The following is a 60,640-nucleotide window of genomic DNA, read 5'->3' on the forward strand; positions in this document are numbered from 1 at the left end:
ACAAGTGTACACTTTTCTTTAGTTAATTGAATAAGTAAGTTTGTACAATGAAAAAGGTCCGATATCCACGGAATGAACAATTCAATTCAAGAACTAAAATAAATTAATGAATTTAGGCGAAGTTTCCTCAAGCTCGTCCGAACAAGTGCTTATTTGGCGTGACTTTTGCCGGTGGGTGAGGCATCACTCCCACATCAAGCTGGGCAGTGTTGGCACTAGATATGGGACTAACATTCACTACTTACCTGTATTTTTTTATGGAACAAAATAAAGCCAAACCATGTCGAAAAGTGTTGCGTATTGTTCTTAGACAGTGTTACAGACTGGCATCGTACCCCCCCCCCCTCCCAATGATTAAGATGAAGTTCCCTTCAGTAATCCTTTAAGGTTGCATCTCTCATAAATCTCCAACTCCCGTAAGTTGATCAATCATTTCATGCGGCTAATCTGCTTGTTTGGATTGTTTTTCCAAAAGTTTCCGGCCTTGGCGAGAGTTATTGGGAAATTAAACTAAAGGACCGCAATCGGTTTGCAACATAAACTTTTTATAAATCTTCGTTGTAATAAAAAATTGACTTGGAATTTCTTTGAGATGGTGTTGATACAGATATGTTATACAGGTCTCTGAGTTTGGTTTAAGATTATAAACTCGCGCTAACCTCTGCAGTAGGGGCTAACTTACACTGTTACCTGCTGTGACGAAGGTCTCAGTCAAACTACTAAAAATAGATATAGATATATAGAAGATTTGATCTTCCCTAGACGTAGTTTTATTACCATCTTGAAATGTCCGAAATGGTTACCGTGGCCCTGGTACACGAAGAACAGAGCAAGGGACTAGTTAATAAAGTTTGACAGTGTTCCGCTCAACGTAAAGCGGGAAAATCATTTGATAATTGTATTAAAAACAAATCTGTAGCTGTTTCCTTGAGACTCCCCGGTGTTGTACTTACAGAGTGAGCAATAGTGCGTTATTAATTCATTGTAATGGTCGCACATGCAACGAATTTCAACCGACACATTTTTTTGTACTTTGACTCAAACGTTGGCATGAGACAAAAAAATCCAATGCACAGCTTCACAATATTTTATAAACATAATTAAAGTTTCAGAAGTTTTTAGTACCGTAAGCATTGTGTGAATAATTGCCGAGAGCCATGAACAGGATTTTTTCTTAAACTAGAGCAGGCGACGATTATACCGAGCCATGATGGTGGGAATGGAGGGGGGGCTTTGGACGATTAATATCACGTCACGGCGATGTGACGTGGCTGAGACGAAATTAAAATCGGACTCGTCGCACTTAAATCCGTTTAGAGCTCTTAATGCTGTATGGGGGCGCGTTTGTTCCGCACCGCTCCGCCGCCCCACAATATCATATTTACCATTTTCATCCGGATCCGACGACGAATTATTTTTCATTTTCCGCCGTGAGGCTGTTACAAACTTCTTACTACTGCGAACTCGATTTATATAAGTTGCTTCGCAAGTTTAAATGAAATTCAGAGCGTTGTCTGTAGTCGGACTAGTCGGTGCGTGTGCTCACGACGAGTGTGCTGCCCGTCATCCAGGGGTTCTGCTGTGATATGACGCAAGCTAGCAGAAGCCATCAGCTATAGCAATTTTTATCATATCTCAATTATATCGGATCTACCGAGTTCAAAAGAGGTTTTAAATGAATTCAATATGATTTAGTTTGGCTGATTAATATTGCTCTTTCTGTGAAGTAATCCTGAGACACGGTAACGTATCGAGTTTAACTATCATTATGTAAGTTTGTAGGAGGCGTGATTCTTTTGAAACTTAAGTAATACGATTATTTTAAACCTGAGATACCTGTATAAGAGATAGTTTATTTGTTTCATTGAAGCTGAGAATCTATTGAACTATGTTTCTGGATCAGCTGATAAATACGTTTAAAATGCTAAACATCATATGAGTCTAATGTCTTTATATAACTATGACTATTCACGATTTTGAAACTTAAAACGAATTAAGCTAAAATCTGTCGCCCTAGAAAGGTTAATATTTAAAGCTGAATGCCAAAGAAATAAGGTAACTCTTTAAAAGTAAAACGTGATATATAGGTATATTGCAAAAACCTATGTAACGCCTGACTATCCGTGCTTGGCAAGTTTTCGTCTCAATTTAATTGCGGTCTTATTTAGGTGGGAATGAGTGTCCATCGCAAGGAATATTCTTGGAAATATTTTATCGAAACGTGTTTAGCCATTTACTAAACTGAAGGGTGGGCGATACGGGGAGCTGTCTATGTGAAATCGACGCCCAGGTCTGAGATGTGTCTGGCGGTGCGCAGCGCACCTAATGCATTGTTGTTTACGATAATGACGATAATTTAGAGACCAGTCGTGATATGCAATTACACGAACAACATGTGATTACTAAGTATTGCTGGCTCGGCGCGGATCCGCCAATTAGTCGCTCATAATGAGCGTGTAATCGATTGCTCGCGCGCCAATGAAACACGGTGCACGCGCTACACTGCGCGCTCGGTTCGGCTTCCACAATGCTAGTCGTTTGAAGCCACAGCAATGGATAGAAACTACGGTGTCGTCTCGTGTACAAGGCGTGTATTATTTACTATTTACTGAGCTGACAAACATGTACAACACTGTAGTCGCTCAGGTTTCATTAATGAACTGTCGAAAGTTCAAGCATTCTTGGTTTGGTCAAACATATACATTGAAGGTACTATAGATAGCGCCAGTTAGAGGTCTGAACTTGCGATATAAATGTGTAAAGTTAGCGGCACTAGGCAGAGCGGCGGCGGCGGCGGTCCGGCGCGCCCGGGTATCGGCCGCGCACAGATTTATGTACGAACTTCCCACACGAGAACACGTGGAGCAACACGCGGCCCGGACCGGATGCTCGTCATATTATTATTTAAAATAGAGCTTATGAACACCGCTCATAAAACAATGTGTAAGCCTTAAGCAAAGCTTTCGGAATGGGCGCGCCAGTAATACGGCTCGTACATCACCTGGTAAGAGATCGTATGTGACCTGCCTCCTCCCCTCTCAGGCTCGCTCACAAAAATCCATTACGTGCTCGTTATATATAGCCGCAGGTGTGCCACACGTCACGCGAGATATCCCGCGGCCATTATCACGAGACCCCCGCCCCCGCCCCAGCCTTCCCCCGCCCCGCGCGAGAGGTCCCTGGTGGCTCCAGCAATGACTTGACTGACGTCATGTCATAATGCACCTGTCAATAAAGTATATACACCGACATATCCACATGGACGATTTGAAATGACAAATGATTTTGTTTTCTACTTTTCTTTATGTCTAGGGTCAAAAGTAAGTAATAGAGAACTCGAACATTATCACATTGAATGATTTGATGATGTTGCATAACATTTAACATTTTGATGTAATACACGTAAAATAAAATCAAAATTCCGCTGTCGTAAGTTGCAATCACAGCCCGGCGGCCCTCATCAATAAGTACAGACCCCCCCCCCCCCGGTGCAGCTACAACCAAATTGTATTGTATTTTTTGTTACAAGACGGTGGCGCCGACCAGCATACTGATCAAATCTGTTTACACTGCCAGCTCACCAGCACCGTGTGACGTAGTCCACAGAGGTTCAAGAGCGACTCGCAGTCAGGTTACAGTCCTACAGATGATACAGCATCGAGAGCATACACATATATTAATACTAGTCGTTGCCGGCTACTTCATCTGCATAGCTGTTATGTAACATAGATTCATGGTAGGAAGTTTTAAACTCAATCTACCTCGCTGCAGCCCAACTAACGTATACAATCATTTTGACGGAGATTGCTATATTTATTGTGATATCTCACAAGGTATTCCCTGAAATTTAATGATATAAGGGGCAACTTTGGTCATCACTAAATAGTCATAGAACAGAATTATTTTACCACAGTGACTCAACCTCAAAAAAATAGAAATTCCCAGCGCACGCACTTGAATGATACTTTGTTCCCATTTTAAGAACATTTCTCACTGTTGTTCTGTTCCTATTGAGGATAGCGTGATGGGATATAGCCTTCCTAAATAACTGGGATTACCAACATTGCAATATTTTTTTCGGACTATTGTAGTCCATGTAGTTGTAACTACTTATTTAAAATAATTTGTTTGTTTCTGTCTTATAATTTGATATTCTGTTAGATTTTTAAGGCTTTATCTACGTTGCTGTGCCCTAACAGGGTCTATAACTGTACTTTAGCTCTAAGCCTAATTTGTAACACCTGTATCACATTATGGTATGCAAATAAATGAACATGATGAAATGAGTCCTTTCAAACAATTATACTCCTCAGCTTCAGGTTTAATTATATTAATACTAGCTGACCCAGCAAACGTTATGCCGAATATTATTTTTTTCTAGTTGTATGTATTTTTAATGCCACATTATAAAAAAAATAAAAACAAAACATTTCGTCCAAAAACTAAAACATTTATTTTAGTGTGAGCAACCCTTATCACTTAGGGGTGTGAAAAATATATGTTGATCTATTCTCACACTTACCCAATATGTATACAAAAAATCATAAAAATCGGTCGAACCGTTTCGGAGGAGTACGGGAACTAACATCGTGACACAGGAATTTTATATATTAGAAGAAGAAGAAGATACCTACATTTGCAGAAACTCTAATCATTTTGAAACTGGACGGTGTCAAACTGTGTGTATTCAGAGTACGATTCGATCTGGTGGGTTTTATAAGAACACTGCTCGTAGGTATTGTGTCCGTGTGACAGCGCCTCGGATAGGTCGTAGGTAACCCCATGCTAAGTGGTTGTCTCGTAGTCGCTCAGTCACGCGCACGTCACGCCGCGCGTCACGCCGCGCTGTGTCGAAGCGACTTAATCGCGATCCTCCACGCTCCGCGTGACACGAGTACTTACATTCATATTATTTATTACTACTCACTGTACTATTATTTAGTCGCTGCTCATAATTGTATGGTTCGCATTATGGCTCTAATAGCCTGACAACCTAATTGTTACATGTAAACTGTGTTTCACACTCTAATTGCTCTCCTTCAAACTGAAATATCCATCGATGTCTTATTGTGATAGACGCCACGCTCTAGCAGTTTTGGCAAGCCACGAATTCTTGTTCTGAGTCTGGGTGTCTTTGCGCATGAGACTTGATTTTTTGTGGAACCCGCGCAACTTGAGGACAAAATTCCTCAGTGCGGGTTTTTTGAGAAACAAAAAAACAATACGAAAACATACCGTGCAGGTTGCATGACTACATTGTTTTCGAATACGTCACATTTAAGATTTTTAAATCATTATTATAATTTACTTATTTTTAGAACTGCTACTGAGAGTCAGAGATTATTGGGTGAACGCCGTGCATGTGGTGTGTAACATTAGTATGACGTCATGAGTGTTAGGGAGCGGCTTAAACCACTGTAAGTGAACCCGGTCAAGCAGGCCGCGTAGTTGCCCTTTTTTCGTCGCACAGTATTGCGGGCCGCCGAAAAAGGCTACGCCGGGCGGATTCAATATAAATGCAAATTAACTAGAAGACAAACAGATTTGAGGAAATATTAATGTACGAGACGTCCTCGGAAACTTTTACCTGAGAGTCACCGTAAGCCCGCGCCCCCTGTCCGCGCCCCCTGTCCGCGCCCAGCGTCTCCGGGCCCCCGCGCCCCCGCGCCTCGCGACCCGGCTAGTCGGCAACCTGTAAGCTTCACTAATGGTTAAGATAAACAGCTTTTACCAAATCTTTGGATATGCGTTCCTGTAGAAAGATTTCCAAACATTTTGCAAACAAGTGAAGCTTACAATCCAGAACACTGTTCTTAGCATGGGATACTGCCTCCAATATTATCTACACTACACTTGTTTTTAGCTCTACCCGCAGGTGTGAAACTTCACTAACCTAACCTAACTTGAAGTAGTTGTATATATTACTAGCTGTGCCCGCGACTCCGTCTGCGTGGAAAATTACATTTTTTTAGCAGAACGATGCCATTATCAACAATTTTTGTATACCTACCATACTTCACACCAGGCTGGCTTGGACTCAATTAAAGTCAATAAAAAGCATGTTCAATAAATTTACAGTGCGACGTAAAATCCACGGGATATATAAATGATGTAACTACTATAAACAATAGAAATAAGATTATTCACGCTTGCGCGCAATCACACGCTATTAGCCATGACACTAATATATAACATGACGATGTTAGCTTTCATATCCGTCGTCCTTATGTAAGGCGACATGTGCACAATGTTGGTGGTACCGGCACCGCGCCGGCACCGCGCCGCCTGCCGCCGCCCGCGCGACGCACTCATACACACTTGTAGATATCGAATACCGCGGAACTTTAAAAATGTCAAATACCTAATACAGTTTTAGTTTGAATTATTTTTACGATCGAGAGAGCGTACCAATTATAATACCTGTCTTCAAATACATCTTATGTCTTTAACATTTATTTAGCAACACGGTTGCTCTCCACTTATCGCGGCTGCACTTGTGTTGCGGGATGGACACCGGACACGCAGAGTTGAAACATCAGTTCAGCGAGCGCGCGCCCTTGGACCGTGCAGCTGACGTCATTGCCGAGCGTAGAGAATGAAGCAAATGTCGAAAAAACTATTTGCGTCCGAGCCTTCCTCATTATAACAAGAAAAAGTCGTCTTTTGTGCCTTTATTTATTTGTTTCTCAACAATAGCGCATTGTGAGGCGGCGGACGCAATCACCCAGCGACGCGCGGCGCAGAGCGGCGACGTGACGCCGGCGTGACGCGGACGTGACGCCGGCTGGTAGGTCCGGGTCCAGGCCGCGGTGCTACAGCTCTAGCGTGAGCCTAGTATACACACGTCATCGTCGCTCTAGATGCGAGGCTGTCATACTACGAGTAGAGCTGGTTTACTATTACAAAACATTGCTTTCAGTTCAGCAATAAATACTTGTAAAGTACTTGTAAATTGTTGTAAATAGGTTCTTGTAAATTGGCATTCAGTTGCAGTAGTGTTAAGTGAGACAGATAATTCTAAAGTAATGTTCATTTCAATCATTTGGACAGAACGGATAGCTGATTGGTTGAGGTCATCTCTCCAATGACCAATTTATACTCGATAAAAGTGCAGTCAAACATAGACGTAATCGAAGAGAGCCGATTTTAAAGCGTCTGGGTCTTGCAGGTGAAGTTTCCGACTCCCAACATTTCCTACAAATGATACCCTTGTAACAAAATTGCAGAAAGAAACATTAAGTATTTCGCTTTAGCAAATCCATAGACATCAAGTAGCACAAAATGAAGTAATTTATTATAAACTAATCATTATGTCCAAATTCGCATTTTATCTTGAACCTAAAATTAAACTCGGGTAGGTATTATTTCAATATCTATTTATTGAAACACGATGATATACAATAAATCATAAAATCCTTAATTTGGCAAGACATTTAAATGTACTCGTTCTTATTTATACATAAATCAAGGTGTAATATTATACTCGGATTAAATAATTTCCGCTTGATTCTATATCCGTATGACATGCGTGGATTCCCGGAAGGTCGGGTGTGAGAGCAGCAGCCGGGACAAGAAGCCCCAGGGCGAGGCGGACGTCGGCGGGTCCGGCTCGAACGAGTGGCTCTGCGCCGGCGGCCGGCTCGGCGCCACCGGCCGGCTCGGCACCGGCTTGGACTTCTTCCACTTGACGGAGTTGCGCACGGTGGACGACAGTATCGGCCGCTCGGTGAACATGGCCGGCCCCTTGAAACTGTGCTGCTCCGGCGGATGCATTTCTTTAGGAGAGATTCGTACCTTTAATTGATTTCCATAATCCATATAATTATCAGGCGGACATTGAGCACAGCCTAACTGATCTGATGGTGGATTTGAAGAGGTTTGCTTCTGCTTTATGGGATTGTTTTGATGGAACTGGGGATGATTAAAATGTTCTTCTTGATCGTTGTGAATAGGAACATGTCTGGCCCATGTATCTTCGTGGGTATGGCGCCCCATTGGCCACGTGTCGCCGTCATCAGCAGAATAATCAGATGGATATTCCGGCTGCCAGGGAATACCGTCATCAGTTTGAGGATAGTTTGGCCACCAGGGTTCAGTGTCCTCTACAGAATGAGCTGATGTGCATTTCTGTCTTGATACAGGATGATCAGTGTGGTCAGGCTCTTGCAGCAATAGTAAAAGTTTAGGAAGCTTAGAACCTGGTATTTTTGAAATTGGTATTAACGGCGACGGTTTATCTTTCCATTCAGACAATAGCGGTGGGTCTTCTTTGTGAGTGGGCGAGGGGTAATTTGGAGGATGCCTTATAGGCAAAGCAGACGTTCGTTCTGGTAATGATGACTCTGGTGATTCATCTTGTTTCCATCTATGTGAAGGTAAATTTTTTGGTCGATGTAGCCCATTATTTGCTGCATCTGGCCACCATCCATCATCTCCTGCGTGTTCATCTAACCAATGCAACGACATTGTGTCATCTTCGTAATCTGACCATGGATAATCATTTTCATAAAAGCGACTTAGTGTATGGGGACGGGAAATCGATAAAGACCTTCTCTTAGGCGCACCTAAGCTAGAACGAAGCTTTAACCAAGGGGACGATGGTCCTTTCATAGGGCGTTTTAGCCAAGATGGCGTTCGATTAGCCAACATTATCGGTGCCTCTGGTAGTGAACCCGATAAGCGCTTTACTAACGATGGGTAATTAGCAGGTTTCATCCAAGCAGAAGGATGAGATTCATTTTCCTTCCACCTGGATGGCAAACTCACAGGCAGCGACGACAGGAATTCGAATTTTGCATTAGACGCACTTTTAGGTACTGACGAAAATCTTGATTCCATTTGAATTGGAGGTAAGGACTCCGCTTGCGGAGAATCAGATATTACTTGAGAGCTTTCAGTAGAAGTCGAAGATCCAGAAGCAGGATCAACCCAAGGTTGCAATGGAGGCAGTGAAGATGACGGCGAAGTTAGTTGAAGCTGTGATTGTGGCGATGACGGTGTCAAACGAGGTGTTAGAGTTTGTGATTCAGATATCTTAATAGATGTTTCAGCGGATTCAAAATCGTAGGGGCAATATAACGTTACATAAACATGGGCCGTTTGTTGAAGACTGCTCTCGCGGATCACTAGCCCCCGCGCCGTGTCCAGGAGGTACACCTGCGGCCCCAGGTCCTCGTCACATGCTGTCACTATCAGCCCCGTTGGATTTGAATCTGGGCATCCCTGTTAAATATATAATTATGTACTTTTATATTTGGCCATCATGTACCACATTGCTTTATATAAACTAGATGTAGTAAACTCACGTCAGGCTCGCTTATCTCGAAGGTTAACACGTCGGGTACGATTTTGCGTGGCTCCCTCGTCACCGCCTTGCCAGTCCTAGGTCCTGTCGATTACAACCATGATATGGTCAGTGTTAATTAAAAGGAATTTTAATCAGGATTGAAATGTAAAATTATCTTTCGAAAAGAAATAATTGTTTCATTGAAATAAGTTTGTAGCTTCGCTGGCTGGGTGAGTTTCGTTACTCACCGATGGTGGCGGTGTTGCAGTATTCTTCCGCGAGCGCGAGCGCCAGCAGCGCGGCGCCCGCCAGCAGGCGCAGCGTGGCGAGTGCTAGCCGCGTCATGCCGAGCCGAGTGCCGCCGCCGCGCCCCACGCGCACTTATTTAGCCGCGCAATTAATTAACGGCGACACGTCACTCCGACATCACACATTAATTCCTGCAATCATGTTAAGAAAATTATTTCGAATCAAACTCATTGATAATTCTCTGTTAACGTTCCGCGGAACTAATTTAGAAACATTGCTTGGAGCAATTAACCACACTCAGCACCGACTGCGCTATCAGAGAACTGGACTCGCGCTCCAGCCACTCACGCGATCTCATCCTAACTCAATGTTTTAGACGAAACTACACGTTCAGTGTTTATAATAATCAAATTATAGGTTTTTATGTTACCTATTCCTAGGGATTGGTTATATTTTCACTGTTCAAAAACAAACACTCCAACTACTTACAACTTAAATATCACAGACATCAGTTGAAGCTGATGATAAAACACGAATACTAACGCCAATCAAAATTTCAAAAGGAAGTACTGGATACAAATGTAAATATTTAATATTACTTGCGATTCCTAATAAAATAGTTTTATGAATTACCTATAACTTACTTTAAAACTTCGCGAATTGACGCCTGTATAAGTATTTTTTTTCTCTAGCCCACTGTGTCCCACTGCTGGCCAAAGGCCTCCCCCAAATCCTTTCACGACTCTCTATTCTGGGCCGCATGGAACCAGCCTGCGCGGTAAGCGTTAAGGTCGTTTCGCCACCGCTTCCTAGGTCGCCCACGACGACGCCGTCCATCCGTCGGCTCCCATAGTGTGGTGACTTTGCCCCAACGATCGCTTTTCATGCGGCTAACAGGACCCGCCCAATCCCATTTTAGCCTGGCAGCCTTTTTGACAACGTCTATAATCCCAGTTTTGGAACGCAGCATGGTGTTCGGAATTCGGTCTTGTAACCTAACACCAAGAATGCTGCGTTCCATAGCTCTTTGGCAAACTCCAAGGCGGAATTTCTGAGAGTCGGTCAGCGACCAGGTCTGAGCACCGTAAGTTAAGATGGGCAGGATACACATGTCAATGAGCTTCCGCTTCAGGGAAATCGGCAGATCACCCTTCATGAGCGTCTTCATAGACCAGTAGCTTTTCCAGGCATTTTCGATCCTTCGAATTTTCGTCAATGAATAAGTATTGTAAAATTGATTTAGTAACTGCAACACATTAACACTTAAACATTTAATAAAAACAACTAGCCATAAGTCTTGCAATACTAATATCATGAAAACATAATTGACCATTCAAAATATGTTTTATTGTCTACGCCTACGGTTTCACTTGTTACAATAAAACATATTTCATTAGCTCTTTTTCATATTATTAGATCTAGTAACACCATAAGTGAATTAAGTCCATGTCGACTGCACCAAAATATTACTTACTTACTCTGTTGGCTCAGCGACCCAAATTGTGTCTCGGCCTCTGATACGAGAGAATGCCACTTTACCCGATCCTTCGCCACTTCTCGCCAGTCATCGGCATGAAGGAAAGTGGTTTCTTAGGTTTACGCGAATGTTAGACATTGAAACGAAACTACTTTTACGGATTTTATCGCGGTTTAATTTTTGATTTTAATTTCCGACGTTTCGACACCTTTGCAGGTATCATGGTCACGGGCAGACAGTCTGCCCGCGATAAAATCCGTAAAAGTAGTTTCATTTGAAAGGCATGAAGCAACCAAACCAAACAAACCAAAATATTAAATGGTCTATATTTAAAATCTTTTGGTATTATCATTATATTATTACTTGCAACCTAATCACTTAAAAAAACATGAATTACTATAGTGTGTCGCGAGGTTGATTTATAACCGCGGAAACACTATGACCGATCGCTGTCTAGGCCAAAGCCCGAACCGCGAACTCAAGAGGCGAACGGGTCTGAGGAACGGCGCGACCACGATTGTGGGCGGCAGAGCGTCGTACAGGGACGAGAACTGAGGCGCCAGCATGAGGGACTCCGGCCGCGACGGCACCTGCAGTCCCAGCGGCCGCACGGGGTGCCCCCGCGGCGGCAGGAACATCCCCGGCTGAAGGCTGGAGCCCCCAGGGGGATGCCCGTGCCACCCGTGTGGAGGCATATACATCCCTGTCTGGGACGAGCCTGGCTGTGGGCCTAATGCGCCCGATGTTGTTCCTCCCGTAGCAGGTGGCTGTGACATTATTCCGGAATTTCTCGGTGGCGTTGGTATTTCAGGGACTGAGTCAACTTCTATAACGTGCTTTTCGTTTTCGAGCGGCAAAATTGGTAATCTTGCTTCATAAGTCAATGCTTTTCCTTTGTCATTTGGATCATATGACGGCGGTCTTATCTTAATTGTGATATCGTAAGACTGCGGATGCATGTCGTTGGACGGTGGCGACTCTTTAGGTACCGGCGGTTCCACTGACTGTACGAGCGAGGTCAGTTGTATGTGCGGGGTGGAGGTCTCGACGGGCGGCACGGTCGCCACGCTCGGTATGGGCGTCACTACTTTTAGCACAAGCTCGTTCGACGTGTACCCATCGGGAGCAACTTCGCCGGAGGCCACTTCACCAGATACAACCTCATTGGAAATGAGTTCATTAGAAAGCACTTCGTAAGAGGAGCGTGCGTCGCCGTACTGCAGGCCGGGCGCGCCCGCGGCGCCGTAGGCCCCGAGCGGGGAGGAGGCGGTGGTGGCGGGCGAGGGCGTGCTGGGCGGCAGCACGCAGTACACGGTCACGTCCACCGTGGCGTAGCTGGACAGCTGGCCGCGCCGGTGCACGCGCGCCGACACCAGGTCCGGCATGCTCACGTCGGGCGGCTCGTCCGCGTCGCACACGCTCGTCTCCACGCCCGTCACGCGCGCGTTCTTGCACTTGGGCGGCATCTAGAGCGCCAATCGAACATGATCAATCATTCAAGTCATAAACAAACAAATCCTGCTATCCTGCCTTATTTCCCCGTTATAGCTAACAAAAGTATGAATAGTTTGAATAAATCTTAAAATAGAAGTCGTATCTGTGTGTATCATTTGTAGATAACTAATGAATGCTATGCGGAAAGCTAACATTGGCTAGACTAGTTATTATGATCTCTTTCAATTCACGGGTTAACTTCATGAGAAGAGACACGGTCGTTTTTAAAGGCGTGCACGGGGACACAGGTCCAACATGCAGAGGCCTTCTTAAGAACTTTAATCTGCGATGTGATGGGGCACCTGCAAAACTATTGCAAGTATGTATGTAAAAATAATTAGAATGTTATAAAATGAGACTTGTTATGTGGACCAGTTCCTTAGATAATTCGGAGAATTATAGCACCTGCCTTTTGACATATTGTAATGCAAAACAAATTATTATGTTTGTTTAGGTATATCTGTCTGTGCCGAACAAAAAGCAACAATCTATACCAATATATAAAGCTGAAGAGTTTGTTTGTTTCTTTGTTTGAACGCGCTAATCTCGATAGAATAGAATATACGAATAGACCATACGAATAGACCATTAATCGAAGAAGGCTTTAGGCTATAAAGCATCACGCTGCGACAAATAGGAGCGAAGGTACAAAGGAAAATGTGAAAAAAAAATGCAGGTATAAATCATAACTTATATCTTCTACCCACGGGGACGAAGTCGCGGGCAACAGCTAGTTACAAATAAAAATCAAATGCAGTTCCTGTTGACAGTAAATTTTGCTTTTATTTCACCATATACACATGTATTAATGGCGTGATGTTTCTATGCATCAGGCTCAGTAATTCAGACACCACGCAGAATTTTTTCTTAAAAAAATCGCTGTAAAGTTGAACTTTAGCGTACATGGCTTGTGCACAGACGGCTTCATCTCAATGGTACCATACGATACATACCAGTCCATTGATATGGGTTTCTAGGTCTATCTATCTTGTCACCGGGTTGTTTTCCACGAACCGTGATTGCTATTAGCTAGATAGTTTGAGTCTTCGCAGATGTTGTATTTCTATCACGAACGAATATTTTGGTTATGTCTTATGACATTATCGACGGCTCAAGGAAGAAAAATAAAAAACTTAAATACCTTCTAACGTCGGAAACATTTTTTTTTTAATATAAGTATGTAGAATTAATTTTACAAATAAGTGCTGGTCCCCGCCCACTTTTTAGGACCAATAAATAGTAAACTCACACAATAACGTCGCTTCTATTGGTAATATAATTTTTAGAACTGTTTCTGTAGTTATACAGATTTCCTCCACAACCTGACAAACTTGACTATTTTATGATATTCCTGTAGAGAAACAATACTTTGGACTCGATTTAAATAAAATCTTATTATATTCAACAGTTTATTACATTACATTTTTGCATTCTGTAACTGTACCATAAGTACATAATATATATGAGCAGCAACTTATCTCGTATTAGAGCAAGAAGTGAGCATTAGAGCACACATTGGGACATAAGACAGAACCCAACAGACTAGCGACGACTTCTGAGACGACTTCTGCTTCACCTGGGTGAGCGGTAGACAGCCGGCAGCGCAGTGGCTGTATGTTACTCATGCGTTAAGAATACTGAACAAGTAATGCTGTTTTAAAGGCAAGTTCTCAGTACCTACTTTTTATTTAACTCTAGGTGTAATGTTTTCTCTTTGTCAATTTAGTTTATCAGTTTTTTAATTAGTGCAATTAATCTGTCTGAAAATAACTGATCTAGGCTTATTTATATTAATTTAAGTGAGCGTGTCATGTTTGCAGTGTACTCACGGGCACGGCGATGTTCCAGTCGGCCACGCCGGGCGTGAGGTGCGTCACTACCAACCGCTGCGCCGCGGCACCGGACGACGAGCCTGCTCGGCCACAGGGCGCACATTAATACCAACAACTCACTCAACAATCCATCTAGTTCCACGCACAGACACTAACCAAAGTGTGCAGAGCTGCAGACGCGCTGCTGGCGCTCGCGCAGCACGCGGCTCTCGTCCGCGGCCACCAGCGCCAGCGCCAGCACCAGCGACGCCGGCACGACGCTCATCGCACTGCTTACCATTTTATGTTTGAGTCTTTGTGTACCGCTTGCATCTGGCACACAGCCAGTTTATAACAGTATCGCGCTTAAAATTTAGTCCTATTGTATTTCATTTTAACATGGTTTTTAAATTGTTTTACACGCAGATAATGAATAGTAGGTGTGTAGCGAAAGCGTTGCGAATCATGGCGCGCACTGGGTCGCGATGTGGCTCACTACGCTGCTGCACGGCGAGCGGGCGGCAGGACCGGGTAGACGGCGCGGCGGGTAGCGGCGGTAAGTCACGTTTATGATAGAAATTGATATTTTATCTCAAATACTTCAGACTATAATAAGCTATTGAAATGCAAACTTAAAATAATTCCGTTTAGCCAGTCTATCTGCCATCACCCTACTGGACCAATTTGCTATTTAAGAAAAACTTTCATAAGGACATAGATACATTAGTCGTACGCAGAGACCTAGAAAGTACGAGTACATTACATAGTATCTTAGAAACAACAGAATATTAATGAAACCCAAATTGAAGGCTATGTCCGAGGGCGTGGCAAGCGGATCGAGTTGCCTTGCAGGAAGCTCATGAACCGATCGAACATTTCTTGCGGCAGCAACCATAACTTTTCCGCCGTTGATCGCAGAGTGCGTTCATTCTCGGAAGGTCTATCTTCTTCACTTGAAGACGATACAATTTTTTCAGATGACAGCGGCAATTCTACTGTTCTCTTCGAATCTTTCACGAGGTGCCTTGTATCCGCCGAGCTTAGTTTAGGTGTTGTTTGGATACTTGATTTAAAAGTCGTTGTGGGAATTAGTTTAGTGCTCGATACAGACTCTGATTCAGTAGTTGATGTTGTACTTATTACGGCGGCCGTCGCAGGACTTGTCAAGGAGCTCGATTCTTCAAGTGATGTTGATGAAGCCGCAATGGGTGGACTTGCTGGTTGGTTCGGCGCTATCTCTGTGTCGGGTTCGGGTTCGGCTTGGTATGAGGCCCGGTCCGGAAACTGGATTGATGAGCGAACTGGTAGTTCCAATAATCCCTGAAGATTGGGAAGCGGCCCGTACCTGGGGAGTATACAAAACACAGTGACGTTGACGGTAGCGTAGCCCTGCTGGAGGCCGTTGCGGTGCACTAGGATGCCTCCATTTTCTGCTATTCTGGCAGAGGGCGGCACGTCGAAGTCACACACGAGTGTCTCCTCGCCAGCCACGTAGCCATGCGCGCACTCCGGTGGTGGCAGCTGCAACGGCCGAACATTATACACGTTAGGCTTAGGAAGGTAAAGATCGTGGTCTCCGACAGACTCCTCAAGGACTCTGCCTTGGTGGCGTTAAATTTGGGAATGATAACAGCAATACTAACGGGCACAGCTATTCTCCAGTCCGGTAGCCCGGGCGTCAAGTACGTCACCGCCAAATGAAACGGCGCCCCGGCCAGGAACCCTGTAGATTAAATATTTTACATGGGTATAATGCTATTGCTTCCCTTTGTTTATAAAGATACTGAAACAATTCGAATGTAATTTAAAGCACAAATTCAAATCAATACTAAACAATAACCCCAGACTTACCGGAACTGGCGTATGTGCAGACATCCTGGGAAGCCGCTCGCACCAGCAGACACGCAACCAGCAGCAGGCGTGTGCGCAACATTCTGAGCTGCGACTGGACACCGCGTATCTCGCCAGACACCTATTTACACCCCAATAAATAATTACACATCTTGTTCGCAAAATTGTTTCCGATACTATGTAATGACATTATCACTGCTGTAACGAGAGGGCGTAACGAACTTCGCAACAAATTTAATAGGAGCGAGACAATTAACAATTAATGTATCGGCGTTCCGGCCGCGGAGCCCGAGCCGGTTGTTTCGAGCTTCATATCGTTTGTTTCATTTTCTGTTCTTATGATCCCTTGAATGTATTATTGTTATTAAAACATAATCGATAGCAGAATTAATTGAATACCTGTACAAAAAAGTTGCTTGAAAACTGAAAACATGTAAATTAACACGATTCTTCAGAGGAAGGTGGAGATACATCCGTGGGTGAGGGGTACTCGTCTCCTGGTGACGGAGACAGAGCCGGCAGACACTCGTCCGGGAGAGGCGAGGCAGACGCTTCGAGGGAAGGGTTCGCAGGACGGGGAGGCGCGGGCGCGCCACCTGGCGGCGACGCCAGCACCCGCAGTTTGTCGTGCAGCCGATCCAGCTCCTGCTGCTGGAGCACTAGCTCATGCTGCAGCTCTTCCAGCGACATCAGCAACGCAAGCCACTGCGACTCCTCGTCTAGTACCTAGCACAAGTGACACATTCTTTATAAGACACCTAATATGCTAGTAGGTTAGGTATAAATGCAGTTTAAAATATAAATAAGAAGCTTTTCGAGCGCATAGGTATACAAAAGTACGAATGTTGTGGTCGCTACCTTGTCGTCCTGCTTGTTTGCTTGTCGGTTGACCTCCAGCACAACGATGAGTCCTCCGATCCCGAACAGCGCCATCTCACCTGGCGAGCAGACACACGCTAGGCCTCATCGGAGGCCCCGAGCCCCACTGCCTTCTGTATTCTGCACTAATTTTAATGTTCCAATATTTTGTTCTACTAAAAACAGAAGTAGAAAATAGTATGGAAATGGTCCTCGGTTTTCTCGCGCGTGCATGTCTACTATGAGCAACCTAAAGTGTGAGTGCATTTTGGATGTGTTCGTTGATCATAATAAGCTCAATGCTATTTATGTTTAACTAGCTGTTCCCCGCGACTTCGTCCCCGTGGGTAGAAGATATAAGTTATGACTTATACCTGCCCTGTTTTTTTCACATTTTCCATTGTATCTTCGCTCCTATTAGTCGCAACGTGATGGTTTATAGCCTAAAGCCTTCCTTGATGAATGGTCTATTCAACACAAAAATAATTTTTCAATTTGGACCAGTAGTTCCTGAGATTAGCGCGTTCAAACAAACAAACTCTTCAGCTTTATATATTAAGTAGAGAGTAGAGATAACTCAGCTTATGCTTATTTATAGGGGAAAAGTCAATAAGTAGGCACTTTCCTCTGAACGAAATGAAGGTACTTACAACCTACACTAAACCTATATTTTGGAGAATGTTTCCGCAGTCGCTTTATGTAGTACTTGTGCAAATTTTCAAACAAGCTTAAATGTAATCAAGTGCGACTGAGAATCGCGATTTTTCTATACACATAGGACAAAGAAAAACAAATAACAATCGATGGCTAACCTCTATGTTATTTTTTTATGGTGACGACAGAATTACGTCGTCCGTGAAAATTTAAACTACTTATTTAGCTTTAAAGGTTTATGAGAAACAATCTGGTGACAGTCGGATACACTGTGATGGGGTTCCGTATTGTCCTCTTAGCATAACCATTATTTCATCTGTTTCATTAGGTACGGAACCCTAAAACGAGATAAAAGTATTCGACGACGATAAAAGTATTTAAGACATGTCAATTTAATATACTCTAGTTAGACAAGGTACCTTCTAAATAGCTTATGAAGTTAGGTTGTTTAAGCAGCAGAGAGTGTGTGTGGTGTAGCACGCACCCAGTATGTAGGCGCCGGACTCGAGCGCCGTCTCGTCGGAGATGGGCGGCAGCTGGCGCGGCTGGCGCAGGCCCAGCGCCCACATGCGGAAGCGCAGCTCCACGGCGTGGAAGGCGCGGCCGATGCTGGCGCACACGCTGCGGCTGTAGCGCGGGTGCCGCCGCGTCAACACCTGCACACACCCCCCTCAGCTAGAGCGGCCGCCGGGAGCCGGCTCGCGTGTCCTCTCGGCACTCACTTTGATCTTATTGGCGATGGGCGTGCTGAGCTGCCGCGCCAGCAGCGTCGCTAGCCGGAACATCGGGAAGTTCGCCATCGCCGCCGTAAGCCGCAGTTGTCTGCTCCCGTCGCGTCCTGTTCCCACGTTATCGTGTTTCTGCCACCAGGCAGCTCTCTACAATTTGCTGAGCTTATCTCAGTAAGGAGTATAACAATAAATACAATTATAAATAATGACTTTAATTAACTAATATATTAATATTGGACAACATTTACACAACGCCATCTAGTCTCAAATTAAGCAGAGCTTGTGTTACTTAAGGCTCATCATTACATCAAATTAGACTTATATAAAAATTAAACAGTAGAACTAAAAAAAAATAAGAAACTAAGCAACACCTATATGAAAATAACTGAACTAAAGAGAAATAAATAGCTTTCCAAATATTTGTACAAACATACATGTAATTTAGTAATGTAATGTAATATGAGAGAAATAAAAACTTTGAATTGAATTGAATACATTATTTCCTACTGAATGTGCTCTGATACTGACGTAGAGTAAAATAAAATTTTAATTATTCTTATAAGTTTTGAACTCTCACATCGCAGCTCACCTCCACCTGTCAGGACCACAGAACGTAATATGCTACAGATAAAACACTCTAGCAGTGACATACGGGTGGCAAGCATCGCATGAGGCTCATCCACAGATCTATAATGTAGGCGGTTCATCAAAACATTTAGACGTCATGTTTATAGACGTGCCACAATATGATGGATGCCGCATCTTACCTTCTTCTAGGATTTTAATTAATGGCCAAGTTGCTTACCTTTGTGATATATATAGCCCTAGCATTTATTACAACAATAATGAACCGGCTGGCTATTGTTGAATAGGGTGACAAAGTGACAGAAATGAAAGGGGCGCAAGATTCCCTGAGCTATAAATTATTCTTTATATTTAAACTCAAAGTTTTGAACAATACAGCTCTTTGATAAGGAGCCCTTCTAATCATATGCTTGACCAGCAGCAAAGAGAGCCGAAGTATACAACTGCATGGTCAACGATACTACCCCGCATTTTGTGTACCGTAAGAGCTCAACATAATGTTCGTAATTGATAGCATTCTCCTTTTTTCACTGCTGGGACTATATTGCGCAGTCTTGGGTTGAATGAGATGAACACCGTCTTTACCGAAGTCGCTCTGGAAGCATGACAGTGCCTGGCAGGAAGCTTTGCCAAGTCTTTATTATACATTTTTGCACTTAAAAATAACCATTTAAAACATATATAAATATACACGGTGATTTTTTAGTCGTCTTACAAAAGGCCCAGTTCATGTATCCGACGTAAAATACCCCTTTGCGCGATTTTTATTTTTTTATCATCAACTAAGACAATAAGTACAAAAAAAATTCAAGAAGAGAAATCTGAAAATACTTTTAAAAATGATAAAAACGCCGCCGCCCTCGCCCCTCACCATTGTTACAAGGCTCGGACCGCACTCGCAACATACCTGTGTTTCGAAAAAACTACGAATTGCATCATAATATTGAATAAAAATTGCATGTTAAATTTATTCAAATCTCATAAATACCTATTTTTTTTATCATGAATGTGTTCTAGTCATTGGATACATGAACTGGGCTGCTTTTGTAAGACGACTAAAAAATCACGGTGTATAATGGCTCTGGCGTCTATGCTCTAGATCCATTCTCAGAATAATATGTCTGACCAAGTCTTTATATACTAAACAATTACAAAAACTAGCATTAGGAACCAATTGACAGAATAAGGTTTTATGCATCTGATTTTATCGCTTTAAAACAAAACTGACCTCTTTGGTCGGTTTGTTATAAAGCATTTGCTTGACATCTTGAAGTTCCTATCAATTTACTAATAGTTTTCTAAAGATTATTTATTTAAGTTTATATAGATAAATATATACATATCTTTGAATAATCACAATCATGGACCAAACGTACATGTACATGATGAAGCGCAGCGACATGGGCCGGCAGGTGATGTTCTGCGAGCAGGGCCCCGAGCTGTGCGACAGCCTGTCCACCGACATGATGCTCGCCAAGCAGTATATCCTGCGCAACCCCGTGCACGTCGGCATCCAGAACACACTTAAATTCTCGCAATGCGAAATTAACACGATCAGGGCCGAGTACAGCAACACCGGCTGCAATCACGCCGAGGGTGGCTGGCCGAAGGATGTTAACATCCACGATCCGGAAGCCACGCAGAGGTACCGCCGCAAGCTTGAGAAAGATGACGGCTACATACGATGCGTGATGAACCTTTCTCCTGTAAGTTCTAGATGACTGTGATGCATTCATGTTTTTGCGTAGCAACAGTAACTTTTACAATTAATGCATCTGTACTTTAGGGGTTGGAGCACTATGTTCTACAAAACAACGCGATCGACATGTATCAGACTTACTACACAGAGTTACCTCCACTGCCGGACATAGAGCACTGTGACTGTCGAACTGTAAATGTGTTTCGAGACGTGGCGCCGCCGTCGCGGGGCCAGCCCAATCGCCCCGTTAGCTCCATCAGCTGGCAACCGGAAGGCGGCCACAAGTTTGCCGCCACGTACGTGAATGTGGACTTTAACAGGGACACTCTATGCTCCCTCAACGCTTTCATCTGGGACGTAGAGAACGCTAACAGTCCTGAGACGACTATAATGCCACCCTGCCCACTGCTGGACCTGCAATTCAACCCCAAGGAGACAAACGTGCTTGCGGGCGGGCTCATGAACGGGCAGGTGGGTGCGTGGGACCGGCGCACGCCGCGCTATCCCATAGTGCTATGCCCGCCGCACGAGGCACACCGGGACCTAGTGCGTAACGTGCTTTTTATTAACGCCAAGAGCGGCATGGAGTTCTTCTCCGCTGGCACCGACGGCGCCCTCAAGTGGTGGGACATACGTAATATGGAGGAGCCCACTGAGGTGCTCATTCTGGACGTGGTTAAGTCCGCCACTGACCAACAGTCAATGGCGAACGCTAACGGTGTTAGCGTTCTAGAATTCGAAAATACGATACCAACGCGGTTTATGGTCGGCACAGAAAACGGTTTAGTCATCACAGGCAATCGGAAAGGAAAAACTCCCTTTGAAAAACTACCCGGCAAAGTATGTTTAAAATCACTCTCGGCAACGCTGTCAATAGCAGTCAGGCATATTTATAATATTATATTGTTTGTAGTATGAAACCCACTTAGGCCCGGTATGGGCATTGGAGCGCAATCCTGGCTTCATGAAGAACTTTTTGACGGTGGGCGACTGGACGGCGCGCATCTGGAGTGAGGAGTGCCACGAATCCTCCATCATGTGGACGGCGCCGAAGCGCGACAAGATCACTGATGGCACATGGAGCCCCACCAGGTGAGCCCACGAGCTCGGTTGCAGCCCACCCTCCTCTGCGGCACATTTACAAGAGTAACTTCGGCAGGTTTTCGCTGATGATGCTCACCAAGTTTAACGGTAACCTGTCTGTGTGGGACCTGCTTCGGCGCCAGCACGAGCCCACGGTCATGATGCAAGTCTGCGAGGAGCCGCTACTGCGCGTGCGCGCACATGAGGGCGTAAGATGACTCACTTTTAACTTAGTTCTAACAACAAAGGTTGTGTGCATATTGCATATGAATGTTTTATTATAATAAATGAATGTGTACAGGGTGCACTGCTGACGTGCGGCAGTGCTAACGGGAACGTGTACATGTTGGAGCTGTCGCGCAACCTGGTGGAGAGCGACAAGCACGACAAGACGTACCTGACGGCGGTGCTGGAGCGGGAGAGCAAGCGCGAGCGCATCCTGGAGGCGCGCCTGCGCGAGATCCGCCTCAAGCAGCGCCAGGCTGAGGAGGGCAGCCCCGACGCGTCGCTGGCGGACGCGGACGCCACCGTGGGGGACCGCGACCTCTACGACGCCGGTGCCGAGTACTTCGCCACCGTCAGGAAGGAGCACGCCGCGCTCTAGACTATTATATTACTGTTTATTCATAACATTATTATTTTATAATGCTTATTACTTAATAACTATATTTAATCACATTGATTAGTTCCTATTTAATTAAATATTATTTATACTTTATTCTTTATAACATTAAGAGGGTCTTGTTATTTAATATTGTTGTATGGACTTAATATACGATTTGATCTACTATCGTTTTTCGATTCTAAACTATGTATGCAGTACTGTCTATAAGTAGGTATTGTATGTGATGCAATGTTCGCACGAGGCCGGGTATAATATTATAACACTAGCGACCCGCCCCGGCTTCGCACGAAAGCAGTGCTAATATACGCTACAGAGATCCCGACGGAATGGCACTATAAAATGTGACAGGCAAAAATCTATCAGCATAATATTTACGCTTACAGAGACAAAAATATGTACACAAATGTTATTTGGTAGGTAAATATAATATGGTCGGTGAAGTGCAAACAACAACAGAATTAGAATTTAAATTATCATTAGGTATCCAATACGTGTTCACTTTTGTCTGCTACGTCCTGGACGCAGCCATGATCTGCAACGTGCCGCTGCGTCACTCTCGTCATAGTAGGAAAACGTACCGTAAATACTCTGAGGCTTACAGACTCTTTTAATTTTTCAAATGTTTAGTTGTTAGTGAGCACCGGGTTTAATATATTTGTACATCTGTGGGGTTTCTACGTTTAAATCAATGTCAACACAGTACATTATTAAATCATTTTGTTAAAATAAATCAATACAAAAATGGACATAACGTGCGCATACGGCAAGCTGCGCAGCCAGTTCGGGCGGCAGCCCCTGTTCTGCCACCAGGGCCCGGAGATGCTGGACTCGGTGCAGATGGACCCCGGCGAGTTCAAGCACTACGTGCTGCGCAACCCCGTGCACACGGCCACGCAGCACACGCCCAAATACAGCCAGTGCGACATCAACACCATCCGGTGACTGCTGCGCTGTCGCTCATGGTTTATGTAGGAGTTTTGCACAAGGGTTCTGCTCGTTTCATAATGATGTCAATGCATATGGAGACTAGCTGTTGCCCGTGACTCCATCCGCGTAGCTATGATGTAACGTAAATAAAATTAGGGTTTGTTAATATGATTTAGTCGGCTTGGCTGCCGAGCAACAAAAATAATTATTTTACTGCGGAGTTATCTTACGACAATGTTGCCGCCTGGAATTCAATGATGTAACTTAAAGGGGACCTTTGTTGGGAGCAAGTTATATTCTTGTAACACTACGTATTTATCAGACGGACGGAGAAAACTATTTTATAAAAAAAAAGAACATATTCTGTTATAAGTGGTTTAGAATAGAATTTACATATATCCATAACAATCACCGGGCTATCGAACATTGAATAAAAAAAACTTAAATTCCATCCAGCATCTCCTGAGATTAGTGGGTAAGAACAGATTCGTCTAAATGGTGTAGACAATGTGAAAGTCATTTTATTTATGTCCTAGACGGGGATAATATATCAGAGACTTGTGTGCCAGGCATAGCGCACGCCCGAAATCCCTTCAATCTGTTTTGTGAATGAGTTACAAATCTCCATGTAACTTGTGTGTTTTGTTGAATGTACATAATTGCAGGGCCGAGTATACCACCTCCGGATCCAACCACACCGAGGGCGGCTGGCCGAGAGACGTGAACATTCACGATCCCGAGGCGACGCAACGGTATCGCCGCAAAGTAGAGAAGGATGATGCCTACATCCACTGCATCATGGCACTCAGTCCCGTGAGTCTACGAGTTGACGAACCCAAGACAAGGCTTAGCCTTTAGCGATAAACATCTGCTGAGCACATACTTATAGCTTGCTGGTTGGTTTGCAGGTTTTAGACCGACTTGTGTTGCAAAACAATGCCATTGATATGTACCAGACTTATTATACTGAGCTGATGACGTTGCCTGCCGTAGAGCATAATAGCTGCCGCACCGTCAATCAGTTCCACGATTTCGGAGCCCAGAACGACGAGTCGGGCGTCGTGCACCGCCGGCCCGTTAGCTCCATCTGCTGGCAGCCCGACGGCGGGCACCACTTCGCCGCCACATACGTCGACGTCGATATGAATCGACAAACCACTTCCCCGGTTTCGGCATTTGTCTGGAACATGGAGAACCCTAACTATCCAGAATCAGTGTTAGCACCGCCGTGCCCTATGCTGGACCTGCAGTACAATCCCAAAGACATTCAAGTGCTAGCCGGCGGACTTATTAATGGTCAAGTTTGCACGTGGGACTTGCGGCAAAAAGGCGTAGCGCCAGCCTTGATATGTCCACCGCACGTTGCGCACAGGGATCTCGTTAAGAATGTTCTATTCATTAACTCCAAGACTGGCATGGAGTTCTTCTCCGGGGGGCCCGACGGCGTCTGCAAGTGGTGGGACATTCGCAAGATACACGAACCCACCGATGAGATGATCATAGACGTCGTGACGTCGATGACGGAAGAGCAGAGCATGGCTAAAGCCAACGGCATAAGCGTGATGGAGTACGAGCCTACTATACCAACACGCTTTATGGTTGGCACTGAAAATGGACTTGTTATTAATGGCAATAGGAAAGGAAAAACACCTTATGATAAACTGCCCGCGCAGGTAATCTATACTACCGTATATGTATTTTTTTTTTAACTGTTCTGACAAGAGCAGTTTTCCTTTATCAATATTATTTGTGTTTTAATTTAATTCTATTTATGACAAATTTCTATTTAATTGTGGTAAATGTGGGTTACGCATAAGCAAATTACTGTTTCACAAATGTTTTAGTATTCACATTTATTAATGTGCAGAGTCTGTTTTATATAAGTGACCATGCTACTTCACTCTTTACATGATACTATAAGATTTCTGATGGATTAAGTATGATTAGTTTAACGCACACGTGGGACCAGTATGGAGAGTGGAGCGCAACCCCGGCTTCATGAAGAACTTCCTGACTGTGGGTGACTGGACGGCGCGCATCTGGAGCGAGGAGTGCCGCGAGTCCTCCATCATGTGGACGGCGCCGGCGCGCCACCGCATCACGGACGGCGCCTGGAGCCCCACCAGGTGAGGCAGGAGCCGCTGAGCAGCTGCCCCTCCTGGACGCGTGCTCTGTGACCTTACTAGCGCCGCTGTCGCAGGCTGTCGCTGATGCTGCTCACGCAGTACGACGGGCAGCTGACCGTGTGGGACCTGCTGCGGCGCCAGCACGAGCCCGTCGTCACCATGCAGGTCTGCGAGGAGCCGCTCGTGTGCGTGCGCACGCACGAAGCTGTAAGCACCAACATTGTCTCTGTCTCTCAAGTTGTTTATGTCGAACATCAGTAACATCGATGTAAGCAATAAACACGAAGTAGCGATGGTATGAATCCTTACCAAATTAAAGAACGTTATAGAAATTCTGTAGTGTGCATTATACATATATTAGCATTACTTTCGTGCGAAGCTGGAAGGGATCGCTAGTAATTCTAAATAGCATTAATAATGGTAATTTTCCTACGACATTACCTTATAAGAGTCACCCGTCGTAAATGTGCTGGGTCTTTATCGTGCAGGGCAACCTGCTGACGTGCGGCAGTGTCAACGGGAACATCTTCCTGCTCGAGCTATCCACATCTCTCTCCATTTCGGAGAAGAACGACAAGACGCTTCTAACAGCGGTAAGCCATCGTTTCTCATCTACTCCTATTTTCTTACATACTAATGTTTTATGCTAATATTATTTTGTTAAAAAACCTGAAGCAAGCTTCTGCAGAGTCAATGTTTTTTAGAATACTTTTTTTTTTAATCTTTTTTTATATTTAAGGGGTTTTTTTCCACACGGATACGTCAACCCCATTGTACCTTATACTACATTTACTTACACGCTACTGAATAGGGAATCACTGATTACATACTCGAACCAGACCAGATATTCGTTTAGTTTTAGAATACTTATGAATGTGCTGAGCCTTGTCACAATCACACTAATATTATAAATGCGAAACTATGTCTGCCTGTTTGTTAGATACTTTTTCACGCCAAACGGATGGAAAAATTTGAATTAAATTTGGTATGGAAGTAGCTGACACCTTGAATTAACACATTGGCTATTATTATCCGACTACGTTATTAAAAAGTTATGTGTTTGAAGCTATAACCATCAGTCAAGCAGGCAAAGGCGCGAGCAAAATTTTAAACGTTCAAAACGTCTAATTTCCTTGCACTTGATGGGTTTCAAACTGCAATTACCTATGTGGAAATCCAATTCGTATAAAAATCCTCTAAAAGGTTCCCCTCGCGTTCGTGGCGGTGGTAAAGTACCTAGTATCTTGTTTTGCCTCTTTTAACAAAGGATAAAACAATTTCGGAACTTTTCTATCGATATAATGTTTGCAGATTTTGGAGCGAGAGAGCAGGCGGGAGAAAATTTTAGAAGCACGCCTGCGCGAAATCCGTCTCAAGCAGCGGCAGGCCGACGAGGCGAGCCCCACACACTCGGCCAGCGACGTGGACGCCACGCTGGGCGACCGCGACCTCAACGAGGCGGCGCACGAGTTCCTGCAGATCACCAAGAAGGAGCTGCAGTACTTCTAGACGCCTGCTCCGCGGACTGCGGCTGCTGGGATCCTAAAGTACATCACCTGTCTCGGCTATCACTAATATACCCATGTTTCCTGCAATTTTCGTTGACGTTATAATTTAATATCAATTAACATCGTTTCATCATTGCATCATTAAATTTTAATTTAATATATTTTTAATTTTAGCTTATTACTTATTGTTGCTTTAGAAGCTAATCGAATGTTTCTACAAAAGCGTTTGGCATAATATATTTCATTTATTATTAATTATTAGCAACTTAAGAATGCTATATTTAAGAATCTTTTATACCTAGTTCCTTATTATTATTATTGTTATACTTAATTCCTATTTACCTATTTATTCAATACTTTAGTGATATTATTACATAATATGAAGAAATAGGTGTTGCTGCTTACTAATAAAATGTAATCAACACTAAATACTTTGTCTTCAATTTTACAATTTTATACGTACTTAAAATATATTGCAATACACACATTCATGTAATGAGATCGGGTACACTTGCGAGCAATCAAATCGTCTCAAACCAACATTACGCACTGATGTATCAACATTACTAAAACTACCTACTAACTCTGCTAAGCGGTATAAATGTAATGTACCTAACGATATAATTTAAGGTTTCGTTAATATTGACATCCAATTATAATTTTGAATAATTTATTTATAGATAGTATTATGATAGAAATTTAGAACGAAGGGTTGGTTTCTGCAAATGCAAAAACTTCCGCAGTATGCAACTGTTTCAGCGAAACAACACTGTGTAACTCATTCGCATGGACGCCTGTAGATCTGGCCACTCGTATACATTCTGCACTCTTCAGTGAAGTGGGCTGGCCACCATTATACTATGTCCCGAACGAGATGCTCACAAACAAACTGTAGGCGCGCGTGTCGGTGACCATCAGTCAATTAGAGACCCGTCACAGGCCTTTCTTTAAGCGCCTTCTTTCCTTCCTTTCGCGAACGGCCAGCCTTATCGTAAAAATAAAGATGTTATTAACATGGTCGAATTTTACCGCCTTTTATAGGAAAGGTAGTGAGTGGCTTATGAAGAAAATGTGCTTTATCACATAGTTTACTTTTTATGATTCCTCGCACGCAGTATACTTTCAAATGACTTATTTTTGACGTAAAGGCACGCAATGAAAGCCGATTTTTGTTTGTAGTTGAACCCTTAAATGTTGTAATGGCAATTTTAGATCCATTTGTAATTGACTACCTTGAACCTTCTCTGTAAAACCGTAGCATGAAACATAACAATTTCAAAACGAAACTGACACTGTCAGTTGTCAATGTGACAGACTGGTCAGTCAGTAGTCAGTGGTCTGCTGCACTGCCGCACTGGTCATTGTGGGCTCGAAGAGGCACCGACTGATCACCGAAGGTTTCTTTTCATTAAGGTAGAGTCCGACGTAACGTTAGTGATCGGAGTGATTGGTTTCGTGTTCTGATGTGTGGATGGAGGATGTCGTTGTGGCAGAGCGAGGAGCAGCTATGCGGTGTGGTGCTGCACGAGGTGTTCGCGTGGCTGTCGGGCCCGCAGCTGGCGCGCGCCGGCGCCGCCTGTCGCGCGTGGCGCCGCGCGGCCGCCGAGCCCGCGCACTGGCGCCGCCTGCTGCAGAGCCGCGCGGGCCGCGCCGTGCCGCGCCCGGGCCCCGCGGGAGACGGTAACCGCCCTGCTGCATTGCTGCATTGCTCGTGTCTAACATAGCATGACTTACACGGGTGAGTTTTATACGCTACTAGCTGTCGCCCGCGACTTCGTCGCATGGTTAGAAGATATAAGTTAGGAATTTGTGAACAGAAATCCTCGAGAATAAATAATTTTCCCTATTTTTGACACATTTTCCGTTATATCTTCGGTCCTATTTAGTCGCAGCGTGATGTTATATAGCTTAAAACCTTCCTTGATGAATTGTCTATTTAACTCAAAAATATTTTTTCAATTTAAACCAGTACTTCCTGAGTTTAGTGCGTTCAAAGAAAGAAACAAACAAACTCTTCAGCTTTTTATATTTGCAGTATAGATATGCTTAACTGTCAAGAGTGGTGTTTTGTGCTATTCAAACTACTATGCAGTGTAATGCATATCCCTTCATATACCTCTCATGTTGTAACATATCATTATGAAGCTGGCTTTCTTCCGAAAGAACTCATTCTTAGGATATCATATCTGTGTGATACAACAATAGGCTCCTGATTTGATTGACTTTTTTGGAATATAATTGGTTACTTTTTTCAGCCAATTCCAAGAATAGTGCAATTTATTTAGATTAAACATGCATTTAGATTTATACATGAGTATCTTCTAATATATAAAATTCCCGTGTCACGATGTTAGTTACCGTACTCCTCCGAAACGGCTTGAGGGATTCTTATGAAATTTTGTATACATATTGGGTAGGTCTGAATAGAACAACATAATAAAAAAAACAACATACCGCTAAGTATTAAGGGTTGCTCACACTAAAAAAATTTATTTTATTTTTTGGACGAAATTATTTTTATTTTTATTATAATGGAGCATTAAAAAACATACAACTAGAAAAAAAAAATTTGGCGAAACAACGTTTGCTGGGTCAGCTAGTATTATAATAAAAGTAAGCCATTGTAGTTAAAAAAAAGCCTTATACAACAGCCTCAAAGTATTTAGTGACTATAGGACTAACTCGGTAAGCAGCACTCTGTCATAGCTTCATATTATATTACTTGCAAAGGAGAAGCTTTTTTAAAAATATGCATTAAAGTTTTACTTACTTTGACAAAAGCACACGTCTATAATTATATAGTTAATATCATGTTTACTTTCAATGTGTAGGCGGAAGTTTGTCTTAATGTGAGTTTGTTAGGTTAGCTCTTTACACTTAGAACCATTTTTGATGATGATGATGATTTTGCTTTTTGTAAATTCAAATACTTAGCCATGGACGGTTAAGAATTTACCTAAATTTAAATTTGGGCACTACCCAAACACATAAAAAAAGGTTCATTAAAAGAGCTCCAGCTATTTATGTTCACTGAATTACCCACATGCAGTAGACTTATCTATTATTTATTATTATCATATCACGGTGTGCAAAGTTGAATTCCTCAGAAATGGCTCTACCGATTCCCATTAAATTTTGTATGCAGTATTGTATTATGTATTTTGTATATGGGGTATGTTTGAGAATACGATTTATTTTTTAAAGCCCCATTTTTCTATATTTCCTAGAACTAATTTGTATGGCAAAATTACTTTGATATGCCACGGCTAGTTTACAGAACTATCTTGTCAGATTGTTGCAACTCAATTTTGGCACAGCCAATATATAAATTGTAATGGAGTGAAATTTAAAAATGTGATTTTTAGGATGTTTTCAATCTATTAATATTTGTTTACCTGTGTGTGGTTTTAAAAATGTCGATACTAATTGCTTGAACCTCAGTTTAAACATCCGCGTGGATATGAAGATCTGAGGCACGATTTTTGTAAATGGGTTAAATAGTTTCAGAGTCACTTAGCAATTAAAAGAAGGTGAATGTCATTGACTGTTTGAATTGTTGACGTGGTTAAACATACATGGTTATATTGGTAGTCATAGCGTGATGCGGGTGCGGGTTCGGTTGCAGCGGCGGCGTGGCGACAGGAGTACGTGTCGGCGTGCGCGGGCTGGCGGCTGCTGGCGCGACACCGCGCGTCCGCCGCGCTGCTGCACGCCAGCCTGGCGCCGGGCGGCGAGCGCCTGGCGCTGGGCGCGGCCGACGCCAGCGTGGGCGTGTGGGGCGCGGGGCGCGCGCGCGCCGCCTGGCGGGAACTGGCGCGCCTCGAGCTGCGCCGCCGCGGCTGGAGCGCCGTGGCCCGCGTGTGCTGGGCCCCGGCCGCGCCCGCCGCGCCCGCCTCCCGCCTGCTGCTCGCCGGCCCGCTCGCGCTCTCCGCAGACTGGGAGCTCGTCGTGCTGCACGTTCAAGGTCTCTCTCGCTTTCGATTTGGATCACTTTCGTTCTTTTGTCTGTGCAAATTATGTGATTGAAACATGTTCCAGAGGACGGCCAATGCGGTTCTATATCCAGTCGCGTGCGGTGCAGTGCTGGTGCCGCTGGTTGCTGGGCTGACGCTGTCGGCGACAGCTTCCTATCGCTAGAACTGCGACGACTCGGTCCCGGACTGTTCTACACATCCGTTTGGCTGAACGCCGCCACGCAGGTAGATACATACATATATTATATAGGTGATAGAGCATTTTAAGAGCCATTTCACAAAATGATTGCGCTCAAGTTTAGGCAAAAGAGTGCGTCATTGTCTATGTGTGCGTAGCGAGTCACACGAATGCAATATAAGTGCAGTGCAACACGAGAGTCAAGACCGACGAAAAAATCTTGAGCCGTTATCGTAATATGTTCTGGTAAAAATTATAGATTATGAAAAATTTAGTATTTTATTTAGCGTAATGGGTTTACACATTACGCTAAATAAAATAAACACAAAGACACTGATAGGTATTATGTAAAATATTTATAGCAAATGATACTTATAAAAAAATGGTAAAATTGAACACGGGGTGGATGTACAATGGGGCCGGTGTTTCCTTGTTGTCTACGTCGGATCAGATACAAAAGTGCTACCCTCTTCCATGCGGTTTAGACATAGAAATCTAAATAACAAGGTAATAGAAATGGCATACACCGCGGCGATCTATCGAAACGCATGTCGCCGGTGGGCGGGGCTTCAACACATTCACAGCAAATAACTACGCAATCACGCAAACATTAACATCGAGAAGACCAAGCAAACAACACTAGGCCGTACGTCTAATGCAATAAGATTGACTTTGTCGTTGTATGGATTCACTAACTCACACAGTCATTGCATTTTTTGCATTAGTTGTAGTGATTACGTAAACTACACTAGGGATTGACTACGGATCCGATATATAATGAAAGACGAAATTATGAGTGACAATGTTTTTTGTTGTATTCTTCTATGGATTACATTATAATATGTACTTACTTACAAAAAAAAAATCGCTAATTGTCGGTTGACAAAAAAAAATATTATTAGGAAATACTTGGTACCTAGGTAGGTTTGGTTTATACGGTGACTTTTTAGTCGTCTTACAAAAGCAGCCCAGTTCATGTATCGAATGACTAGTAAACGTTCATAATAAAAAAATAGGTATTTATGAGATTTGGATAAATTTAAATTGCAATTTTTATTCAATGCTATGCTATAGCGCATGGCGTACTTTTTGAAACATTCAGTTGCGAGCGCGGTCCGAGCCGTAAAAATGGAGAGGGGCGCGGGCGGCGGCGGGCGGTAGGTTATCAAGCATGCATTTAATTTCATAGTGTATATTCGTTAGTATAGTTATAGGGTACCAATTTCGTTTACCCGTGGTAGTCATCTACTTGTCTTTTGTATTTATTTGCATCCTGCGGGATTCTGAAATAAAAATATATTCAATAATATGTTCACAAAAACAAACGACTATTAAAATTGTTACTTTTCGTATACAATGTTCATTTTGGATAATTTGTCCGCACTTAACCACATCACTATTTCCGACAGTTTTGTGCGGCCGTACCACTACAAATACGATCGCATTGATAAATATTATTTTTCGTTATACATTTCTCTTTTTAAAACGGTGCATTTCTGTAAGTCTCTTACTGCAGAGGCAATGATAAGTAAAGAATGCAATTGTTGCAGGATGGTGCGATATAAATATGGTTTATAATGAAGGTTATGTTTTGAAATTTAATTTTGCAATAACATCAATATTACTGCAATAATTTACTTACCGATAAAATGTTATTTCTTTATTTATGTTATTACACGATGCAGATGAATTTCCAGCCTGAGAAACGCCGCAAAACACCATTTTTAGTGGTTCTTGCTGTGACGACGTTCCGCGAGCGACTGAGCGTAAGTTCGCGCGCTGGTGTCGTCCAAGACACCAGTGTGGCGACAAGGTCACGCGGCGTTGGCACTTCTATTACCTTGTTATTTAGATTTCTATGGGTTTAGACGATTTTTCATTCTAAAATCCTAAAAAAATAACTATTAATTTTCGATATCTACATATAAATCAATGTTAAATATATAATAAAAAAATATATAAAAATAAATCTATTTTACCAGACGACTGATATACCTCCTTACTTATTGCAAACAATTAATAAAAAAAATATATAATTATTTTACAAAAAAAAGACACATCTTAACAATATGTGAAAACAAACAAAATCTTAACTTACGAAAAAAAAATACAAAGCGGATCAAAATTATGTGGTCGTAGCATAATATTCACTTTATTTCGTGAGCGCTCGGAAATCGGGACGACGGAAAAAATTGCACAGGTCCTTCCACGACAGGCGCTCGCGCTGTTCTGATTGATGCACAATTGCACACTTACGTTTAGTAATTTATTGTGATGTAGACTGATGTTCAAATTGATATTTTGACAAATTTTATGCAAATATTGTCAAAATAACTATAGGGTTCGTTTTTCTAAAGAACATAGATTATTTTGGAATAATTTTATTTTCATAATTATTTCAACCAAAAAACACGTATAAAAAACAAAATAAAAGTAAAAAATTGGTCGAAGAATTTATTTTTTTACTCATCAATGGTAATAAAATTCAGGAATCTATTTCATTAAACGACTACTAAAATACATGTCTGAACCTGTACGTATTTTTTTAAGTTTCATTTATGAGTATTATTGATAGATTTAGGACTCAGAAGTTGACACTGCGGTAATTTTTCAGTAAAATGGTTGTGGGAGATGGGACATTACAAATAAAACAAACCGATTTTAGTAAATGTGTTACATTAAACGTCAATATAAACGATTAATCTACATTTTATATTCGTTCAATAAATTCTAGGTATTACCTAAGATGGTAATAGAGAAGCTCAAATCTTAACAATTCGGGCGAAAATGTAAAATGGCTCTTAACAGTTACCAAACCGAGAGCAATTGAGACAAGTTCACGAAACCATTGCGACACATATACATACTTATGAGCATGCGCGCGACTAGACAATTACTAAGTATCTAATCGTTTTAGTTAATGTAGTACTAAAAAGTAAGTTTCGAATACGGTTTGCTCGCAGGAAACGCAGTCGGAGTATACCGGAGTCCGTGCGCCACTGCTAAGAATTTACAACGAGGACAGCGCACACATAACGTGAGAAGTGTTTCTCTTCGGCGCCCTCGTGCTCGCAGCCGCTCATCGGCGTCTCTCCTGCAGGCATGCAGCCGTCGCCAGCGCACCCGACGAAGACGAGGAGAGCTCGGGCCCAGCGTACTGGCGGGCGGTGAGGCCGCGAGCGAGTGCGACCGCGCCGGGCCCGCGCGTGCTGCTGGCCGGCGGCGGACGCCTGCTGCGCGCGTGGCCCGTGGCGGCGCCGCGCCCGCCGCCGCTGCAGGCGCGCGCCGCCGGCGAGCTGGCGGAGCGCGTGCGTCTGCTGCGCCAGCGCCGCGCCCTGCCGCCCGCGCCCGCCGCCGAGCCCACCGCGGCCAGCGTGCGCGCCGCCTGCACGCCGCCCGCGCACTCCTGCCGCCTCAGCGCGCCTCTCGCCGGACTCGTCGTGCATGATCGGTAGGTTACTAGGTACGTACATGTGTCTTTTTCACGAGTCGATGTCAGATCCAAATCTCTAAATTGTACCTTTATACAGCGAGCGTTGCTTTTGGGCGGTATGCAGTGACGGCAGCGCGACGTGTCTGTCGGTGCCAATGCTGCAGGTGCTGTGGCGCGTGTCGGGCGCGGGCGCCAGCGCCGCGGCCCCCGCGCACTACGTGCAGCCCGCCGTGTCGGACGCGTACCTGGCCAGGTGAGGGGCGCGCGGGCGCTGCGTCCGCTCTCGTGCAGCTGAGTGACTGGTGTGGTGTGCGCAGCCCGGCGGGCGAGTACTCGCCGCTGGTGTGGTGGCGCTCGGCGCGGTCGGGCGCGGGCAGCGCGGCGGGCGCGGGGCTGCGCCACGCGGCGCCGGCGGTGGGCTGCCTGCTGCCGGCCGCGCGCCCGCGCTACCTGCTGGTGCTGGCCGGCGACGAGCTCTACGTGAGTGTTGGCGCCCGCGACCTGCTCGCCGCATGCCACGCCGAGCTAACCTGTTCTGTTTCTTTGCCAGGTGTGGCGTAGCCGCGCTACCCTCCAAAGCGGCCCATTTGATGTGTTGTAACAATTGTAGCAGCAGATTCGTTATTTTGTAACATTCAATTTGTAACGATATTCAGGAAATACTCCAATAAACCTTAAACCTAATGCTATTTAAAAGTTTGTTTTATTTAATTTCTCACCGTCACGATTACATTCGAGCTCGAATTCCTCGCACGTGAATATGCGCTTGAGTTGCACTGTACTTGGAAATTGTTATTTTTTTTTTCTAAAATAAAAGTAGCTTAACTACGTTACTCTCTATTATATCAGCTACCTGCCAATAAAAGTCTTCAAAATCGATCCAGCCATTTCATAGATTAGCTGGAAGAAACAGACAATGATTGTAAATTATTATTTTTTAATAATTCAAATTATGTATGAGAGTGATAAATAAATAAAATAAATAAATTTAATGTTCAAAAGCATGAATTCCCTTTTATGATAACATTCCATTGGGTCATGTGGGGTAAGCCTGGTGTTCCGCAGGGGTCAGTCCTAGGACCCCTCCTGTGGAACATCGGGTACGATTGGGCCCTCAGAGGGGCCCTCCTCTCTGGTATGCGGGTCGTCTGCTACGCGGACGATACCCTGATTTTAGCCTCGGTTTCTGACCCCCGGGAATGCATCCGGCGTGCGACCTCCGGCGTCCAGGTGGTTGTAGGTCGCATCCGGATGCTCGGCTTGGACGTGGCTCTGGGGAAAACCGACTAACATCAATTTTTTATACCCTTAAGTGTGTTGCTCACAAAAAAATATATTTTGTTTTTTGGACGAAATGTTTTGTTTTTTTTTTATTTATAATGTGGCATTAAATATATAAAAAATATACAACTAGCTGTTGCCCGCTACTTCGCCCGCGTCAAGGTCGGTTATATCGCGTTTCCAAGAGAACACTTCAAAAGTCCGGTATAAAAAGTATCCTATGTTCTTTTTCAAGGTTAACTCTATATCTGTACCAAATTTCATTAAAATCAGTTCAGTGGTTTAGACGTGAAAGCGTAACAGACAGACAGACACTTACTACAGTTACTTTCGCCTTTATAATATTAGTAGGGACTAGAAATTATTTATTAGGCAAAACCACGTTAACTGGGTCAGCTACTATATAAATAGTATTACATATATAGGTAGTATGGGCGTATGGATTGGTTTCTTCTCAATGGCGGATGGAAAATGTCTTTCCTTTGACAAAAGTCTCGAATCACTCTCTATTATCTTCCACTTTCTGTGCAGAGTTACAGTTCTTTCAGTGCAGAATAAATGATCCGTGGTTTTGTAGGAAATTGAAATGATAAGAATGACAACACAATTTATAAACTTTGAATCGCTAAAAGACCAACTAGTTTAGAACTAGAGGGCGATGGCGGGCGCAGTGTGCGTCGAGCACACAGCCGGCTCGGCCGCCGCACGACACACACACCGACATGGCTCTCCGCGTGGTCCGGCGCAGCGCGGCAGGCGTGCTGCGGGGCGTGCGCGCGCGCGCCTGCGAGCCGCGCGACGTGCCCGCGTGCCCGCCGCGCCTGCCCGCGGGCTGCGAGCCGCGCGACGTGCCCGCGTGCCCGCCATGCGCGCCCGCCGCGCAGCCCGCGTGCCGCGCGCGCCCGCCCTCCGTGCGCCGCGCCGAGCGCCGCGTGTGCTGCGCGCCGCCGCAAGGCGCGCGCCCACCCTGCACGCCGCGCGACCCGCCCTGCTCGCTCAACTGCGAACACTTGCAAGAGAAGGTATGTCCACCGTCGGACCGCACTGAACACTACTACTTTTGGACTATAATTTTCGGCATAACCTACCAGACTTTCGTCGTATTCTGAGCCATCATGTCATTGTGCTCCGTTAGTCTTTGTTTTTAATGTCTAATAAAACAAAAACATTATTAACCATAAAATAAAAAAAACCATGTAAGTTATTCATTATTATAAAACCAAAGGTAGTAGTTTTTTTTGTATAGGTATGTTGCTAATGAAATGGTTGTGGGCACATTCCAACCAAAGTTAAAACTTGCAGGTCCGTCAAAAGTCATTTTGTCGAGGAAGAGTCGACGTTTCTACCTCGTCCACGATGAAAACATGCGATTGTGGGGAGCTGGATCCAGTCGCGCGACGAATTATGCTCGCCAAGAGAGTGCGGCAGGCGGAATACGAGCGAGAAGTGGTGGTCCGCGCGAGCAAACGCTGCTTCGAGCCCGCGCCTCCTGTGCCCGGCTTTAGCCTTGGCGCCGAGCGCGAGTGCGCGCGCGCTACGGACGGCTGCACGTACACCATGCGCGCAGTGCACGCGCCCCGCACGCGCTGCGGCCCTGGCCGCACGCCCCCGCCCCCGCGCTGCGTGGAGCTGGTGCCTGACGACGGCTGCCGCATCCGGGGCGACTCGCACCTCGACCCTTGCGCACACCGCCCTCGCGTAATGATCGAGATCGACCGCAGCGTCAACACTGACATAAGTCTCAAGCGGCCTTCGGCCGACCATTCGCCGAGTAAACCCATGCCCGGTCCGGGGTCTGGTCCCCGGCCTTGCCCAGTGGGCAAGGCCAGGGTGGTACCGAAGTGGTGCGCCGACCCCCCGCGGCCTGCCCCCTCGCCGCCTTGCTGTCGCCGCCCCTCTTTAGTCGAGCGGCTGCGCGCCCGCTCGGCATCTTGTCCACCTGATCCACGTTGTAAGCGGCGATTACATACTACATCCGTTGTGCTCGGCAAAACTTCAAAGCCTGTCCCTTCTAACTCGAGTGGCTTGGACGCGATACTTCAAAACAAAAAGAACCTTAAAGAAGCTGGAATAGGACGGTTTGTTAAGGATGAGTGTGGCCAGGCAGCACCCTCACGGCAGCGAGCCCCTGCCGGCAAGCTGGAGCTGCGGCTGCCGCCTGGGACCGAGCGCGTAGCCGTGCACGTGTCGCTGCACGGCTCGACCCCCAGCACATGCGCCACTACCTCTCCGCCTGTAACATCATCCGCTACCAGCTGTATCGAACCACCTTCCAATTCGTGTAACAAACTTAGGGAAACATGTGAAAAACAAAATTCTTGGCTATCAATTAAGAACATTAAAAAAAATATATCCGGCTGCCGTTTAGAGGAGGAGTCGCCTATGACGCGGGTACCGGCGGCGGGGCGCTGCGCTGGGCCCCGTCGCCCCGCCATCGCGCCGCGCTGCGGGCCCGCCGCGCCCCCGGAGCCAGCCGCGCCCCGCCGCTGCTCGTCTACATCTGCTTACATTGCCAATACTGTTATTGTTGACTCATTTTAATTCAGCAATAGCACAGTGTGTGTGTCATTTTCTTTTGTAATAAATTTCTAAAAGAACAGAATACGAAGAATTATTCATTACTAGTCTAAATTACTGCCAAGTTTCTCCAATTCCATCCAGTACTTTTAGCGTGAGAAACAAACATTCAAACATTCGCGTTTTATTACATACTCAAGCTGTACACGAAACAAAATAAACTTGATATAGGTATAACTGGGTCCATTTTATCTGCACCATCATCAGATGGATATAGCTGAGAAACTGAGCTTTTCAATTACAGTTCTTCATGCATCACTGTCGACTTCATCGATAATTTTGTAATATAATAGCGACCCGCCCCGGCTTCGCACGGGAGCAGTGCTAATATATGCCACAGAATTTCTTTAACGTTCTTTAGTTTAATAAGGATTCATACCATCGTCGCTGCATCGTAATGAAAAACTTTGGAATAAACGTTCGAAATTTGAAAAATTGAATACTTGTCGTATTTATTTTGATAAGGATTAGATACCATCTCGACAAAAACAGCTTCACAAAGAAGTTTTGTTTTGGAATAAAATTATAAGCCAACAAAAATGGTTATAGTGAGTCAACCTTAAAAGATAGACATATGCTGTCTAAGACTCTTTTGTAGATCTTTTATGGTGTACAATATTGTAGAACATTATTTTGATGTAGCTCTTGGGGTTAAGTCAGCGTTTGCAATGAAAGTATAAAATAAAATTTTTGCAAAAAAAGTGGTTATTGTGAGCGAACCTTAAGAGATAGAGATATGTCCTCGCAGACTTTTTGTAGATCTCTTTATGGTGTTCAATATTGTAGAACTTTATTTTGAAGTAGCTTTTTTGATTAAGCAAGCGTTTGCAATGAAAGCGTAATAAAATAGTAGGTAAATACATTTGAAATCGCTAAAATTGACTATGTTCCTGTACGAAAATTATTAAAAACATTTTATCTATTAAAGAAAACTATTATTCAAGGGGAAATAGGGACAGAAAAAACCGTTCTGTTTTATAATATGTAGTGATAATATACGACACAGTGCACGCACCCAAACGCAAAACCAATGGCGAGCCGGAAAGTATTGATATCCAACATCGTACCGAAATTGTGCAATGGCTGTAACCAGAGGCCCCAGTCACACTTTCCCACAGCCAAGAAACAAGCGAGCTCTTCAGCATTGGTTGACGTATCAATGAATTTATTCCGTATCGAAATGCAAAGCGGCTCTCCCCACTGTCTTTGAGAACAAAGTTGTTCGGGGAGACAGGGGCCGGCGCAGGACATTTTCCAACTGTTAACTGCCTGGACATGCGTAGGTTCTGAAAATAAACCAGAGAAGACCCTAAGAGTTCGCTCGATAACTGACCGAAGACGAAAACGCTGGTCAGCTTAGGCTGAAACTTTAACGAATACCTAGTCCACTAAAACAAATCAGCAATGTGGCCTGGGACATACAATCCTTACTAATATTATAAATGTGAAAGTGTGGATGATGATGTCTGTTACGCTTTCACGTCTAAACCACTGAACTTATTTTGATAAAATTTGGTAATGGACAAACAGCTTTTTTTAATGCTCATCACTAAACATTCACGCTCAACAGTCGAAGATACAACACATAAAAAGAAAATCCCTAGAACTCATTTTTCTGTCAAAACAACGTTTGCTGGGATATACATCTGGAGGTTTTTGGAGACCATCTATAAAGAACATACTTTTAATGTATGATCAACGTATGCCAGGATAAGAGCTCAAAAGCTCATTTTTATTTAACTTGCTTCAAATTTATCGTTACTGCTTAGCTCCTATGTGTTCTAGCGTGAGGCTATCACCTACCCGGGAGTATGGACTACAAGTACCAAGTTTGGTTAAAATCCGTTTAGCAGTTTTTGACACATGGGTGTACTTACAGACAGACAGACAAAAAAAGTATCGATCACCAATCATCCCCTAATATTAATCCAATGTACAGAATTGACGTCTCTACAGATTTAATATATGTAAGTAAGTTTTCTTGATACCCAAATTGCTACGACAAAAGAGTAAAAATAAAACTATTTAAATAAGATTTTTTTTGAAGTTCATTAGAATCTTCCTAACCTGTAATATTGTTTTCAATGATCTACATAAGTAGAATACTATCGTGGCAGTCCACTTTATGTTTTCCTTCGTTAAATTTTATTTATATTCTAGCAACACAGATTAATTTAAGATAGGTGGAGGAGGGTAGTTAACTTAAACTAAATGTAAGTTTCTTCGGGGGCAGTATGCGGTAGTCACCAGGTGAAGAAGTATCATTTTTCCGATAGTCGGTATAATGAGTTGTGCAATTAGTTAAACTAACTGTGAGTGCCGAACGTGTTCGCGGAGATGGTGTTCAACAGTAGGTAGCCACTTATTAGTAGTACTTTTTTGGGTAAATCGCCTTGATTTCATTAGATATTCACATTTGTGTGTAATTTACCAACATTTTTGTTTTGGGAGGAATTGAAACTACCGTCAAAAGACCTGTCGATTAATTGATTGATGACTGACTTGAAGAAAAGACCAGACACAGAAACTCTTAAAAAATCATAAAATAATAATGAAGCTGTATTATTTGTATATCTATGTCTAGATCATCTCGTTACTTCCAAGTTACACAATTATGTTTTCTTGTATCTCTCACGTCTTCATGGAACGTAAGCAAGTGAAGAAACAGATCCGTGATAGCTACAGTACCAGCCATTTTTCCAGGTGAGATATTACAGTTTTTTCTATAAATACAAATACGTTACTAAAAGTGGAGATCAAGCAACGTACGGTCATCAATTTGTTGGTGACAAATAATTTTGTGGGTATAAACCACGAAATTTATTAATGCTATTCGTAGATACTGACACCACTGTGCCGCGAAACTGACTCGCACTGTTCTAGTTTTATTTTGGCGCTAATCTACTAAATCGAGTCTAACCCAGGAACAAGCCTTTCAAGTTGATTCAGCAAACTCGCTGACTATTTCAGAGTTCTGGCACGGCCGATGCGCCCGCACACCGCGCGACGCCCTTGGAGACATTACGATGTTCTGGAGCAGCTTCTAAGACTATCAGGTTCGGCGCACAAATTACTAGACTTATTGAGTTTATGTTAGTAGGAATATGTGAGTTATAATAAATAGTCGGCTTTTTGTTCCCAATTGTTTGTCTATGTTGTTAATTAAGAGTCTTATCATATGTATAACTTCTATTAAATGTCTAATTAGTTCTTTAGATAGATTTGCAACAAGAAATTGAGTACTGCTGATATTAATATCGACTTCACTTTGTTTTTGAAGTCAAATCAGTAGAAAATACGAAGCTAAAACATCTCAATCGCACGGGAGTTAAGTTTAATAGACGGTGCCAGAAGAAGTTTAGACTGATTTGATTATTTTAGGCAATTTATTGATATAATATTAGTACTTTTTTCATATTTAATTATATTGTGAGTTCGATACCTTTTTAATACGCTTTAGATCTGTAACACGTACCAGAAAAACCTCCGTAAATATAGCAAGACAATCGCGGCACTCTGCAAATTTCGATAAATCCGACTTACACATTCTCCCTTTTCTGAAATACACAAACGTTTTCTTATAGATAAGTCATGTGTTTAGTCATCTAGATGAGAGATCAATCATTGACTTCAACTTCAAATGGTATTGCAGTAATTCTGGTCCTTAGTAAAAGTTAATTACAGTAACCACAATAATCATTATTGGTTAAACACCCTCATGGCCGAGGAAGATAGCGGCATGGCTATTGAAGATTTGCGTTAAGTGAGTAAGACCTGTCACAATTCCTTGTCGCTTAAAAGGAAAAATGGTCTGTTGCTTCGTGCAAGGGCCCCATGATGCACGGATCGGATAGATGCACGATTAAACACTACATTTAACGCTCAAGTTGTTCCCGCTTAAAAAACACTTCTACCACGCAACACAATACCCTTTTTCTTTAAAAGATCTTTTAGAATCATTTTCTTAATGAGTCTCTGTTTGTTCAATAATCAATCACCTTTTCCAGAACTTGTACGGAGTCCTGCGGCGACAGTCCGGACAAGCCGCGATTACAACGGAGTTCAAATGCACGCACATTACGCAGTACCACGGGCACACGACCACCATGAGCTGGAGCAGCGACCAACGCTATCAGGTTCGCAGCACATATTAAAAGACTTATTGCGATTATGTTCTCACGGGTATATTTTACTTGTTATAATAACTGTCATACACTATTAGTATTCCCTAGCATTTTTCAAATGTATTCACTGAGTAATCTTTGAACATAGCTGTGGGCTACATTATTATAAAACTAAATGTGTCATTATGTTGTAATATCCCAAAGTGTATGTACATTTGTATATAGCTGTTTGTTGTTCCTTATTTGATAACACAAAAACAACTAATATTTTTCACTTAATCACGGCAAAGCGTAGATCGAAAAGATGATATCCCGGAAATCGCGTTGGTTTAACGTTTTCAATACTCAATACTCAATTATTTATTGCGTTCCATGATGTCCATCAAGGTCTTAAAATCTAATAATATAGAACCATAAACGTTTTAACGGTTTTCGTAGTTTCAAACATAGCATAGCTCGGAAAAGTCGATATCGCGGTGATCTGTAAGTTTTGTTATTTTTCGATTCTTGAGGGTTTCGTAGAATGGCGTAGCTCGGTGAAGCTCCAGAAGTCGATATCGCGGAAATCGCGTTGTTTTAAAGATTTCCGTAGTTTCTAGCATAGCATAGCTCGGAATAGTCGATATCAAGGCGATCCGTGAGTTTTGTTATTTTTCGTTTCTCGAGGTGCGTAGCAAGACTTAGGTCGACGTAGCTCGGCGAAACACAAAAAGTCGATATCGCGGAAATCGCGTTGTTTTAACGTTTTCCGTAGTTTCTAGCATAGCATAGCTCGGAATAGTCGATATCAAGGTGATCCGTGAGTTTTGTTATTTTTCGTTTCTCGAGGTGCGTAGCAAGACTTAGGTCGACGTAGCTCGGCGAAACACAAAAAGTCGATATCGCGGAAATCGCGTTGTTTTAACGTTTTCCGTAGTTTCTAGCATAGCATAGCTCGGAATAGTCGATATCAAGGTGATCCGTGAGTTTTGTTATTTTTCGTTTCTCGAGGCGCGAAGCAAGACTTAGGTCGGCGTAGCTCGGCGAAACTCCAAAAGTCGATATCGCGGAAATCGCGTTGTTTTAACGTTTTCCGTAGTTTCTAGCATAGCATAGCTCAGAATAGTCGATATCAAGGTGATCCGTGAGTTTTGTTATTTTTCGTTTCTCGAGGTGCGTGACACTACTTGGGTCGGCGTAGCTCGGCGAAACTCTAAAAGTCGATATCGCGGAAATCGCGTTGTTTTAACGTTTTCCGTAGTTTCTAACATAGCATAGCTCGGAATAGTCGATATCAAGGTGATCCGTGAGTTTTGTTATTTTTCGTTTCTCGAGGTGCGTGACACTACTTAGGTCGGCGTAGCTCGGCGAAACTCCAAAAGTCGATATCGCGGAAATCGCGTTGTTTTAACGTTTTCCGTAGTTTCTAGCATAGCATAGCTCGGAATAGTCGATATCAAGGTGATCCGTGAGTTTTGATATTTTTCGTTTCTCCAGGCACATAGCAAGACTAAGGTCGGCGTAGCTCGATGAAACTCCAAAAGTCGATATCGTGGAAATCGCGTTGTTTTAACGTTTTCCGTAGTTTCTAGCATAGCATAGCTCGGAATAGTCGATATCAAGGTGATCCGTGAGTGTTGTTATTTTTCGTTTCTCGAGGTGCGTGACACTACTTGGGTCGGCGTAGCTCGGCGAAACTCCAAAAGTCGATATCGCGGAAATCGCGTTGTTTTAACGTTTTCCGTAGTTTCTAGCAAAGCGTAGCTCGGAATAGTCAATATCAAGGTGATCCGTGAGTTTTGTTATTTTTCGTTTCTCGAGGCGCGTAGCAAGACTTAGGTTGGCGTAGCCAGGTGAAACTCCAAAAGTCGATATCGCGGAAATCGCGTTGTTTTAACGTTTTCCGTAGTTTCTAGCATAGCATAGCTCGGAATAGTCGATATCAAGGTGATCCGTGAGTGTTGTTATTTTTCGTTTCTCGAGGTTTGTAGGACCACTTGGGTCGGCGTAGCTCGGCGAAACTCCAAAAGTCGATATCGCGGAAATCGCGTTGTTTTAACGTTTTCCGTAGTTTCTAGCATAGCATAGCTCGGAATAGTCGATATCAAGGTGATCCGTGAGTTTTGTTATTTTTCGTTTCTCGAGGCGCGAAGCAAGACTTAGGTTAGGTTAGAACACGCAAGGTAAGGTCACGCTAGGTTAGGTCACGCTAGGTTAGGTCACGCTAGGTTAGGTCACGCTAGGTTAGGTCACGCTAGGTTAGGTCACGCTAGGTTAGGTCACGCTAGGTTAGGTCACGCTAGGTTAGGTCACGCTAGGTTAGGTCACGCTAGGTTAGGTCACGCTAGGTTAGGTCACGCTAGGTTAGGTCACGCTAGGTTAGGTCACGCTAGGTTAGGTCACGCTAGGTTAGGTCACGCTAGGTTAGGTCACGCTAGGTTAGGTCACGCTAGGTTAGGTCACGCTAGGTTAGGTCACGCTAGGTTAGGTTAGGTTGGGTTAGGTTAGGTTAGGTTAGGTTAGGTTCGCCGCATCAGAATCCGCATCAGATGCTGGAGGACCTCAATAGGGATCCGTGGGGGCGCCCGTACCTTATGGCGCGGAACAAGCTCCGCGCCGCCGGGCCCCCGATCACGGAGACCATGGAGGCCCAGCTGCTCCACGTCGTCGTTTCGTCCCTGTTTCCAACCCGGACAGACGTCATCCCTCCAGTGGTGGCCGCGCCTCAGGCGCCGGAGCCACTGGAGGCCATCTCGGAGGGGGAACTGGAGGCGTCCATAAGCCGCCTTCGCCCTAAGAAGACCGCCCCGGGCCCCGACGGAGTGCCGGCGCGTGCACTAGCGCTGGCACTGGGGCCCCTCGAAAGTCGATTCCGGGGTCTGCTCAACTCCTGTTTGGAGGAGGGTAGATTCCCGGAAGTATGGAAGACTGGGCGGCTCGTCCTTCTACGTAAGGAAGGACGACCGGCAGACTCGGCGTCGGGATACAGACCGATTGTCCTGCTGGACGAGGCGGGCAAGCTCTTTGAGCGTGTCATTGCTGCCCGCATCGTCCGGCATCTTGAGAGGACAGGGCCGAGTTTGTCGGAATGCCAATACGGCTTCAGGGCGAGGCGGTCCACGTTGGACGCCTTAAAAGTTGTTCAAGAGTTCGCCACGGATGCGGTGGCACGAGGGGGCGTGGCGGTAGCGGTTTCGCTAGATATCGCCAACGCCTTCAATTCGCTGCCGCATCAGTGCATAGAGTCGGCGCTCCGACACCACGGGGTGCCGCTCTATCTTCAGCTCGTCGTGGCGGACTACCTCTCCGGGAGGGGGATATCGTTCGCGGGGCCAAGCGGCCCGCAGAGGTGGGAGACGGGACGCGGTGTTCCACAGGGGTCTGTCTTGGGGCCCCTCTTGTGGAACATCGGGTACGACTGGACCCTTCGGGGCGCTCTCCTGCCCTGTACGCGGGTCGTTTGCTACGCGGACGATACCTTGGTTTTGGCGCGGGGTTCAACCCCCGCAGAATGCATCCGGCGTGCCACCTGCGGCGTACAACTCGTCGTGGGTCGCATCCGGATGCTAGGACTCGACGTGGCTCTGGGGAAGACCGAAGCGCTTTTGTTGCACGGCCCCCGGAGCCGAACCACCGGATTGGACGCGTGCCTGACAGTGGAGGGTATTCGTATCCCGCTGTCAGGCACCATGAAATACCTCGGATTGGTCCTCGACGGGCGGCTCAACTTCCGAGAGCACTTCAAAAGGCTGGCGCCTAGACTCCGGGCTGCCGCCACTGCTCTCGGAAGGTTACTGCCGAACGTAGGGGGCCCCGACGTAGGGTGCCGCCGACTCTATGCAGGTGTCATCCGTTCGATGGCCCTGTACGGCGCACCCATCTGGGCCAAGTCGCTGATGCCCGACAGTCGGGCGGTCCTGCTTGGCGCGCAGCGTGCTGTCGCCATCAGGATCGTCCGTGCGTACCGCACTGTCGGGCACGAAGCCGCGACTGCCCTGGCGGGGACTCCGCCTTGGGACTTGGAAGCAAAGGTGCTTGCGGACCTTTACACCCGCATCACCGAGCTCCGGTCCCGGGGCGTCGACCCCTCGCCGGGGCAAAGACTCACCTGGGTAAGACAAGCCCGCCTCGTCACTTATCGAAATTGGGAGCTCCGGCTCTCGAGGCCGACGGCGGGGCGGGCTATATGCGAAGCAATCCGCCCACATCTACAACCGTGGGCGGAGAGGCGGTACGGTGCGTTGACCTACCGCCTCACGCAGATTCTTACAGGCCATGGGTCTTTTGGCCACTACCTATGTCGCGTCGTCAGGAGGGAGGAGTCGACTGCGTGCCATGAGTGCGGTGAAGTTGACGACACCGCACTCCACACTCTGGCCGTATGTCCGGCTTTTGCCGAAGCACGCTCCGAACTCTTGACGGCGCTTGGACTTGACGATCTTTCCGCGCTGCCGGCTGTTGTCGCATCTGCCATCAGCAGTCGTGCAGCGTGGAACGCACTGGCCTCCTTCGCAGAGACTGTAATGTCAGCGAAGGAGGCGGCGGAGCGCGCTCGGGAGGAAGATCCCAGCGCGCCCGCCATACGCCGACGTCGTGTGGGGCGGCGACGAGCTGCGCATGAGCGCAACTTGCCGCCCTAACTAGGGTCTGGGCGATAGGCACGGGGGTGCATATCGCCCGTCAAAATAGACCCGCGACGGGGGGTCGCATTTCGGTGTGACGGGTGCGACCCCAGTATGAGGCGAGGAGGCCGACGCTCTTTACACGTCGGTCTCCACAAACAACGCGAAAGCGAGCCGCCGGCCCTACTCAACGGCCGGCGGATCCCCGCGGCCGGCACTGTGTTGAAATGCTATGCAGCTCCACGTGCCGGCACAAAACGCGGCTGACGTCACCCGGCGGTTAGGTTTAGTCAGTAAGAGTCTGACACTACCCGTCCTCCCCCCCGGGGGGGCGGGTGTCCATGAGGATTCCCCCGCCTAAAAAAAAAAAAAAAAAAAAAAAAAAAAAAAAGGTTCGCCGCATCAGTGTATAGAGTCGGCACTTCGATACCACGGGGTGCCACTCTATCTGCAAAACGTCGTGGCGGACTACCTCTCGGGAAGGAGTGTGTCGTTCGCGGGGCCAGGCGGCCCGCAGAGGTGGGAGACGGAGCGCGGTGTTCCACAGGGGTCTGTGTTGGGGCCCCTCTTGTGGAACATCGGCTATGATTGGACGCTTCGGGGCGCTCTCCTGCCCTGCACGCGGGTCGTCTGCTACGCGGACGACACCCTGGTCTTGGCGCGGGGTTCTGACCCCGCGGAATGCATCCGGCGTGCGACCTGCGGCACGCAACTTGTCGTGGGTCGCATCCGGATGCTTGGATTGGACGTGGCTCTGGGGAAGACCGAAGCACTTTTGCTGCACGGCCCCCGGAGCCAAACAACCGGATTTGACGTGTGCCTGACAGTGGAAGGTGTCCGTATCCCACTGTCAGGCAATATGAAGTACCTCGGCTTGGTCCTCGATGGGAGGCTCAACTTCCGAGAGCACTTCCGAAGGCTGGCGCCCAGACTCCGGGCTGCCGCAGCTGCTCTCGGGAGGCTGCTGCCGAACGTCGGGGGCCCCGACATTGGGTGTCGCCGTTTATACGGGGGGGTCATCAGGTCGATGGCCCTCTACGGCGCACCCATATGGGCCAAATCGTTGTTGCCCGACAGTCGGGCGGTCCTGCTTGGCGCGCAGCGTGCTGTCGCCAACAGGGTCGTCCGTGCATACCGAACTGTCGGGCACGAAGCCGCAACTGCCTTGGCGGGGACTCCGCCTTGGGATTTGGAAGCGAAGGTGCTTGCGGACATTTACACCCGCATCACCGCGCTCCGGTCCCGGGGCATTGAACCCTCGCCGAGGCAGAAAGAAACTTGGAAGGGACAGGCCCGCCTCGTCACGTATCGAAATTGGGAGATACGTCTCTCGAGACCGACGGCGGGGCGGGCCATATGTGAAGCGATCCGCCCACACTTACAACCGTGGGCGGAGAGGCGGTACGGTGCTCTTACCTACCGCCTCACGCAGGTGCTTACTGGGCACGGGGCCTTCGGGCATTACCTGTGCCGCGTCGTCAGGAGGGAGGAGTCGACTGCGTGCCATGAGTGCGGTGAAGTTGACGACACCGCACTCCATACTCTGGCCGCATGTCCGGCTTTCGCCGAGCCACGCTCCGACCTTCTGGCGGCGCTAAATTTAGACTCTCTTTCCGCGCTGCCGGCTGTTGTGGCTGCATCGATCAGCAGTCGCGCAGCGTGGAACGCACTTGCCTCCTTCTGCGAGACGGTCATGTCCCAGAAGGAGGCGGCGGAGCGCGCTCGGGAGGAAGATCCTAGCGCGCCCGCCATACGCCGACGTCGTATGGGGCGGCGACGTGCTGCGCACGAGCGCAACTTGCCGCCCTAGCCAGGGTCTGGGCGATAGGCACGGGGGTGCATATCGCCCGTCAAAACAGACCCGCGACGGGGGGTCGCACTTCGGTGTGACGGGTGCGACCCCATTACGAGGCGAGGAGGCCGACGCTCTTTACACGTCGGCCTCCACAAACAAACGCGAAAGCGAGCCGCCGGCCCTACTCAACGGCCGGCGGATCCCCGCGGCCGGCACAGTGTTGTGATATTATGTAACACCACGTGCCGGCATCAAACGCGGCTGACGTCACCCGGCGGTTAGGTTTAGTCAGTAAGAGTCTGACACTACCCGTCCTCCCCCCCGGGAGGGCGGGTGTCCATGAGGATTCCCCCGCCTAAAAAAAAAAAAAAAAAAAAAAAAAAAGGTTAGGTTAGGTTCCGACGTAGGGTGCCGCCGACTGTATGCAGGTGTCATCCGTTCGATGGCCCTGTACGGCGCACCCATCTGGGCTAAGACGCTGATGCCCGACAGTCGGGCGGTCCTGCTTGGCGCGCAGCGTGCTGTCGCCATCAGGATCGTCCGTGCGTACCGCACTGTCGGGCATGAAGCCGCGACTGCCTTGGCGGGGACTCCGCCTTGGGACTTGGAAGCAAAGGTGCTTGCGGACCTTTACACCCGCATCACCGAGCTCCGGTCCCGGGGCGTCGACCCCTCGCCGAGGCAGCTCGATACCTGGAGAAGACAAGCCCGCCTCGTCACCTTGAGGAACTGGGAGCTGCGGCTCTCACGACCGACGGCGGGGCGGGCCATCTGTGAGGCGATCCGCCCACACCTACAACCGTGGGCGGAGAGGCGGTACGGCGCGTTGACCTACCGCCTCACGCAAGTGCTCACAGGGCACGGTGCCTTCGGGCACTATTTGTGCCGCGTCGTCAGAAGGGAGGAGTCGACTGCGTGCCATGAGTGCGGTGCCGATGATGACACCGCATTGCACACTCTGGCCGTATGTCCGGCTTTTGCCGAAGCACGCTCCGAACTCTTGACGGCGCTTGGATTGGATTCACTTTCCGCGCTGCCGGCTGTTGTCGCATCTGCCATCAGCAGTCGTGCAGCGTGGAACGCACTGGCCTCCTTCGCAGAGACTGTTATGTCAGCGAAGGAGGCGGCGGAGCGCGCTCGGGAGGAAGATCCCAGCGCGCCCGCCATACGCCGACGTCGTGTGGGGCGGCGACGAGCTGCGCATGAGCGCAACTTGCCGCCCTAACTAGGGTCTGGGCGATAGGCACGGGGGTGCATATCGCCCGTCAAAACAGACCCGCGACGGGGGGTCGCATTTCGGTGTGACGGGTGCGACCCCAGTATGAGGCGAGGAGGCCGACGCTCTTTACACGTCGGTCTCCACAAACAACGCGAAAGCGAGCCGCCGGCCCTACTCAACGGCCGGCGGATCCCCGCGGCCGGCACTGTGTAGTAATGCAACGCAGCTCCACGTGCCGGCATAAAACGCGGCTGACGTCACCCGGCGGTTAGGTTTAGTCAGTAAGAGTCTGACACTACCCGTCCTCCCCCCCGGGAGGGCGGGTGTCCATGAGGATTCCCCCGCCTAAAAAAAAAAAAAAAAAAAAAAAAAAAAGGTTAGGTTAGGTTAGGTTAGGTTGGGGTGCAGGGCAGAAAACCTCCTCGTGTGCCTGGCGGCTGCTGGTCCCTTACGGATACGTCCGGGGGGAAGAGCAGTCGCTGGGCCGGTGCACCCTGGGCACGCATAACAATCGTCTCGCGACTTGGGGCAATTGTTGTGCGTGGCGAATTTCTGCCGCGGGGTCCGGCCAGTGTCAACTGCTGGCCGGACACGCTCGCTCCCGCCCTCCTCAAGCGAGGGGTGGTTCGGTGGAGCTCGAGCGAAGGGGGACTTCGGCCATTGTTTGTTGGCCGAAGGTCGGGAGGAGAGGCGAGTCCAGTGAGTGTCAACTGCTTGCTGGACGTCGCAGCCCGCCGGCGTCCTGGACTCATTCCGGGTAGCGGCGGCGGGCGGGGGTGTCTTCCCACAGCCTGTGGGTTAGACTGGCGGGGGTCGTTGTTGTTTCGGCCTTCGCGTGGTGGGCGTTCGCTGGCGTCTCGGACGTACTCCGAGTAGCGGCAGCGGGCGTGGTGTAGGGCGAGTCCAGTGAGTGTTCACAGCTTGCTGGATGTCGCAGCCCGTCGGCGTCCTGGGCTTATTCCGGGTAGCGGCGGCGGGCGGGGAGTCGGAGATGGGCGACGGGTCCGGTGTGCACTTGCACTGCCTCCGGACGCGGTCTTGTAAAGGCCACCGTCGGCCAGACCGTAAACCTGCAGCGAGGTCAGGGGTGGACTTACGCAGGAACGGGGGTCTGACCTTTACCGGTTGGACCGCGAGGACGGAAAACCTCTATAAAAAACCCCCAATCTCAAGCTATTGGATAACGCGGCGAGGGGATGAATGGCTGGTGGGAGACCAGTCACGAGCGTTAACCCCCGACGGGGTACATGTCGCACCTCGGAGGGTTACTCCTAGACCTTCCCCGGCTACAGGGGGCACTGGCCGGGGACGACGACCCTATCCCCCATACTCGTGGGATTTACATGGATAATTTCAAGAACCCAAAAGATGAGGAGGAGGTCGAAGGAAGGAGGGCGACTCGGTCTAGCAGTAGACTGAGTCTAGCCGATGATTTGGTGGCGAGGTCGCCTCGGGTGGTGCTCGAGCGCATCGCCTCGCCCCAGGAGGGAGTGTTGGAGCCGACTTGTCACTCACGTGACAGCTCCTCGGGGAGGTCGGAAAGGAAGCGTCCCAGACGGGATGCTTCAGCGGAGAGGATGTCTGTGGGGGCGTGCGCCGCCTCGGACTGTGAGAGCGAGGTGTCTATAGCCTCCTCAACACGGTCCCGCGGTTGCGTCACCCACGGGCGATACGTCGGCCTGCATAGGCAGAGGGAGGCGTATCGGAGGCTCGCCGCGGAGTCGGCGCAGTCGTCCGATACGCTCGACGACAAGGCGGAGGAGGAACGGCAGAGGAGGGATGCCAGGGCGGCGGTCCGGGACCTGATGAGTTCCGGACTGCAGCCGCTCGACCCCTCATCGGCGAAGGAATCCATCGACGACAGCCTTATGGCAATCCTGGAGGTAGCACGTACCTCCAAAAATATAAAGGGTTGCCTAATCAAAAGGCTTAAGGACGCGGTGGAAAATATTCAGGGCGGTGTTCGCGCCCTGACAAAGTCCACCGGGACGGAGGGGCTGCTGGCGGAAAACGCCAGGCTAAGCCGGGAGCTCGAGGAGCTGCGGGGCAAGATTCAGTCCGTCGAAAAGCGGACGGCCCCAGCAGCCCTCGACTTCGAAGCTATGCAGCGCGCCATCATGGTGTCCGTAGGGACCATGATGGACGCCAAACTGGCGGGGCTAAACAGCAGGCTCCCGCCAGAGCCGATTCTGCGCCCGCCTCTGGCGGCGGACGCGAGGCGCCCGGAGGCGGAGGCGACGGGCCGTGGCCCCAAACCCGCCTATAACCAGGTGCTAAAGGCGGCCCCGGCCCCGAAGCCGGCGTCAAAGACGGCGCCAAAGACGGCGCCGAAGCCGGCGCCGAGACCGGTGCAGCGACTGGCGCCGAAGCCAACCCCAACGCCGGATCCTAAACCGGCGAAGGGGAAGGCTAAGACGGTCGCGCAACCGGCGCCGGCTCTGGTTCCGGCGCCGGAAGAGGCGCCGGTTGCGAGCACATCCGAGGCCGTGGACGAAGGGTGGACCACGGTCTCCAAGAAAAAGAAACCGCCGAAGCCGAAGGCGCCGGAGCGCCCCAAGGCTCAGCCCCCAGAGGAAGAAGGAAGCCCCTCCTCAAAAGAAGAAGGGGGGGCCGAAGGCTGTCTCTGGCAAGCAACGGCGCAAGCGTGCGCAGCGCCAGAGACGCCTTGCCCGCACCGCCGCTGTGGTGCTCACGATTACCCCACAGGGAGAGAAGGAAGGCCTCACCTACGCCACGGTGCTCACCAAGGCGAGGGCTGGGGTCGACCTTAATGCGATGGGGATCGACATGGCGGTGGACCCCATCCGCATAAGGAAGGCGCAGACCGGGGCTCGGGTGCTTCAGCTCCCGAAGAATGTCGGTCGGGAGGCGGCTGACGAGATGGCCAAGAAACTCGAGGCCATCTACGACGGTGACGTCAGGGTCACCAGACCCGTCAGGTGTGCGGAGCTCCGGGTGTCAAACCTGGATGACTCCGTCACCAAGGAGGAGATCCGTGACGTCGCCGCGCGCCAGAGTCAGTGCGCGCCCGACAACATTAAAGTGGGAGACCTGAGGCCAAGCCCCGGTCAAAAATTCAGCGCCGTGCTGAAATGCCCATTGGAGGCGGTGCCGCGGCTGGTTACCACCAAGACCCAAAAGTTCTTGGTAGGTTGGAGCTCGGCAACGGTCGTGCAGCTGGAGGCACGACCACTTAAGTGCTACCGCTGCCTAGCACTCGGCCACACAAGGCCGGTGTGCATGTGCCCTGCGGACCGCAGCGGGTTATGTTACCACTGCGCGATGCCCGGGCACAAGGCGGCGGAGTGCAGAGAGCCGGCCAGGTGCGCCATTTGCGCCGAGCTCGGCCGCGGTGCCGCCCACCAAATGGGCAGCCGGGGATGTGCTCCCCCGGCCCTTATAAGAAAGCAAATGGCCGCATTGGGGAAAGTGCCCAATGCGGTCACGTCACAGGCGCGCCCCTGTGAGGAGGAACGGATGGACGACCAGTAATGGATAACGTCCGTCCACACTTCCTCCTCCAGGGGAATCTGAACCACTGCGCCGGCGCACAGGATCTTTTCCTTCAGTCGCTGGCGCAGTGGGGCATCGATATTGCAGTGGCGGCGGAGCCATATTATGTTGCCTCTCGCCCCAATTGGGCGGGGGACCTCGACGGCTCCGTCGCCATCATAAGCGCCTTGGGCGCTGACTCTAAGCCCCTGCATATTGTACGCAGGGGCTCCGGATATGTCGTCGTCGTCTGGGGGCCGTACGCAGTCGTGGGGGCCTACTTCTCGCCGAACAGGGGTCTGGCTGAGTTCGAGTCGTTTTTGGCCGAGCTCGAGGCCCTTGTTCGGACGCTGTCGCCTCGCCCGGTCATCGTGCTCGGTGACCTCAACGCTAAGAGCACGGCGTGGGGGGAACCGGCAACCGACCGGCGCGGGGAACTTTTGGAGGAGTGGGCCCTTGGATTGGACCTTGCCCTGCTGAATATACACCACCATATATAATATACACCCGCATCACCGAGCTCCGGTCCCGGGGCGTCGACCCCTCGCCGAGGCAGCTCGAAACCTGGAGAGGACAAGCCCGCCTCGTCACCTTGAGGAACTGGGAGCTGCGGCTCTCACGACCGACGGCGGGGCGGGCTATCTGTGAGGCAATCCGCCCACACCTACAACCGTGGGCGGAGAGGCGGTACGGCGCGTTGACCTACCGCCTCACGCAAGTGCTCACAGGGCACGGTGCCTTCGGGCACTATTTGTGCCGCGTCGTCAGGAGGGAGGAGTCGACTGCGTGCCATGAGTGCGGTGCCGATGACGACACCGCATTGCACACTCTGGCCGTATGTCCGGCTTTTGCCGAAGCACGCTCCGAACTCTTGACGGCGCTAAATTTGACTACCCTTTCCGCGCTGCCGGCTGTTGTCGCGTCAGCTATCAGCAGTCGCGCAGCGTGGAACGCACTGGCCTCCTTCGCAGAGACTGTTATGTCAGCGAAGGAGGCGGCGGAGCGCGCTCGGGAAGAAGATCCCAGCGCGCCCGCCATACGCCGACGTCGTGTGGGGCGGCGACGAGCTGCGCATGAGCGCAACTTGCCGCCCTAACTAGGGTCTGGGCGATAGGCACGGGGGTGCATATCGCCCGTCAAAACAGACCCGCGACGGGGGGTCGCATTTCGGTGTGACGGGTGCGACCCCAGTATGAGGCGAGGAGGCCGACGCTCTTTACACGTCGGTCTCCACAAACAACGCGAAAGCGAGCCGCCGGCCCTACTCAATGGCCGGCGGATCCCCGCGGCCGGCACTGTGTAGTAATGCAACGCAGCTCCACGTGCCGGCATAAAACGCGGCTGACGTCACCCGGCGGTTAGGTTTAGTCAGTAAGAGTCTGACACTACCCGTCCTCCCCCCCGGGAGGGCGGGTGTCCATGAGGATTCCCCCGCCTAAAAAAAAAAAAAAAAAAAAAAAAAAAGGTTAGGTTAGGTTCCTGGCCATTATACAGGCCAAGGCAGCAGGGAGAGAGGAGATGCTGGAGGAGCTCAACAGGGATCCGTGGGGGCGCCCGTACCTTGCGGCGCGGAACAAGCTCCGCGCCAACGGGCCCCCGATCACGGAGACCATGGAGCCCCAGCTGCTCCAAGCCGTAGTCTCGTCCCTATTCCCGGACAGGACACAGATTCTCCCTCCAGTGGTGGCAGCGCCTCAGGCGCCAGAGTCACTGGAGCCCATCACGGAGGGGGAACTGGAGGCGTCCATAAGCCGCCTTCGCCCGAAGAAGACCGCCCCAGGCCCCGACGGAGTGCCGGCGCGCGCTCTTGCGCTGGCACTGGGGCCACTCGAAAGTCGATTCCGGGGACTGCTCAACTCTTGTTTGGAGGAGGGCAGATTCCCGGATACATGGAAGACGGGGCGGTTGGTACTCCTGAGGAAGGAGGGGCGTCCGGCAGACTCGCCTTCGGGCTATCGGCCGATCGTCCTGCTGGACGAGGCGGGCAAGCTCTTTGAGCGTGTCATCGCTGCCCGCATCGTCCGGCATTTGGAGAGGACGGGCCCGAGTCTGTCGGATTGCCAATTTGGATTCAGGGCGAGGCGGTCCACAGTGGACGCCATTCAAGTTGTTAAAGAGTTCGCCACGGATGCGGTGGCACGGGGGGGCGTGGCGGTGGCTGTTTCACTCGACATCGCCAACGCCTTCAATTCGCTGCCGCATCAGTGCATAGAGTCGGCGCTCCGATACCACGGGGTGCCGCTCTATCTCCAGCGCGTCGTGGCGGACTACCTGTCCGGGAGATTTGTGTCGTTCGTTGGGCAGAACGGCCCGCAGAGGTGGGAGACGGGACGCGGTGTTCCACAGGGGTCTGTCTTGGGGCCCCTCTTGTGGAACATCGGGTACGATTGGACCCTCCGAGGTGCTCTCCTGCCCTGCACGCGGGTCGTCTGTTATGCGGACGACACCCTGGTTTTGGCGCGGGGTGCGAACCCCGCCGAATGCATCCGGCGTGCGACCTGCGGCACGCAACTCGTCGTAGGTCGCATCCGGATGCTTGGACTTGACGTGGCTCTGGGGAAGACCGAGGCGCTCTTGCTGCACGGCCCCCGGAGCCCCCAACAAACTACCGGATTTGACGCGTGCCTGACAGTGGAAGGTGTCCGTATCCCACTGTCGGGCACAATGAAGTATTTAGGACTGGTCCTCGACGGGAGGCTCAACTTCCGGGAGCACTTCCGAAGGCTGGCGCCCAGACTCCGGGCTGCTGCAGCTGCTCTCGGGAGGCTGCTGCCGAACGTCGGGGGCCCCGACTTAGGGTGCCGCCGTTTATACGGGGGGGTCATACGCTCAATGGCCCTCTACGGCGCACCCATTTGGGCAAAAAAGTTGCTGCCCGACAGTCGGGCGGTCCTGCTTGGCGCGCAGCGTGCTGTCGCCAACAGGGTCGTCCGTGCATACCGTACTGTCGGGCACGAAGCCGCGACTGCCTTGGCGGGGACTCCGCCTTGGGATTTGGAAGCGAAGGTGCTTGCGGACGTTTACACCCGCATCACCGAGCTCCGGTCCCGGGGCATCGAACCCTCGCCGAGGCAGCGCGAGCTATGGAAAAGACAGGCCCGCCTCGTCACGTATCGAAACTGGGAGCTCCGTCTCTCCAGACCGACGGCGGGGCGGGCCATTTGCGAAGCGATCCGCCCACAATTGCAACCGTGGGCGGAGAGGCGGTACGGTGTTTTAACCTACCGCCTCACGCAGATTCTCACTGGCCACGGATCGTTCGGCCATTACTTGTGTCGCGTCGTCAGGAGGGAGGAGTCGACTGCGTGCCATGAGTGCGGTGACGTCGACGACACCGCACTCCATACTCTGGCCGCATGTCCGGCATTCGCTGAGCCACGCTCCGAACTCCTGACGACTCTCGGAAATGTCGATTTGTCCGCGCTGCCGGCTGTTGTGGCTGCGTCGATCAGCAGCCGCGCAGCGTGGAACGCACTTGCCTCCTTCTGCGAGACGGTCATGTCCCAGAAGGAGGCGGCGGAGCGCGCTCGGGAGGAAGATCCCGGCGCGCCCGCCATACGCCGACGTCGTATGGGGCCTGCGCACGAGCGCAACTTGCCGCCCTAGCTAGGGTCTGGGCGATAGGCACGGGGGTGCATATCGCCCGTCAAAACAGACCCGCGACGGGGGGTCGCATTTCGGTGTGACGGGTGCGACCCCATTACGAGGCGAGGAGGCCGACGCTCTTTACACGTCGGCCTCCACAAACAAACGCGAAAGCGAGCCGCCGGCCCTACTCAACGGCCGGCGGATCCCCGCGGCCGGCACAGTGTTGTGATATTATGTAACACCACGTGCCGGCATCAAACGCGGCTGACGTCACCCGGCGGTTAGGTTTAGTCAGTAAGAGTCTGACACTACCCGTCCTCCCCCCCGGGAGGGCGGGTGTCCATGAGGATTCCCCCGCCTAAAAAAAAAAAAAAAAAAAAAAAAAAAAAAAAAAAAAAGGTTAGGTTAGGTTGCGACCTCGTATCCCACTGTCAGGCACTATGAAGTATTTAGGTTTGGTCCTCGACGGGAGGCTCAACTTCCGGGAGCACTTCCGAAGGCTGGCGCCTAGACTCCGGGCTGCCGCAACTGCTCTCGGAAGATTGCTGCCAAACGTCGGGGGCCCTGACGTAGGGTGTCGCCGGCTATATGCAGGGGTCATACGCTCAATGGCCCTGTACGGCGCACCTATTTGGGCAAAGACATTGCTGCCCGACAGTCGGGCGGTCCTGCTTGGCGCGCAGCGTGCTGTCGCCAACAGGATCGTCCGTGCCTACCGAACTGTCGGGCACGAAGCAGCAACGGCCTTGGCGGGGACGCCGCCTTGGGATTTGGAAGCGAAGGTGCTTGCGGACCTTTACACCCGCAGCACCGAGCTCCGGTCCCGGGGCATTGAACCCTCGCCAAGGCAAAAGGAAACATGGAAACGTCAAGCCCGCCTCGTCACCTTTAGGAATTGGGAGCTCCGTCTCTCAAGACCGACGGCGGGGCGGGCCATTTGCGAGGCGATCCGGCCCATTTTGCAACCATGGGCGGAGAGGCGGTATGGTGTTCTTACCTACCGCCTCACGCAGATTCTCACTGGCCACGGTTCGTTCGGCCATTACTTGTGTCGCGTCGTCAGGAGGGAGGAGTCGACTGCGTGCCATGAGTGCGGTGAAGTTGACGACACCGCACTCCATACTCTGGCCGCATGTCCGGCATTCGCCGAGCCACGCTCCGAACTCCTGACGACTCTTGGATTTGTTGATTTGTCCGCGCTGCCGGCTGTTGTCGCTTCAGCCATCAGCAGTCGTGCAGCGTGGAACGCACTAGCCTCCTTCTGCGAGACGGTCATGTCCCAGAAGGAGGCGGCGGAGCGCGCGAGGGAAGAAGATCCCAGCGCGCCCGCCATACGCCGACGTCGTATGGGGCGGCGACGTGCTGCGCACGAGCGCAACTTGCCGCCCTAGCTAGGGTCTGGGCGATAGGCACGGGGGTGCATATCGCCCGTCAAAACAGACCCGCGACGGGGGGGTCGCATTTCGGTGTGACGGGTGCGACCCCATTACGAGGCGAGGAGGCCGACGCTCTTTACACGTCGGCCTCCAAAAACAACGCGAAAGCGAGCCGCCGGCCCTACTCAACGGCCGGCGGATCCCCGCGGCCGGCACAGTGTAGTGATATCTATGTAACTCCACGTGCCGGCATCAAACGCGGCTGACGTCACCCGGCGGTTAGGTTTAGTCAGTAAGAGTCTGACACTACCCGTCCTCCCCCCCGGGGGGGCGGGTGTCCATGAGGATTCCCCCGCCTAAAAAAAAAAAAAAAAAAAAAAAAAAAAAGGTTAGGTTGCGACCTGCGGCACACAACTTGTCGTGGGTCGCATCCGGATGCTTGGATTGGACGTGGCTCTGGGGAAGACCGAAGCGCTTTTTTGCTGCACGGCCCCCGGAGCCCACTCACTACCGGACATGACGCGTGCCTGACAGTGGAAGGTGTCCGTATCCCACTGTCAGGCCACATGAAGTACCTCGGCCTGGTCCTCGACGGGAGGCTCAACTACCGAGAGCACTTCCGAAGGCTGGCGCCCAGACTCCGGGCCGCCGCAGCTGCTCTCGGGAGGCTGCTGCCGAACGTCGGGGGCCCCGACATTGGGTGCCGCCGTTTGTACGGGGGGGTCATCAGGTCGATGGCCCTCTACGGCGCACCCATATGGGCCAAGAAGTTGTTGCCCGACAGTCGGGCGGTCCTGCTTGGCGCACAGCGTGCTGTCGCCAACAGGATCGTCCGTGCATACCGCACTGTCGGGCATGAAGCCGCGACTGCCTTGGCGGGGACCCCGCCTTGGGATTTGGAAGCGAAGGTGCTTGCGGACCTTTACACCCGCAGCACCGAGCTCCGGTCCCGGGGCACCGACCCCTCGCCAAGGCAAAAAGAAATTTGGAAACGTCAAGCCCGCCTCGTCATCTTTAGGAATTGGGAGCTCCGCCTCTCAAGACCGACGGCGGGGCGGGCCATATGTGAGGCGATCCGCCCCATTTTACAACCGTGGGCGGAGAGGCGGTATGGTGTCCTGACCTACCGCCTCACACAGGTGCTTACTGGGCACGGGGCCTTCGGGCATTACCTGTGCCGCGTCGTCAGGAGGGAGGAGTCGACTGCGTGCCATGAGTGCGGTGACGTCGACGACACCGCACTCCACACTCTGGCCGTATGTCCGGCCTTTGCCGAGCCACGCTCCGACCTTCTGGCGGCGATTGGCAATATTGACTTGTCCGCGCTGCCGGCTGTTGTGGCTGCATCGATCAGCAGTCGCGCAGCGTGGAATGCATTGGCCTCCTTCGCAGAGACAGTCATGTCAGCGAAGGAGGCGGCGGAGCGCGCTCGGGAGGAAGATCCCAGCGCGCCCGCCATACGCCGACGTCGTATGGGGCGGCGACGTGCTGCGCACGAGCGCAACCTGCCGCCCTAGCTAGGGTCTGGGCGATAGGCACGGGGGTGCATATCGCCCGTCAAAACAGACCCGCGACGGGGGGTCGCATTTCGGTGTGACGGGTGCGACCCCGATTACGGGAGGGCGGGTGTCCATGAGGATTCCCCCGCCTAAAAAAAAAAAAAAAAAAAAAAAAAAAAAGGTTAGGTTAGGTTAGGTTAGGTTAGGTTCAACCGTCGAGGCGATCCGGCCAGTGCTCGACGACTGGCTCGGGAGAAGGCACGGCTCCCTGTCGTTCAGGGTGACGCAGGTGCTGTCGGGGCACGGTTGCTTCGGCAAGTACCTGTGTCGCATAAACAGGGAGCCGGACGCTCGGTGCCACCACTGCGTCCATTGCGGGGAGGACACGGCGCAACACACTCTCGCCGAGTGTGCGGCTTGGGAGGAGCAGCGCCGTGTCCTCACAAACGAAGTAGGAGGCGATCTGTCGCTGCCGGCCGTAGTGCGGAAGATGGTCGGTAGCGCAGAGTCGTGGGACGCGGTGGTGTCCTTCTGCGAGG

General features: G+C 48.7%; 6 protein-coding genes across 7 annotated transcripts; 4 read left to right on the forward strand and 2 right to left on the reverse strand.

The window, feature by feature from the left end:
• Positions 1-7,088: 7,088 nt before the first annotated feature.
• Positions 7,089-9,631, reverse strand: LOC113501378. The gene is made up of 3 exons (XM_026882511.1): positions 9,535-9,631; positions 9,306-9,388; positions 7,089-9,222 (listed from the first exon to the last, which is right to left on the reverse strand). Exons 1-3 carry the CDS (start codon positions 9,629-9,631, stop codon positions 7,510-7,512), a joined length of 1,893 nt encoding a protein of 630 aa, XP_026738312.1. The 3' UTR covers positions 7,089-7,509.
• A 1,740-nt stretch (positions 9,632-11,371) lies between these two features.
• Positions 11,372-14,388, reverse strand: LOC113501484. The gene is made up of 2 exons (XM_026882650.1): positions 14,336-14,388; positions 11,372-12,478 (listed from the first exon to the last, which is right to left on the reverse strand). The coding sequence occupies exon 2, from the start codon at positions 12,476-12,478 to the stop codon at positions 11,432-11,434; it is 1,047 nt and encodes a 348-aa protein (XP_026738451.1). The 5' UTR covers positions 14,336-14,388; the 3' UTR covers positions 11,372-11,431.
• Positions 14,389-20,050: 5,662 nt separating this feature from the next.
• On the forward strand, positions 20,051-22,438 carry LOC113501281 (dynein intermediate chain 3, ciliary-like). The gene is made up of 5 exons (XM_026882387.1): positions 20,051-20,702; positions 20,783-21,535; positions 21,609-21,787; positions 21,855-21,987; positions 22,080-22,438. The coding sequence occupies exons 1-5, from the start codon at positions 20,358-20,360 to the stop codon at positions 22,380-22,382; spliced, it is 1,713 nt and encodes a 570-aa protein (XP_026738188.1). The 5' UTR covers positions 20,051-20,357; the 3' UTR covers positions 22,383-22,438.
• Positions 22,439-22,730: 292 nt separating this feature from the next.
• On the forward strand, positions 22,731-27,113 carry LOC113501464 (dynein intermediate chain 2, axonemal-like). 2 transcript variants are annotated; one of them, XM_026882620.1, is made up of 7 exons: positions 22,731-23,341; positions 23,996-24,143; positions 24,239-25,003; positions 25,278-25,456; positions 25,531-25,663; positions 25,945-26,049; positions 26,768-27,113. In XM_026882620.1, the coding sequence occupies exons 1-7, from the start codon at positions 23,145-23,147 to the stop codon at positions 26,963-26,965; spliced, it is 1,725 nt and encodes a 574-aa protein (XP_026738421.1). In that variant the 5' UTR covers positions 22,731-23,144; the 3' UTR covers positions 26,966-27,113. The 2 variants fall into 2 exon arrangements, with proteins under 2 accessions (XP_026738421.1, XP_026738422.1); XM_026882621.1 differs by having other exon boundaries at positions 22,731-23,320.
• Positions 27,114-27,431: 318 nt separating this feature from the next.
• Positions 27,432-35,245, forward strand: LOC113501379. The gene is made up of 8 exons (XM_026882512.1): positions 27,432-28,644; positions 30,590-30,928; positions 31,003-31,163; positions 34,080-34,153; positions 34,217-34,428; positions 34,490-34,579; positions 34,647-35,029; positions 35,100-35,245. Exons 1-8 carry the CDS (start codon positions 28,428-28,430, stop codon positions 35,148-35,150), a joined length of 1,527 nt encoding a protein of 508 aa, XP_026738313.1. The 5' UTR covers positions 27,432-28,427; the 3' UTR covers positions 35,151-35,245.
• Positions 35,246-36,762: 1,517 nt separating this feature from the next.
• LOC113501273 lies at positions 36,763-38,430 on the forward strand. The gene is made up of 2 exons (XM_026882372.1): positions 36,763-36,852; positions 37,133-38,430. Exon 2 carries the CDS (start codon positions 37,187-37,189, stop codon positions 38,369-38,371), a length of 1,185 nt encoding a protein of 394 aa, XP_026738173.1. The 5' UTR covers positions 36,763-36,852; positions 37,133-37,186; the 3' UTR covers positions 38,372-38,430.
• Positions 38,431-60,640: the final 22,210 nt, after the last annotated feature.

This window comes from Trichoplusia ni, chromosome 15 (genome assembly GCF_003590095.1).
Source record: "Trichoplusia ni isolate ovarian cell line Hi5 chromosome 15, tn1, whole genome shotgun sequence".
Lineage (NCBI taxonomy): Eukaryota > Metazoa > Arthropoda > Insecta > Lepidoptera > Noctuidae > Trichoplusia > Trichoplusia ni.

Bases quoted from the DNA above. Each gene is read 5' to 3' on its own strand.
- LOC113501378 (XM_026882511.1), bottom strand. From the start codon at position 9,631: ATGACGCGGCTAGCACTCGCCACGCTGCGCCTGCTGGCGGGCGCCGCG. The intron at 9,389-9,534 runs GTGAGTAACGAA...TGTAATCGACAG, and splicing joins CTGCAACACCGCCACCATCG to GACCTAGGACTGGCAAGGCG. The intron at 9,223-9,305 runs GTGAGTTTACTA...TATATTTAACAG, and splicing joins TCGAGATAAGCGAGCCTGAC to GGATGCCCAGATTCAAATCC.
- LOC113501484 (XM_026882650.1), bottom strand. From the start codon at position 12,478: ATGCCGCCCAAGTGCAAGAACGCGCGCGTGACGGGCGTGGAGACGAGC.
- LOC113501281 (XM_026882387.1), top strand. From the start codon at position 20,358: ATGGACCAAACGTACATGTACATGATGAAGCGCAGCGACATGGGCCGG. The intron at 21,536-21,608 runs GTATGTTTAAAA...TATTGTTTGTAG, and splicing joins TTGAAAAACTACCCGGCAAA to TATGAAACCCACTTAGGCCC. The intron at 21,788-21,854 runs GTGAGCCCACGA...TAACTTCGGCAG, and splicing joins GGCACATGGAGCCCCACCAG to GTTTTCGCTGATGATGCTCA.
- LOC113501464 (XM_026882620.1), top strand. From the start codon at position 23,145: ATGGACATAACGTGCGCATACGGCAAGCTGCGCAGCCAGTTCGGGCGG. The intron at 25,004-25,277 runs GTAATCTATACT...AAGTATGATTAG, and splicing joins ATGATAAACTGCCCGCGCAG to TTTAACGCACACGTGGGACC. The intron at 26,050-26,767 runs GTAAGCCATCGT...TAATGTTTGCAG, and splicing joins ACAAGACGCTTCTAACAGCG to ATTTTGGAGCGAGAGAGCAG.
- LOC113501379 (XM_026882512.1), top strand. From the start codon at position 28,428: ATGTGTGGATGGAGGATGTCGTTGTGGCAGAGCGAGGAGCAGCTATGC. The intron at 31,164-34,079 runs GTAGATACATAC...GTTTGCTCGCAG, and splicing joins GGCTGAACGCCGCCACGCAG to GAAACGCAGTCGGAGTATAC. The intron at 34,580-34,646 runs GTACGTACATGT...ACCTTTATACAG, and splicing joins CATGATCGGTAGGTTACTAG to CGAGCGTTGCTTTTGGGCGG.
- LOC113501273 (XM_026882372.1), top strand. From the start codon at position 37,187: ATGAAAACATGCGATTGTGGGGAGCTGGATCCAGTCGCGCGACGAATT.